The sequence below is a fragment of the Plecotus auritus genome (assembly GCF_963455305.1).
Source record: "Plecotus auritus genome assembly, chromosome: 8".
NCBI classification, from domain to species: Eukaryota; Metazoa; Chordata; class Mammalia; order Chiroptera; family Vespertilionidae; genus Plecotus; species Plecotus auritus.
The window spans coordinates 169,564,151-169,625,098 of record NC_137782.1 but is presented as its reverse complement, the minus strand read 5'-3'; the positions used below and the strand labels follow the sequence as shown (position 1 = coordinate 169,625,098).

At 46.1% G+C, this 60,948-nt stretch overlaps 1 protein-coding gene across 4 annotated transcripts; it reads left to right on the top strand.

The window, feature by feature from the left end:
* The first annotated feature begins 1,620 nt into the window (after positions 1-1,620).
* On the top strand, positions 1,621-37,933 carry KCNS3 (potassium voltage-gated channel modifier subfamily S member 3). 4 transcript variants are annotated; one of them, XM_080686783.1, is made up of 5 exons: positions 1,645-1,806; positions 15,164-15,294; positions 15,388-15,490; positions 24,258-24,444; positions 35,925-37,927. In XM_080686783.1, exon 5 carries the CDS (start codon positions 35,984-35,986, stop codon positions 37,457-37,459), a length of 1,476 nt encoding a protein of 491 aa, XP_080542909.1. In that variant the 5' UTR covers positions 1,645-1,806; positions 15,164-15,294; positions 15,388-15,490; positions 24,258-24,444; positions 35,925-35,983; the 3' UTR covers positions 37,460-37,927. The 4 variants fall into 4 exon arrangements, with proteins under 4 accessions (XP_080542911.1, XP_080542909.1, XP_080542908.1 ...); XM_080686784.1 differs by lacking the exon at positions 1,645-1,806 and adding an exon at positions 2,370-2,511 and having other exon boundaries at positions 35,925-37,933; XM_080686785.1 differs by lacking the exons at positions 15,164-15,294; positions 15,388-15,490 and having other exon boundaries at positions 1,621-1,806.
* Positions 37,934-60,948: the final 23,015 nt, after the last annotated feature.

The following is a 60,948-nucleotide window of genomic DNA, read 5'->3' as shown; positions in this document are numbered from 1 at the left end:
TCAGAGAGGAAGGGAGAGGGAGAGAGAGATAGAAACGTCAATGATGAGAGAGAATCATTGATCGGCTGCCTTCTGCACCCCCCCCCCCCAAAACACACACACACTGGGGATCAAGCCCAAAACCTAGGCATGTGCCCTGACCGGGAATCGAACTATGACCTGCTGGGCATGCGGGAGGAATGAGGGAGACAGATCGGAGCAGGCCCTGTGGCGATGGAGACTGAAGTCGGAGACACAGACGGTGAGAGCGTGAGGTGTGTGTGTAGGAATGCATTCAACTTCGGTAAGTTTTTAGGGGTGAACTTTTGGGGAACAGATAGGCATTTTAGGGCCCATAAAATGCTTTCCTGTTTGTCACTGCATTTGCTTTGCAGGACCATCCTGCGAGAGGGGGACTTTCCTTATAGAGGAAGAAACCAGGACAGAAAGGTGAAGGGATTTCACAGGGCTCCCTGCAGGGTCCAGCAGGACGAGAACCCCAGCCTGACTCTCAAATCTGTGCCCTTTCCACACGCACACCCCCACGCCCCCGCAGTGGAGACATGTCCTTTCTGTCCCCAGCTTTCATGGGTGCCACGTGAGGGCCCTGTGTGGCCCCCAGTGTGGGTGCCTGCCCTCCAGGTCCCGCCCAGACCCCAGAAGCAGGACAGCCTTGGGCGGCTCTGCTCTGCAGATACCTCTCTGCAGTGCTCAGTGACTCCGAACGTATTTCATTGCCACGTAAACAATGCTGGACCTCAGCGATTGTAAATGATTAAGTAGCTAACTTCTGGGAGAGATAAGAGAGCATTCGTCTCAGGTGCTGATAAAACATAAACATATTTTTAGAATAAGCTTGTGCTAAAAATGATGAATTGGGTATGAAAATTACCTTCTTCAGCTGCTTGCAAAACGGCAGGGTAGACAAATGCTTTGGATCCTCTTCCTCAAGAGAGAGGGTCCGGTTTGGGGGGGGGGGCACAGAACCCTGGGAGCAGGGACAGAGGCCCGCCCTCCCAGCACCTGCTCCTCAGCCACCTGCATGAGGGCCTTGCCTTCCATGAGGCCAATGACAACGCTGGAGTCTGAGGGACCGCATCTGGTGCTTTCGCTTCTCCTGGCCCATCCCTGCTTGCTACCCACCTCTCTCCTCCGGCCAAACCTCGGCGGAAGGAGCAGCCTTTACCTCCTATGAGAAACCTTCCAGATTCTGTAAACATCCCTCTGTTCTCTGACTCCCACTTTTGAACAAACAAAAACAAGGAGAAAACACAGACCCCACCGGGTACTTCCACGAAGTCAGAGAAAGTGACTTGCACCGTCTTCATACATCCTTTTGCCTCCCCACCCCCCCTCCGCCTCCCGCGAGCCTGGCTCGGGCCTGAACTGAACCAACTGCCTGTGGTCTTGCCAGCTGCTGGCCCGAGGCTAGCGGTCTGGGTGCTGGCTCGGGGCAGCTGGTCCATTTCGTGATGCGGGGCGGGAACCCAGGGGACGCTGGGCGCCTACAGCTCGGAGCAGCTGGCTGCGAGGAGTTATTGCAAGTCTGCACAACTTAAAAAATCCGCAGTTTGGCAGTTTGGGGGCGGGCGGGGGAGCGCGGGGGTGGGTCCCGAGCGTCCCATTTCTCCTCCTCGGGCGGGCGGTTCACGGAGCCTTGCTGCTCACTGCAGCGGGGCCAGCCATGCCTCTGGGCCACACGCCGCCCTGGCTGAGGTCCGGGTCAGTGCCTCCACCTCGGCCTCGGGCATCCATTGCCCTCTGACGGCCCCCTCTCCCGTTTGTGGGAAGCGGACCCAGCGCGATCCCCTTCCCCTCGGGGCGCAGGTAGGTCCAGCCCCTCCTCCGACCCGGTAAGTGGAGGAACGGAGCGTGGAGAACAGCCTGGATCTGCTCGGTGCTCGAGGCTGCAGGCAGCGGGCTGGGGGGAGACGGGCAGGACGTGGGGCCGAATCCTCCCTCGCACTTTGTTTTGAAACAAGTTGGGGCCTCGTGCCTTCCCCAGGAAACCCCGGCAAACCCGCAGTGCTGCCTGGGCCGGGACTTTGGGGCCACGGAGGTGGCTGCCGGTCTGCCTCCCGCGGGGTCGCGATGCTCCCCGACCCGGAGGGCGCGCAGGTGGGGGTGCGCGCGCTCCTGCTCCTTCCAGGACAGGCACGTCGCCCCAGGGGTGACTGTGCATTTGGGTCCAGGCGGGGACGCGCTCCGTCCACAGGGCCGCCTCTCTCAGTCCAGCCACCCCGTGGCACCGCCAGACCCCGCAGGCAGCCGGCAGCCGGGATCCCGGCCGCTGGCCCAGGCGAGGGGTGGGCGGGGCTGAGACCCACGGGGCCGTGGCCAGCCGGCCAGCCCCGCCCCGCCCCGCCCGTGGCTCCAGCGCCCGGTGCTGCGGGGCGGGAAGGACAGACGGACAGTGGCGGGCCACCGGCGCTCCTCGCTGCTGCCGCAGCGGCCGTGGGGCCGCGCGGCGAGGCCTGATCCCTGCAGCACGGGCGGGCGGCACTGCAGAGTCAGAGGCGCCGACTCCTGGAGGTACCTACGTGGGTCCCCCCTCCCCGTGCGCCCCGGAGACTTGTCTCGGCGACCCTGCAACTTTCCCCACCTTTGGCTGCCCCAGCACCCCCACCAGGTGGCCCAGGTCGCTCGTGCAGGGCCCGGGAGGTCTACGTCCTCTGGGGACTTTGCCTGCTGCTGGGCGCTCCCCATCTGTCCCCAGAGCCTGCCGTGCCGGAGCCCCGAGGATCCGCCTGTTGCGCGAGCTGCGGGCAGCCGAGGTGGTGCCTGGGTCCCTCCGAGAGCCGCGGGGAGGGTCTCTCGGAGCGGCGCTCGGGCGCGGGGTGGGGTGGCGGGGGGAGGAGGATGGGCGGGAGGCGGAGAGTCGCTGAGCCGGGAAGGCGGCACTCGCGGAGAGGCGGCCCGAAGGCGCTTCTGTAGCCTCTGCTCCGAGAGGAGGGGCTCTCCTGGCGCACGAAAGTGCTTCTCCGGCCGCCGCTCCGCCTTCTCCCCGTCTTTCCTCCCCTCCTCTTTGCCCCGCAGAGGTGCAGGGCGCCCCGCCACAGGCCACCGTTGGGGGCGGGGGGGGGGGGGGGGGGAGACCGTGTCTTGGTGCAGCGCTGCGCGCCCTGGGGCTGCCGGCGCGCTCGGGGTGGGAGCGGCTTGGGGCTCCCAGGACCCATGCAGAGTCGCCCACAGACTTGGCGTTTGGATGAGAGGCTGTGGCGGGAGTGGGCGCTCGGGGTGGGTCCTTTTCCCACGCCTCTCTGGGTGGCTGCCCCCCTCTTGAGGTGAATGGGCAGGCGAGTGAGCCAGACCTTCTGGTGAGCCGGGCTGGCGCCTTTCGCATTGCAGGGCTCCTCAGTGTACACTCCCCCCGCACCCCCCCGCACCCCCACATTGTCTTTCTGTCTCTGTTGGGAAAGGAGCACCTTTTGCACCCTTGGTTTCTCCCTCACCTTGGCTGGGAGATTGGGCCGGTATTCTAACTCAGGCAGTCTGTAGAGGGGCAGGGGTGGAGGATCTCAAGGACTCCCCCCCACCCCCCCACCCCCCACCCCCGCCAGGATGACTGGGGATGGGTGGAGCGGGTCTGGTTTGTTGCTGCTGAGGAGTGGACGCAGGGGGTGGGCGGTAGGAGGGGTGCAGAGCTTGTTCTCACAGACAGACTTGGGGCTCCCTGACTCTTAGTTTCTGCATTTCATCCTGCCTTCCAAGTGGGGGCACATGAGGAAAGCCTGAGCAAAAGCCTCCTCAGCCCCTTCCACACATTTGCTTAGGTGGTTTGCATAACCAATGGCTTAGAGCTGTATAAGCTACCCCTCGTGGCCCCCCTTTTCGTGCTACTTGCAAATACCTGCCCAGGTAAACAGGAAGCAAGCATTTCCCTAAGCACCTGCCCCCTTGCTAAAGGCAGATGCCCTGGTGCGTCTCCTCCCCCATTTCGTTCAGGCTGAAAGGGCGGCATTGATTCTGCGGTTGAACTTGGAGTATTGTGCCGGTCTCATTCCGTACCTGGGTTGCAAACTTCTGGAGGACGTGGGTTCATTCAGCCATTCAGCGGCGTTACCTGCAGCTCGCCCCGGGCCAGGCTCAGGGCTCTGCTCTGGGGATGCACCCTTGTCAGAGGACGTTGCTGCTCTCAGTCTAGTCCTGTTCGTTTGTTTCTTTGTTTGCTTATTTTTAATTCTCACCAGACTTCTTCCTTCTCCTGTCTAATATTAAATTTGTCTTTTTAGAACTAGAAATGGTCAATATTGGGGTAGGGGGTAGAGAGCAATAGCAAAGTGCTTAAGAACTCTGAATCCAAAGCATGCCTGGAATACTAAGGAGACTGTGGTAGGATCTGTCTTCATCCAGTCCTGTGTCTGAGCCATGATTTTCTGGAAAATTGGCCTGGATAAACCCATTGGTGAGTGCAGCAAAGCTAAACTTTTGCTAGTCAAGTGTATGAGAGCAAACTGGGAAGTTGGACGCAATCTTCGTTCTGTTCAGAAATACTAAAATATTCAAAGCCCAATGCTCTGAAGCTTGGGTGTGCCAGCAAAGCACCAGCTAAGTATTTCTCCTTCTCTTCCCCTTCTCCTCCCATCTCCTCCTCCTCCTCCTCCTCCTCCTCCTCTTCCTCCTCCTCCCCCATCATCATCATTATTAATATTACTATTTTAAGGAAGGAGGGGAAGAGTGGGGCCCCCAGACAACTCCCTGTCTCCAGGGATTTTCTCCCTCACTGCCATCCTCCTCAGACTCTGCTTCCCGCTGTGCACCGGGGCTGGCATTTAGGGTTGGACTATGTGTCGGCTTTGAGAGAGCAGGAACCACAGGGTCTTCCTCCTCCTTTCTTAAAGTGGGTAACATTTACTGACTGCATAATATATGGCAGCTACCCTGCTCAGCACTTCTTCAGGCGTTAGCTCATTTACTCCTCAGAACAACCCCATGGGGAAGGGTCTCATATTTATCGCTGCCCTGTTCTAGGCACTCTACTAAAAGCTCTCCGTGTATTAACTCATTTCATCAGGACGACAGCCTAGACAGCCATGGGCAAACTATGGCCCGCGGGCCGGATCCGGCCCATTCGGCTGTTCTATCCGGCCCACGGAGCCGAAAGAGCGGAGGGTTCTCTTGCTCTCCCCTGCGCTCCTTTACTTTGAATTTATATTAGCTCACACAAACACTCCATCCATGCTTTTGTTCCGGCCCTCCGGTCCAGTTTAAGAACCCATTGTGGCCCTCGAGTCAAAAAGTTTGCCCACCCCTGGCCTAGGAGGTGGGCTCTATTATGACCCCGTTTTAGACGAGCAAACAGAGACACACTGAGTAGCTTGTGCAAAGCCACACACCTAGGACAACGTGAAGCCAGGATTCTAACCCCTGGCCGCCTGGCTGCAGAATCAATGTGAGATTCCTTCTTCCTTGCATAATCCCTACAGCTTAACACTGTGCCCTGTGCTGAATAGGATGGGGATGGGTAGAGGTGGCGTATGGTTACCGATTGACCTTTTTTGGCCTCTGAATGTGCAATAAAATATAGAAGCTGATTTTTTTTTAAAAAAAAAAATGGAAGCTTCACGAATTTGTGTGTCATCCTTGTTCAGGGGCCATGCTAATCTTCTCTATATCGTTCCATTTTAGTATATGTGCTGCGGAAGTGAGCACTAGAGCTGATTTGGAAGAATTTTCATCCTTTATCCTTTCTCTAGGTCACCTTTTGCAACTTTGCAACACACCCACACCTACCCCTTCCTTATAAAAAGTAGCTCTTCTTGTTGAGCTATAGTTACTAGACTAGGTTGTAGTATTTTTCTTTGTGGGTAAGGGATCTCTCACTCCCTTTGGAATCCTGCAGAGCCTTGCACCATGGTTTGCTTGGAGTAGATACTATATAAAACTGTCTTTAATTGCACACATGTTGAGTGATAAAAGCCCAAGATCTGCTTTTAGCCAGTCATGTTACAGAGAAGCAGTTCATGTTGACAGCAGTGGCTTTAGTGTGCTAGCTGAAATCCCCAGTGAATGAAGCCTCCTGCAGCTCATCCTCAACTGAGCACCCAGCAAATACCAACTTTGACTTCATGATGGACTTGTGTAGCCATATACACTGAGTGGCCAGATTATGATGATCTCTGAATGCATAATAATCTGGCCACTCAGTGTGTGTGTGTGTGTATTATATGCCCAGTGCATGAATTCGTGCATGGGTGGGGTCCGGCCAGCCTGGCCAGGGGGAGGGGACATGGGCGGTTGGCCAGCCTGCCTGCTGGTCGAATTCCTGGTCGAGGGGACAATTTGCATATTAGCCTTTTATTATATAGGATATACACTGAGTGGCCAGATTATTATGCATTCAGAGTTCATAATAATCTGGCCACTCAGTGTATCTATACATATGCAATTATGTACACTCATTCATTCAACACGTATTTGAGTACTTATCCAGAGGTATGTATTATGCTAGGGGCTGGGTATGCAGTGTTAAAGGAAACAGACATGGGGGATGGTTGCGAGATGGGTAAGGAGTGAGACAGTAAACAAATCAGTGCAAACATCTTAGTCATGGCAAGGTTACTGAAGAACTTCCTGGGGGAGGATTACAAGGGTAGGAAGGGCTACTTTAGCTGGGAAGCTGGGAAGACCTCTCTGAGGAAGAGAATTCCAGGCTGAGCAAGAGCATGAGGATTCTAAGGCAAGGATGAGCACTAAGCATTGTTGGGGGAACTCCAAGAGAACCAGGCGGCAGGGTGGCTGGGAGGAGGTCAGAGAGGAGGATGGGCCAGATCCTCCTGGGCTCTTTAGGCCAAGTTCAGGATCTTACGAGTTTATTGTAAGGGCTCTGGGAGGGAATTAATGGAGGTTCAGGAGCCAATTTGTATTTTTAGATCGGCAGTGAAAGCTGTAAGGAATAGATTAGAGAGATTCAAGAGTGGCCGTTGGGTCTCTTATTAAGAGGTGTGATGGAGGGATGGGACCTAAAGCCAGGTGGGACTGAGAGAAAAAGAATGGGAGGTTGGTTATGAAAGGGAACAGAGAGACAGGGTTTGTGTATATGCCTGCGTCTATGTGGAAGGCGACCTTGGCTGAGGTTAGGGAGTTGAGTCCAGCTCCTTAATAAATCAACAGATACACATCTCTGTGTGGGAGTTAAATGGTGCTAGCACTACTAGAAGATTAGAAATTTGAATCCTAGCTCTGGCTTTGTCTCCAATTGCTGGGTAAATTTGAGCTTATCATTTGTCCTTCCCTGTTCCTCCTCCCCTCCACATTTTTATAAAAATAATTATATTTTTTCAAAGCAAAAGTAATGTAAGAGTGGCATTGTTTTACATTTTTATAAATGTATTTATTGTCTGTTTTAATATAAGACAGTGGGATTCTTAAGTTTGCTGCTCCATTTATAGTCTACATTTTCTCCCCCACCAACCATTCAGCCTGGTGATTTTATGATTAAAAAAAAAAATAGTTACCTTTCTACAAATATTTTTCTTCAATAGAGTCATTTATTTGTGGTAATTTGGATCCTTTTCATAAATTGAATTAGGAGAACTTTGAGTGGATGTGTGGGAACATTTGTGGTGAGATTCTAATCATTTGCTCTTTGATGATTACCAATAAGCTGCTTTCAAACTGACTTAAATAGAGAGACGCCAGTGAAAAGGCTGGTGGTGAGGAGATGCTCAGCCTTTCCAAGATATACGGGGTGAGGCCCGGTGGAGAGCCTTGGGCTCGGCTAGAAGCCAACTTCCGTGTCTCAGGGGAATACTTCCTTACCTGGTCTTCCTCATTACACGAGACACTTCCATTGTGCCCATGGATATCTTAAAAAAGATACCAAAGAAGTGCATTTGTTATGTCCCCTGGGAACTCATGTTTAGAAGAATTTGCTGGCCTGAAGATCAATAGTGAACATAACAGATAGTCTGATGGGGCTTTGAAGAAGCGATAGGGTACCCAACGATCAATTTATGCTTGTAGGGAATGAGAGTTTACACAGGACCACAGAATGGAAAGTTACTCTAAAGATCAGCTAAGACATTTGCTGCCTCTTGAAGACTTCTTGCAGGAATGCTGACTTGTATCCTGGCAAATAATTTGTGTGTTGAGGTAAAGGAATGCCAGAAGACTGAAATTTTGGACTTGAACATCCTTACATTTTTTACTCTCATTCTTCCACAGACTGGGTTGGCTTTCTTATGCCCTGATTGGCATGCATAGGTGAACCTGAAAGCATTTCCTATGATTTTCTTAAGGTAAAGAATTTAATTGATCAAAGAGTTGGGAGAACTCCGTGGTTAAAGACTGTGGTTTATAGGTATGGATTGAAAGGAGACACTGGGTTCTGGCAGAGTTATTTCAGCATTTTTGTCTTTGAGCTCAATAAATCATACCTTCTGGGTAGTATTTGTCTTGTGGTTTTTGTTTTCTTTTAAGTTTTAAATTTTTTTTTAAGATCCCAGCTTTCTAACTGTTGTACCCTCATGAAGCCACTGTCATAAGACTGCCACCTGCCTGCCTCCCCTTGGTGATAAGGCATTGCCTGGCCAAGATTTAGCCACAAGGTGTTTCATAGTTGAGCCTTCTTGGGGAAGCTTGCCTCCTCTCGGCTAAAAGTATAAATTAAAATGCCATTATGTGGCAGTGTCCTATCTGCATCCATCTATCTATCTATCTATCATCTATCTATCTATCTATCTATCTATCTATCTATCTATCTATCTATCTATCATCTATCTATCATCCATCGTGTATCTTAGCCAAAGTGAAAAAAGGTATCACTATCCCCATACCGTCTCATCATTTCCTTAAATCACAAATCCTATACTGTAGGCTCTTTGAATATGCGAAAAAAAAGATCTCATGAAAGTTTATAAGATGCTTGAAAACTTTACCTTTTAAGCAGTTTCCCCAAACTTCTTGATCTTGGGAGTAACTTTCCATTCTGTGGTCCTGTGTAATTAGAAATCGAATGTCAGCATGGTGCACCTCTCTGGTGATAAGGACTGAGCTTTTGCCTCTCAGCTGCTCCAGACTTAACACGTGGAAGCTGCACATCTACTCTCTTCTATAAGGGGCTTTGAAGGGGAGTACAGGGGCCACAGCTACGCAATGTGGCCCTAAACGCTAATGGGTTTGCTTTAAGTTTCTTTTTACCAGTCACTTCCATCACCCACATCAACAGTTAGGAGCACACTAGCAAGCCCTGTTTTACAACCCTTCGTTTATGAGTCTCAGCAACTTGGAAATAATCCCATTTAAGCGTGGTTAGGTATGGGGGTTCAGGTTCTGATTACCCCACAAATGCAGTTAAGTCCTAAGGAGTGGGAGGTGAGATGGTTTGGAATAAGTGGAGCTCCAGGATTGTGCAGGACATGGAGTTCTCTCTCCCAGCACCAGGGTCCCACACCACATGCCCATCTGCACAGATGCACACTCTGGAGCAGGCAGAGTGCTCATTAGTGTGGGCTGCTTAGCTGATTGGACAGAAGTAGACAAACCACACAGAAGTGCCATATTGAGTGTTGAGTTTCAGTTTTACAAAATGAAAAGCGTTCTGGAGATGGATGGCAGTGATGGTTGCACCGCATTATAAATGCATTTAATACCACTGACTGTACTCTAAAAAATTGTTAAGATGGCTCCGCCGATGTGGCTCAGTGGTTGAGCGTTGAATTAGGAGGTCCCTGTTCGATTACCAGTCAGGGCAAATGCCTGGGTTGCTAGCTCGATCTCCAGTGGGGGGCACGTAGGAGGCAGCTGATCAATGATCCTCTCTCATCATTGATGTTTCTCTCTCTTTCTTCCTCTCCCTTCCTCTCAGAAATCAATAAAAAATATTTAAAAAATGGTTAATATGGTCAATTTTATGTCATGTGTATTTCACCACAATTTAAAAAATTGAAAAAAAATTTTATATTCCAATGCTATGAAATAATATTCTCAAATGTTTTGGTCTCAGGACCTTTATATGCTTAAAAATTATTGAAAATGTCCTAAAAGCTTTTGTTAATGTGATTTCTATCTGTCAATATTTATCGTAGAAATTAAAATAAATACATTTTAAGAAGAGGTCAATTGGGAAAAAAAGAGGACATATGTAATACTTTCAACAATAAAGATTAAAAAAAAAGAAAATAGGTACATTTTAAAATAATTATTAATTCATTTAATACGTAATCTCATTAAATGTTAATATAACTAGCACATTTTTATAAAAATAATTATATTTTTTCAAAGCAAAAGTAATGTAAGAGTGGCATTGTTTTACATTTTTATAAATGTATTTATTGTCTGTTTTAATATAAGACAGTGGGCTTCTTAAGTTTGTTGCTCCATTTATAGTCTACATTCTCACACATCATATACCCTCTGGAAAACGCCTTTGGATATTGGTGAGAGAGTGAGAATGAAACAAGAAAATAAAATCTTAGTTTATTATAAAAAATTTGATCAAAATAGTCATGGGCCATTTAAAGAGTCTTGGGAACCCCAGGGGTCCCCTTGACCATATTTTGAGAACCACTGGTCTAGAATAAACCACGGTCAAGTTAACTTTTGGTTATGGTGTATGTTTTAGCCTCTGTTCAACTAATATCATCTGAGTTTGAACTTCAGCAATTCAATATATTACTTCTACGTTTTCACATAAAAGAACTAGATGACCCCTTCAGAAAAAAGTACCATATTTTTTCCTAAGTTTACATAACAGACAAACAACAGCCGTCTCCCCCATCGGTACCGTTCCATTGGGAACATCTTCAGAAGCTACCGAAATAGCTGGGTGTGGAACGATTTTGCATTTTCCTGCTCAACTCACTTGAGTGGGACACTCACAGACATGGAAACTTTGTGAAAAGCAGGGAAAGAAAACCATGTTTCCCTCCAGGCTATGCAAAGTTCACTCCCCTCCCCGCAGCATGCATTCCTATTTCCTGTGGAGTGAGGACTTCCAGTGTCTTGTGGTGGGGTGGAGGGAGGCTGACCTGTCCAGGGATGGTGACTAAAGCTGTCACCTGAGCTGTCAGCTGTCACTGCTGTGCTCGCTGGGGGATGTGACTGCTCTTCTGAAGGAAGGTCTTCTCACTTCCTTCCAGCTCTGCCCCACCTCCATCTTCCCTTGTATGGAGAACTTGGAGAGTTAGGGAAAGGTGAGTACACTTAGAAAATGGACTGGAGAAAGGAGAGGTGAGAGAATTAATTCTCATAAGTCAAAATGAAATCGTTTTCACTTGCATTGCCTGGGGATCTCATTATTTTATAATTTTTTCATGATGAAGTGTGGAATTAATCATAGTGGGTAGTTCTGGGTAGAGCATTAAAAAAAAAATCCTTCTAGCGTGACTTCCCCGAGCAGGATGGCATACTTGTGAAGCATAAAAACATTATTTTTCTCCTTTCCAAATAATGGATGAGATGCCATATAAACCATCATATTTATTTTATTATAGCTTTTTAAAAGTTATAGAACCCCTTTGTTCACCCCCAAGAAATAGTCACTGTGGCAGCTTACTAGAGCAAAGGCACTTGGCTCCTTGGGAGTTTTGTTGAAAATATGCTGAGGATTTATGATTTGCCCACAGCACCCTGTCTTCTAGCAACAAGAAACGCTTTTCTCCAATCCTTTGGAGGTGCATGACATGTCAGGTGCTCGGCCTGGGTGCAGAGACCAACAGTGTGGTCCGGCAATCGCACCCCAGTGTCCTGGAGCCCCCAGAAAGGCTGGATGACGAGAAGACACACCTAAGCAGCCTTCGCCACACTATTTTGAGCAGGAAAACCCTAGTCTTTCACACTTAGGAAGAATGTTCACTTAGTTCTATTTCTACCACACAGCTCCCTCCTGTCTGCTGTGGACCAGACACTGAGATCACTGTGGATCGGTGAGACGGCTGAGAATCCGGGTTCTGCAGCACACAGCAGAGGTTCCTGTTAGCATTGAATGTGTGTGCACGAGCATGGGGTACATCCAAGGACGAGGTGAACTGGAGCTGATTTGTTGGAGGACAAAACTGGAATTAGCCCTGGTTGGTTTGGCTCAGTGGATAGGGCGTCGGCCTGCGGACTGAAAGGTCCCAGGTTCGATTCTGGCTAAGGACATGTAGGTGTGCAGGAGGCAGCTGATCGATGTTTCTAACTCTCTATCCCTCTCCCTTCCTCTCTGTAAAAACAAAAAACCAAAAAAAACCCCACACAACTGGAATTAAATAGGAAGATAAAACAGCTCCAGCGAGGTTTGGAAATGAGAGGACACCCTAGGGGTGGGGGTGAGAAACAATTGGATGGGGCTGAGGCAGGGGGGTCTGAACTTGGCTGGTGGACACTGAGGCCCGAGAGGCAGGCAGGGAAGTTCTCGCTTGAAATCTGAGGGGTTCAGACACTAGGGAGCCACTGAAGGGTTATGCAGAGTATCGACACATTCTGACTTGTGTCAATACCTTCTGGCCACCCGTGGACAGGGAGGGGTGTTAGTGAAAAGTGGGGCAAAACGATGTCACTGGCTTGTCCACTAATGTGGGTTGGAGGTCCTGGAGAGGTAAATAATTACTCAGGTGGTTTTTTTGGTTTGTTCCTTGATTCCTGAAATTCCTTAATCTTCCACATTCTCTACATTATATTTTAAGAGAGAACGCTCCGGGAAAGTTGCATGGACTTGTGGGCCACACATCTGTTTGGCTGGGGAGAGCACACACATTCGCGGCCAGCAGATTGTATTCAGGCTGCAGATGGGTTTGATTCGGCTTACAGTATCAAACCATTAAAAGCAGTGGTTGACAACCTGTAAAAAAATAGGGGAAGTTCCCATAAAGCTAAGAAGTGTGACCATTTTTACAAACTGGGAGATCCGACCACAGGTAAGGGCCAGGGTCCCCTTTAGCCGGCTGGGCGCATTCCACTTGGCACAGCGGCCAGGTGTCCCCCTTTTTCATTGAGGGCCCCTGCCTGGCCCCGGCAGGTATTTTGTTTTATGGCCAGATTTGCGGTTTGGGAAGAGGAAGCCGACTTTCACAGGAAACCAAAGAATGGGTCATGAGACAAGAGACCTCAGTCCAGTGCAGGGGACAGGGGCGTCCCGTGCACATGAGGAGTGTCCTTCAGGTTGGGCCGCCTGGAGGTGCCCCTAGCTAAAACACTTAGTGGAGTATTAGGGCGAGAATTGTAGGAGAAGAAGGAAGAATGAGTGTAAAAAATGATGTCAAGAAACTGTGTTGCAAAGAGGAATTGGGGGATCGTTGATTTTATTTTTTAAATTTTCACTTGGTATTTTCCCCATTGATTTCTAGAGAGAATGGAAGGGAGGGCGAAAGGGGAGAGAGAGAGAGAGAGAGAGAGAGAGAGAGAGAGAGAGAGAGGAAATCATTGAAACATCCACGTGAGAGAGACACATTGATTGGTTGCCTCTTGCATTCTTGCATGCCCCCCTAACGGGGTTAGGGAAGCTGCAACCAAGGTACATGCCCTTGTCCTGGCATCAAACCTGTGACCCCCTTTGGTCCGTGGGCAGCCCTCTAACCACTGAGCAACCGGGCCAGGGCTGAGTTTGCTAATTTTTAATCTGTGATTGACTTGAGCATATCTATATAAGGATGCATGTGATAGAAGGTAGTACTTTCTTTTGTTGTCCTTGACTGACAGTTTATAGCTACAAGGAGTCCAGTCTCAGCCTTGGTCGTTCTTATTAAAACAGAGCACTCCCAGGGTATAGAACAGAGTGAGGGGCCTTCTGCGTCTGGGAAGACAGCCCTGCCAACTACAGATCTTATCTGTGCTCAGTGCATGTTAGTTATTTTAAAATGTAAGCAGCAGTGCCTTCGAGGGGATAATTCTACCTTTTTTACAGAAGCAGGGTAAGTTGAGCAGAGTCCGTGTGGGGATTTGTTATCCGCAGTTCCTCATGCGTTTGGGTACTGTTCACAGCCTTTGATCACTGGCCAGGTGGGGTCTGTGGGGTGAGCAGCGGCTCTATTGCAGTCTGGGTTAGTGCTTTTATTAGTTTTATGCCACATGGCAATTTTTCCATTTAGTTTTTTGTATTTGTTTTATGATGTAGCTTGATCCAATAACTTACTATGTGCGAATGTGCACGTGTGTGCGCGCGTGCGTGCGTGTGTGTGTGTGAGAACATATCTATCTTGTCTTTGGTGCAGACTGTTTTTAGGAAGGGAAATCTGTATCTCCCTTCTGCAGTGGCTGATAAAGAAGCTACTGTTCTTCTGTGGTGACTGCAATTTCACAAGCACATTTGCTATGATTTTTTTTTCTCCCAGTAAGACAGTGGACAGCAGAGGGAATAAAATTCAACATGAACTGGAAGCAGCCAGTAGCTGTCCCTAACCCCAATCCTAACTATTATCAACTAATCAATTCATTGATGAAGTCACCAAATAATTTTCAGAACATACTATGTGTCAGATAAGGTGCCAGGCACCGAGGATATGGCATTGCGTCAGATGTACAAACATCCCCACATGGAGCTCATAGCCGAGTGGGGAAACACGCTGTACCCAAGAGAGAGAACTTAAGTATATGTCTCTAAGTGTATTTTAGGAATTGATAAATGCGACGGGGAGAAAATAAAGCGAGGAAGGGGGATAGGAGTTTCAGCAGATTCACACGTACTCTGTTCTGTCCTTGGGACCTCTGTCACCTCGGTTATTGCTGGTTGACAAGGTGTGGATGGGACGGACAGAGTTCTTTTTTTTTTTTTAATATATTTTATTGATTTTTTTACAGAGAGGAAGAGAGAGGGATAGAGAGTTAGAAACATCGATGAGAGAGAGACATCGATCAGCTGCCTCCTGCACGCCCCCTACTGGGGATGTGCCCGCAACCCAGGTACATGCCCTTGACCAGAATCGAACCTGGGACCCTTCAGTCCGCAGGCCGACGCTCTATCCACTGAGCCAAACCGGTTAGGGCCGGACAGAGTTCTTGACATTCTAAGAAGAAATGATCTGTATAAATATCTCTAGGTCATAGGGCTCCACCCTGGCCATCCCCCAAGCTTTCTAGTCCCCAGGTCTCTGCACATGATCATTTAAAGAAGTCTTTATTGTTGAAAGTATGACAGGTGCCTCAGTTTGCTCCCCACCATGGGCCCTCCCACCCTTTATCTGCACATGATCCTTCCGCTCCTTGGAGAAGGGCCTCTGACTCTTACCTGTCTCCTTTACTTGTTCATATCTGACCGGACCCTCAGGGCTCAGCTCAAATGTCACCTGTTCATGTGGTGTCCCTATGTCCCTGTCCTGGAGGGACCCTTTGCCTGCTCTGGACTTCTGCAGCACCTCTGGGTACCTTTCTTCATGGCACCCGAGTATTCCGCTTGTGGTGAGTGCTATCATTTATTTACCAGCTTACCTGCCTGTGAGCTCTTCTAAGTTCCTGCAGACTCTTGCCCACATTGTCTCTTGTTCTCCGTAGTCTCAGATCAGTGCCTGCCATAAAGCAGGTGTGAATGAACAGCAACGCCTGTGATTCCTACACACGACACAGGAGCACATGGGCTGAAAAGTCACCCGCAGCTGTAAGTTCCCTCAATGTCTAGACCACGCCCCCTCCCCAAATCCCGACCAAGGCTGCTTAGCACCTTTTTTCTTCCCAAGTAGAAATAACTGTTTTCTTTCTTTTTATTTATTTATTTTTAAAAATATATTTTATTGATATTTTACAGAGAGGAAGGGAGAGGGACAGAGAGCTAGAAACATCGATGAGAGAGAAACATTGATCAGCTGCCTTCTGCACACCTCCCACTGGGGATGTGCCCGCAACCAAGGTACATGCCCTTGACCGGAATCGAACCCGGGACCCTACAGTCCGCAGGCCGACGCTCTATCCACTGAGCCAAACTGGTTTCGGCTTCTTTCTTTTTAAAAGAATATATTTTTATTGATTTTGGAGAGGAAGGGAGAGGGAAAGAGAGAGACATCAATGACGAGAGAGAATCATTGACCGGCTGCCTCCTGCATGCCCCCTACTGGGGATTAAGCCCACAACCCGGACATGTGCCCTGGCCAGGAATCTAAGGGTGACCTCCTGGTTCATTAGTCGATGCTCAACCACTGAGCCATGATGGCCGGACAATAACTGTTTTCTTAAGTGTTTTGCAATACCTGTAAAAATTTTCACATAATGCTGGGAGGTACAGAGAAAGCAACAGTCACCCCCAATTCCATCACCAGACAGAATGCCTTTACCATTTTGGTGTATATTCTCAGAGATTTTTTTTTCATTGTATAAAAATCAGTCATATTTTATAAGGATCACATCCTGCCATCCATTGTATTAATTCCTCTCTGTTTACTTAGAATGTCATGACTATCTTTTCATGCGCATGCAAGCAGGGAGCACAGTGGCTGAGAGAATGGCTTTAGAGCATTGTTCTTTGAATTCAAACCATGCAGCTGTCACTACCTGTTGACCCTGGAAAGATAGTTAACATCTCTATTTACCAGTCTCCCCATCTGTAAAAGGAATGCAATAAAACACTACTTATATGAGGATCGTGAGGATTAAGTGGCCTCAGACATGCAGGCACTTGGACAGGGCTGGCTCCATGGACAGGAGCTCCTGTATTATTATTTCAGCGTTTTCAAGGCCACAGCCTTCCATTGCGTGGCCACCTCCTAGTCCGTGTAATCATTCCCGTACCGATGGACATTTCGGCAGCCTTTGGCTCTTTGCTCTTATGAATAGTTAATGATGCAGTAAACATCCTTGTCACACATCCTTGCACACGGCCTGATTTATTTCCTCAGGATACAGTCCCAATGTGAACCGTGGGACTTTGTGGCACACACTGCTACACAGTGTTCTCTGGAAGGTTTTCCTTAACCCGTTTCCACCCCCATCATCCTTGCATGATATGCTTTCCCCTGCACCCTTGCAAGCGGCTTGCTTTCAGTTTCTCGTTTTATCACGGCTGTGCAGACGTTCGATGCATCAGCCACTGAAAACAGATGAGACTGAGCGCAGGGTCCGAAGCCCTCAGGGGGGCTGGTTTGCTGACAGTTTCCTGGCTGAGGCCAGAGCCCCTGCCTCTGGCCAGCCCTGCTCCTGGGGACTCCCCCGAAGTGGCATTCCTTCCTGGGGCCAGTGGAATAGCGGTGGTCACCGGGGTCACTAAGAGTGGCCCGGAGCCCTGTGGACACGTGGGGATGCCCATGCTGGGTCAGAGGCGGTGTGGTTTGCTTCCTCCTGGGAGGTGCATGCCCTTCCACAGGACTTTCCTTGTGTAACTTGTCTTTGGAGCTGATCAGTGACTCAGCAGCAGCCTGCTGGCTGGCTCCCTCTGCCCCGCCCCCCCCCCCCGCCCCCCCCCCCCCCCCCCCCCCGGTTGTCTAGGAACACAGACAGGAGGAGAGGAAAGGGCTGTGGCAATTGATGCCAGGCTCCAGCCTGAGGGAGTTCTGGAATTCACTCATTCCGGATGGCCGAGAGCAGTAGAATGTATATTAACCTTTTACATGTGACTTAGAGGCTTTGCTTTGGAAAATTCTCTGCGTTTTCTCTCGGAAGAGCTTTTAGAAATTCATTTTTAATCCTTGAATGTATTAGACCTAAGAAGTTTTTATTTTCTTCTTATGACAGATCAAAATTTTAAAAAATTATTATAAATTCAAGGATTTCTCATATTTTAATGTACTCCTTCAAATTGGATAATTTGGAAATAGTAAGCAGTGTGGGGATATTCTCAGTAATCTGTCTGAATCACCCTGAAGGTGGCGTATTATTCTGATTGCCTTGCATTATAGGATTTAAGTGTAAGTACAATTTGCCCTGGCTGGTGGCTCAGTGGTTAGAGGATCAGCTCTTGGACTGAAAGGTCTCGAGTTCAATTCCCTATCAAGGGCATGTACCTCAGTTGCGGGTTCACTCCCTGACTCCAGTCGGAGTATGTGTGGGAGGCAACCAGCCGATGTTTCTCTCTCTCTCTCTCTCTCTCTCTCTCTCTCTCTCTCTTTCTTTTTCTTCCCCTCCATCCCTTCCATGCTCTCTGAAAGCAATGGAAAAAATATCCTCAGGTAGGATTAACAAAATAAACAAATACATATAAATAGAGTTTTTCTGGCACACTAACTCCAATTATGGTGGTCTCACGTGATATTTTCCTTTTATTCAAGCAAAACCCTGGATCACAATTTCCACAATTCTCATTAGTTAAGCAAGATACAGGTAGGCTTGAATTTCCCCTTTCATTCTTATGGCTATTACTTCATTTCCAATTTATTGGGAATTGGTCTGTAATGGACGAATAATGGCAAGACTACAAAACAGACATGTGTTTGCATTTTTCCTGGGACTTCCGTGAGTGTCCCCAAGCTCAGAGCTTTGGGGAGCAGTGGGCTCAGCCAGAGCCGACCCTCAGCAGGCAGCCGGGGCAGGCCACGCCTTTGAAACTGTCTTAGTGCCAGTGTGTCTTCCTGGCAAAGACACTGTTAGCAAATACAGGACAGACTCAGAAAACCACTAACCTTTACTCTAGACTCAGATCGCATGGAGCATGCTCTGAGCTTCAACAAAAGGTTAACCTTGCTTTTATCTTTCTTCGTTTGCCAACTTTTGCTTGTCTGACACCAGACATGCCACATCTAAACTCTGAAAGGACAAGCATGTCGCGGGGGTGGGGTGGGGGGGGTGAGTGGGGGTGGGCTGTATCCCCAGCCCCTGTCAGCAGCCAAAGTATTAGGACAATCTATGGTTCAGAGCTTTCTGAACTTACAGCTTCCAAACACGTGTCTGCGGTCTTCTTACTCTAGAGCAGTGGTTTGAAATGGGGGATGATTTTGCCCTTCAGGGGACCTTGGACAATGTCACAACCCTTGGGGACAGGAGGAGATGTGGTACCCTGTGTAGAGGCGAGGGATGCTGCTAACCATCCTAGAGGGCATAGGGCAGCCCCTCCAAGAAAGGATCACCTGGCTTCAAAGTGCCCACAGTGCCGAGGTGGAGAAACCGCCCTGTGGACGTGTGCCAGACCAGGATGTCTCCGGGGAAGCCGGCTGGCTGCCAGGAGGCTCCAAGGTGCCATTTACTTGGAAACTTGGCACGGGTCAGGGGTGGGCACTCTCTCAGCCTTGCAACTCTGGACACTCACTCACCAGTGTCCCAGAGCCGATCCGACTCTCAGAAAGGGCCTTGCATAGCAACCCACAGGAAACAGCACCAAAACTTTCCCCACCTTATGAGGTCCCGCTAATCAACAGAGCTGGTGGACAGAGTGAGCACTTGTGTTGGCTGTGAGCTCATATACTCCCTGGAGGCAAGTGCCAGGGAACTGAAATTGCCAGGAGGTGTCTCCAGGCCCTGGAACCAGACGAGGGAGATTTGGGGGTAGGTGATTATACCCGAAACCCTGAGGTCTGGAAACTTAAAACTCAACTCAAGATGAACTCATCGCGATAGCACTCTTCTTTAGAAAGTGCCCGGATGGGTCTTGGCAATTAACTTTGATCTTTGGCACGTTCCTCCTTTTCTTCCATTCTGACCAGCTGCCTTTCATGACCCATATTGATTCTTTTTTTAAAAAATACATATTTTTATTGATTTCAGAGAGGAAGGGAGAGGGAGATAGAATCAGCAATGATGAGAGAATCATTGATCAACTGCCTCCTGCATGCTGCCTTCTGGGGAACGAGCCCGCAACCGGGGCATAGGCCCTTGACCGGAATCGAACCCAGAACCCTTCAGTCCGCAGGCCGACACTCTATCCACTGAGCCAAACCGGCCAGGGTCCATATTGATTCTTTAAATTAATCTACTCTAGTCTGGCCAGCTTGAGGGAGAGGAATCGGTTCAATAAAAACGTGTCAGGCACCACCGTGTACGAGGGATCATTCATATGAAGATCGATATTAGGACACGGTCCCTCACTGGAGGCTTTCTCAGCCTAGTGGGTGGCACCGAGGTGGCAACGTTTTAGAAGAATGTGAGCAGGGCAGTGACAGGGCCGCTCAGGATTCTGTGCAGGCACAGAGGCCACATGTAACGTCACTTGCAGTGTCTGCTTTCATCTCTCAGGCACTGATGTTAGTTGAAGCTTTGACGGGCAACCTTATTGCTGTGATTCTGAGACCTCTAGGGGGTCATTACCCTCCTATGTCCTGTCTGCTTGTCCGCTTGATATTCCTCTTTCTGTTGCAAGATCGGATGGCAGGTCTCTGGGTGATGAAAGAGTCCAGCATGCCGCTGGCTCTTCACCTTTCCCCTCTCAATCACAGAGGCGGTCGTTTGGTCCATTTTGAATGCTGTGGTCAGCCCGCCAGGAAATATAGCCGCGCTGGAGGGAGGTGCACAGCTGAGGCGGAGAGTTTCCCCTTACAGTGTGCAGAGGGGGGTTCTGGGGAGACTAGCAGCACTGCGTGAAGCTGATGGGTTTTGCCAGGATCCTGATGAATCGCTCAGCAAAGTCAACACCTGCTTGTGTGCTGGGTCACAAGCGATACTCGCTTCTTTTGATCAGCTGCACACGGAGAGGCATGCGGGGGGGACACAGGCAGGAACCCGTGGCGGGTTGTGAAGCAGGAAGGGGAGAAAGGCTTGGATGTGCACATATTTCTGCTCCACAGCCTGCTGTTTGGGGGCTTGTTCTGCCCACTCCTCTCCATCCTCCCTGAACCCGCCCCAGCAGCTCCGTGTGGGCCTTGCTTTGCTACACTGATTGAAGTCAGGCAGACCTGCCTGCCTGCATCCTGGCTCTGGCCCTCGTGAGGGGGGGCTCTGGGCAAACGGCTTCTCTGAGCCTTCATGTCCCACCTATAACATTGGGAAGGACAGTGCTTACCACTTACAGTGGTTGAGGACAGAGGCGACCTGTGGGAAACCCCTGGGAGGCGCCTGGCATGCTGTGGGGACTCAGGAAAGGCCGGGTATCATTTTCTGCGAGGAGGTTGCACGTAGAAGGTGAATGCCCTAAGAGGGTGTGAGTGACATACATTCACACCTGAAGGTATTGACTGGTAATGCACTTCCCCCCAACATCCAGTTTTGTTCTTTTCCGGGAATCATAGTGATGGAAAATGGGCAAGGCATACGAATTCTGCGTTCTGCCCTGGTTCTCAGGTTGGAGCATCTGCCCACGCACCGAAGAGTTGGGGGTTCCATTCCTGGTCAAGGGCAGTTGTCTCAGTGGTGGGTTCCCTCCCCGCACCAGGTTGGGCACGTGCAGTAGGCAACCAGTCGGTGTGTCTCTCTCACATTGATGTTTCTCTCTCCCTCTTTCTTTCTCTCCCTCTCTCTCTTCCTCCTTCCCGCCCTTCCACTCTCTCTCTGAAAAGCAATGGGAAAAATATCCTCAGGTTCTCCCTCTCTCTCTCTTCCTCCTTCCCGCCCTTCCACTCTCTCTCTGAAAAGCAATGGGAAAAATATCCTCAGGTTCTCCCTCTCTCTCTCTTCCTCCTTCCCTCCCTTCCACTCTCTCTCTGAAAAGCAATGGGAAAAATATCCTCAGGTTCTCCCTCTCTCTCTCTTCCTCCTTCCCGCCCTTCCACTCTCTCTCTGAAAAGCAATGGGAAAAATATCCTCAGGTTCTCCCTCTCTCTCTCTTCCTCCTTCCCTCCCTTCCACTCTCTCTCTGAAAAGCAATGGGAAAAATATCCTCAGGTTCTCCCTCTCTCTCTCTTCCTCCTTCCCTCCCTTCCACTCTCTCTCTGAAAAGCAATGGGAAAAATATCCTCAGGTTCTCCCTCTCTCTCTCTTCCTCCTTCCCTCCCTTCCACTCTCTCTCTGAAAAGCAATGGGAAAAATATCCTCAGGTGCGGATTAGCAGCAAGAAACGATTCTGAGTTTTGGGGGGACGGAGAGAGAAAGGGACGCCCGGGATGCCATGTAGTCACCAGGCATTGACAGAGGGCCCACCGGGTACCCATTTCTGTGAAAAAGGTAAACTTGGCCAACCTCACAGTCTGTCTGTCCCTGGCCTAGCCCTGTCCCTCTGTGAGCAGCTGGTGCCCAGGGGTGCTTGGGGTTTCTTAGAAGTGCTCAACAGCCTGAGTACTTTGTTAATTCTTGATTTCGGTTAATTTTACTTTCCCTTAACATGTGCGACATTTGGAGAGAAGCCTGATAGGGACAGGAGGACTATCTGTCTTAGAAGGCGCAGCAGCGTTTCTTCTTTTTATGTGAATGAAAGTATTTGAGGCTGACTCAATGACAAGTTGCTGGGGGGCTGTGGAAGAGGAGGGGGGGGAGGGGGAGGGGGAGGGGGAGGAGGAGGAGAGAGGAGGAGGAGGAGGAGGAGGAAGAGGAGGAGGAGGGGGAGGAGGAGGAGGAGGAAGAGGAGGAAGAGGAGGGGAAGGAGGAGGAGGAGGAGGGGGAGGAGGAGGAGGAGGAGGAGAAGGAGGAGGAGGGGAAAGAGGAAGAGAAGGAGGAGGAGGAGGAAGAGGAGGAGGAGGAAGAAGAGGAGGAGAAGGAGGAGGAGGAGGGGGAGGAGGAAGAAGAGGAGGAGAAGGAGGAGGAGGAGGAGGAGGAGGGGGAGGAGGAAGAGGAGGAGGAGGAAGAAGAGGAGGAGAAGGAGGAGGAGGGGGAAGAGGAGGAGGGGGAGGAGGAGGAGGGGGAGGAGGAGAAGGAGGAGGAGGAGGAGGAGGAAGAAGAGGAGGAGGAGGAGGGGAAGGAGGAGGAAGAGGAGGAGGGGAAGGAGGAGGAGAAGGAGGAGGAGGAGGAGGAGGAGGAGGAGGAGGAAGAGGAGGAGAAGAAGGAGGAGGAGGAGGAAGAGGAGGAGGAGGAGGGGAAGGAGGAGGAGGACGAGGGGGAGGAGGGGGAGGAGGAGGGGAAGGAGGAGGAGGATTATTTTAGCTCCTGGGCCCATTTTATTTATCCCCGCTGAGATCTCTCTGCCTCTCTGTCAGGAACCCTATCTCAGCAGTTCCGTTTGGGAGGAGCTGCATGTTTTCTGGGATCCTCTCCCTTAGCAGCTCTCCCAGAGGTGGGGCTCATTGAAGGATTGCCTGCCCGTTGTTTGTTGGGACCAACCTGGAAACTGTTCTGCTTTACTTCCTCTCCATTGCTCCGTGACGTTGTCAGGACACCTTTATTGTTTAATGCAGGCGTCCTCAAACTACGGCCCGCGGGCCACAGGCGGCCCGCCGAGGACAGTTATCCGGCCTGCTGGGTGCCGCTGCCTGTCCTGCTTAGCAGGGGACTCGTCCCCGGGCCCGCAGTGCGCATAGGAATTTGTTCATAGTTTTTTTTTTTTTAAACTATAGTCCGGCCCTCCAACGGTCTGAGGGACAGTGAACTGGCCCCCTGTTTAAAAAGTTTGAGGACCCCTGGTTTAATGGGTGGTTTTGGGCCTGTGGGCTCCTGGGGGCGGGGAGGGGGGGCTCTGAATCTTGTTTGCAATCCCAGTGCCTGGCTCGATGCCCTGCAAATCTTAAATGATAAGGAGTGCTTGCTCAATGATGGACATTGCCAGAGGCACTTTTCAGCCTCTTTCTGAAGCTCAGAATCAATCTTTCCTTCTTCCTCCCCAAACCCACACCTTTGGACCTGGCATTGATTGGGAAACATGAAAATCAATGGCTAGATGCTTAGATACTAATATAGAGCTATGGGAATGTGTCCACAGGAGGCAAGGCTTACCTTTGGGGGAACTGCAATTTTTTGGCTTGTTTTTTTTTTTTTTTTTCCAGAGAAAGAATGGAAATTTGTGCTTTTATTTGTTTTGGTACTTAATTCTCCTTCCATATACATCCCCCACATGCACAGACACGCACACAAGCAAGCAGACACGCATGCATACACCCATGCATTAACCAGAGGACTCTGACCCAGCACATATAGTCATTTCTATTCTGTGAAATATAACAGTGAAAAAATAAAGCAAAATCAAATTTGGCCAGCCTCTGAAACCTATTGATTTTAAATTAGAGCAGGAGTGTTAATTCTATTAGGGCAGTCACACTCAGAACTCGGTCTTGGAAATGAATTAAAATGTATTCATTAGAGATTTGCAAGTATATCCTTGATGAATCAGCTAGGAAAACAACACTCCTCGAAGAAACTGTGTGGGAGATGAGTGACTGCGGTCCTAATTCTAGTGCCTTATTTTGTTGGCCTTGGGGTCCCTGGAGATGCCCCGAGTGTCCACTATCGTCAGGATCTGAGAGTCCTTAAGCCTGAGAGTGAGTCCAGTGGGAATGATGGTTCCATGGAGGGAAAAGACTGCCCCTTCCCTGAGAGTTAAGTGGGGTCTGAGATATGGGCAACCACCCTTGTGCTGAGTGTGAGATAGAATGTCTTGTCTTGGGTGTGTTTCCGCCCTGGAGTTACAACTTGATTGATGGTTTCTTCTGCAGGTGAGAGTGACTTCCGGGAGGCTGCTTTGCACAACCGGAGAGCAGGATTCTTCTCTTCTTTGTGGACACTAAATGCCTCTGTGCACCACACAGTCCAGTGGGGGAAGAAGGGAGGAGCTTCTTGGATGACGATGGACATCCCACTGGCCAGGATGAGGGCAGAGTGTGTGACATCAACACCACAAGGGTAAGAGTTCCTCTCTCGTATGATATTTTCTCCGGCACCATTATTTGTCACAGGAAGGGGAGAACGAACCTTACAGTACATGACACAAACGCAGGTCGCACACCAGGCAGACCATTTAGATGGTGAAGTCACTGGGCAGTGGGGCAGGTGACTAAGGAGGAAGGGAGAGCATCAGCCAGGGAGGATCAACCCGGGAAGATTCCGTGTTCACATTGCCCCTCTCCCCCCACTTTTGACATTTGTAGTTCAGACTTAAGGGAGTAGTAACACGGCTGTTTTTGTGACAAGATTCCGTTTGTGTCCATTTGAGTCGGTCTAGCTTAAAATGGGTGCCGGGGAGCTGGGGTGGGTAAGAGTCTGGCTCAGGTCACAGGTTGGGGACCTATAGGAAGTACCTGGCCCAGGGACACATTTTCATTTGAGCGATTTAATGTTGCAAATGGATCAATTCTGATTAAACTTGAGCTATCCCACATGGAAAACAGCATTTCCAGGTTCTCCCGGAACACCAGAGATACACCTGCAGAGGACTCAGGCGCTGGGTGGCCTCTGCCTCTTCAAAGAGTGTGGACAGCTCACCACAGTCCCCAACCAACCCACTTCATTTGTTTAACTGACTTGTTTGGCCACCGGAGGCTTTTCAAATCACCATGCCTGGTTTGATCATTCTGTTAATTTGTTGACAAACGCATTTTAGCCTTTGTCAATTATTCCAGATAAAAGGAAATATCTTTCACACTAGACTATGGGCAACAATTAGCACTGGGGGCTGGGGCTGTGGCGATGACAATACATAATCCCTTCCATGGAAGAGCTTAGGGTCTAGTGACCGCAGTGAGCAGACTTGGGATATGTGTAAGGAGAATTGTAAAACACATTATAGTATCTTGTGTGTAGGGGGTGGTACTAAAATAAAAGTGCACCTGAGTGACTGTGGGGAGAAGTTGAGTAGAGTTGGGAAGTTGTGGGGGGTGGGGACTATTACTTTGGCCTAAGAGTATGCAGGTTCTCCAGAACTCCCTCACCTGGACACTAGTGTCACCTTTTATAGATCAAGAATCTACCCTCCCGCCCTAACCGTTTTGGCTCAGTGGATAGAGCGTCGGCCTGCAGACTCAAGGGTCCCAGGTTCGATTCCAGTCAAGGGCATGTACCTTGGTTGCAGGCACATCCCCAGTAGGGGGTGTGCAGGAGGCAGCTGATTGATGTTTCTCTCTCATCAATGTTTCTAACTCTCTCTCCCTCTCCCTTCCTCTCTGTAAATAATCAATAAAATATATTTAAAAAAAAAAAAAGAAAAAAAAAAGAATTTACCCTCCCAAGGTCATGTAGCCGGGAAATAGCAACTCAAATTCAGGTTTTCGGAGTTCTAGCCTTTTACTCTTTTCTTTAGTTCAGCATGGATTAGGGGACCCAGTGCATTCATTTCATTCAGTTCAACACATACAAGTTGGGTCTCAGTTATGAATATTCTGGAATAGGGTGACCTGGGGATCGGGTGAGTACTTTGACCTGTGCCAGTGGTGTCTTGCCAGCTATGCCCAAGACACGTCAGAGGTGGAACAGACCTACGAGGGCCCTCTCCTTGCTGTCTACTTGGCCAGTGGGACCCACATTCTCTCCAGGAGTGGGCTGAGCTACTTGGAAGGTTACTGGAGGGATGGCTCCATGTCAAAGTTTCAGGGTGTCCCGAGAACTCTGGTCCCTAGAAACAGAGACTCAAATCCAGAAGGCTCTTTGAAATTTCGCATGTTCTGTGCTCTGGCTCTGGGCATGGGTTTCTAGGTGTCTCATAAACAGCTATTTCTTTTTCTATTGCACCATGTTCGCTGTAGTAAAAACACTGCTTGATGAAGGCCTGAACCAAGGACCACTAGCATCTTCATTTCCAAGTTCACAGACAGGGTGGACTATGTAACCCCATTGACATTTTGTGTGTTCTTTGGCCCAAACATTGACTCCGGATGTTCTCTTCCATTTACATGTGACTCAAGCCTGTATATCATGGTCTCATTATAAGAGAAGGTCATTACTGGGGAAGGTGCCTGGTGTGATGGGGGTGCTCAATCCATGGGTGTAGATTGAGTTTAGATTTTCAATTCTCTTTACATTTTCTTGGTTTTATTTGGAATATTCTCACATAGCATGGACAGAAATAGAAGTTAATATGACCTACCCTTTTAAAAGCCATAAATGATTAGAAAAATTAATAGAATAAAATGCAGCTTGTTTAGAAGGATGTGCCAAAAAAAAGATGGCAGTATTAATGCAGAAAAATGCCCCCTTTTTTTTCTTTGATGGTTTTAGAAGAGTAGATTTTGGAAGAGTAGGAAGTAAAAGGAATCTAGGTTTCCATTTCCTTTTTTTTTTAAAAAATATATTTTATTGATTTTTTACAGAGAGGAAGGGAGTGAGATAGATAGTTAGAAACATCGATGAGAGAGAAACATCGATCAGCTGCCTCCTGCACACCCCCTACTGGGGATGTGCCCGCAACCAAGATACATGCCCTTGACTGGAATCGAACCTGGGATCTTTTAGTCCGCAGGCTGACGCTCTATCCACTGAGCCAAACCAGTTTCGGCCCATTTCCTTTTATGAAATTGACTTTAAAAAGTGGTTTTACCCAATTAAAAACTGGCTTGGATTTGTTATACTTGTGTTACTTTTCTGAGCAAAGCAAGTGCATGTCAAAGCCACTGATGCGCATGTGTGCATACATATGTGTCAGCCTTGAGTAGACACATTTTTGAGAGTACTCTTCAAGTGAGTCTGAGAGCAAGAAGCGGAGAAAGAGGAAAGAGGTTAATGGCTTTGAAAAGACGGTGCAGGTATCACCTGGAGAGAAGTGGACTGATGCAGTTCTTCTTTGAAGCTCCCAGTCAATATCTTGGACCTTTGACAACTTTGTCTTTCTTTTTCATCTTCCAAACACCAAGAGGCACAAGGTGGCCAAATACAGTGTATATCAGTGGTTCTCAACCTTCCTAATGCCGCGACCCTTTAATACAGTTCCTCCTGTTGTGGTGACCCCCAACCATAACCTGTGGGTCGTGACATTAGAAAGGTTGAGAACTGCTGCTGGAGAGCCTAAGACCATCGGAAAACACAGATACTTACATTACGATTCATAAGAGTAGCAAAATTACAGTTATGAAGTAGCAACGAAAATAATTTTATGGTTGGGGGTCACCACAACAGGAGGAACTGTATTAAAGGGTCGCGGCATCAGGAAGGTTGAGAACCACTGGTGTACAGTGTCCTTGGCACAGGTGATGTGGATTGACAGTAGCAGGGGCCTAACCTCCTCTGGAGGAAGAGAATCAAAGTAGTTGCTTCTTCTTTGTGTCCAAATGCCTTCTGCATCCACAGATGTGCCTGATTTGAGACCCTGTGTGCCCTTGGCATGCTAGTAACAAAATTCCCTTACCTTTAATAAGGGTGACCAATAAAATATGTACATTAACACCCAGTCCTTCCTTCCTCCCACTTCATGAAAAAGAAATTAAATACTAATATTTGAGGCATAGTGGAGAGTCTGCCCCATAAAAGCTGGATACTGTTGCCTAAACTCTGAGCCTCAGGTTTCCCTACTTGCAACATGGGGGATAAGATGTTAGGATTGTTGGAGAATTACAGGAAACGATTCTTTCATTCAGTGATACCTGCTAGTGTCCAGGTACTGCACAGATTGCTGGGAATTGAAGGGTGAAAAGTAGTGTATAAGCCTCTTGATACTTGGCCCGTGTCTTGATAGTATCCTTTGAAGCATAGTATTTTTAATTTTGATGAAGTCAGTTATCTATTTTTCTTACATTCGTTGTGATTTTGGTATCATATCTAAAGAGGTATTACCTTATCCAAGTTCAGAAAAATTTAAAAGTTTTCTTATGAAAATGTATGGTTTTGACACCTGCATTTGGGTCTTTGATCCATTTTAAGTTAAATTTTTTGTATATGGTGTGAGGTAGACATCCAGTTCATTCTTTTACACATGGCTATCCAATTGTCTCAAAACCATTTATTGAAAAGATTGGATGTCTTGACATCCTTATAGAAAATCAGTTGACCATAGATAATGGACTTATTTCTGGATTCTAATTCTGTTTCCTTGATCTACCTGACTGTCCTATGCCAGTACAACCCTTCTTGATTACTATAGTTTTGTAGCAAGTTTTGAAATAATAAATTATGTATCTTCTAAATTTGTTCCTCTTTTTCAAGATGATTTGGCTATTCTGGGTCCTTTGCATTTCCATATGAATTTTAGAATTAGCTTGTAAATTTCTAAAAAAAGGGATTGTGCTGAATCTATAGATTAATTTGGAGGAGTCTTAACCATTATAGCAATAGTAAATCTTCCAATCTATGAACATGGAATGTCTTTCCATTTATTTATGCCTTCTTTAATTTCTTTCAATAGTATTTTGTAGTTTTCATTTGTAAAAATTTGCAGCACTTAAAAAAAATTATTCTTGCCCTAACTGGTTTGGCTCAGTGGATAGAATGTTGGCCTGAAGGGTCCCAGGTTTAATTCTGGTCAAGGGCATGTACCCTGGTTTCAGGCTCAATCCCCAATAGGGGGTGTGCAGGAGGCAGCTGATCAATATTTCTCTCTCATCAATGTTTCTAACTATCCCTCTCCCTTCCTCTCTGTAAAAATCAATAAAATATACTTGAAAAAATAATTATTCCTAAGTATCAGTTTGTTGCTATTACCAATGGAATTGCTTTCTTAATTTCATATATGTGTTTACTCATTGCTATTGTATAGAAATACAATTGATTTTTGTAAATTTTGTATTCTGCAACATTGCTGAACTTATTTATTCTAATAATTTTCATGTGTAGATTCTATAGGATTTCCTGTATGCATGATCATATCATTTTCAGATAGAAATAGTATTTTGGGGCCCTATTGCTAGCTACATATATCTTTATAATTATTTGCCTTTTTGATGAATAGATTCTTCTGTTATTATAAAATTATCTTTATCTCTGGTAACAATTATTGTTTTAAATTTCATTTTATGTGATAGCAGTATAGTCACTCCTGTCCTCTTCTGGCTACTCATTTCATCCTTTTACTTTCAACCTGTCTGTGCTTTTCATTATAAATAAACATTTCCCAGTATACCATTTTAATTGTTTCTGTTGAGTTATGGGCATGCTTTTATAAAGAAATATTTTCTTCATTAACTACTACATGGTTCTCCTAAGGTATAATTCATGCAGAATGTTTGATTTTTTGCTATATTTCTCACATTCCAGAATAATGAGTTGGTATGTTAGTACCTTCCAAAGGTGACCAGTGTGTTTCTTTTTTTCTTTTAAAAAATACTATTATGAACTTAGGGTTTTTAACTGGATGTGTTTCAGTGCATTAAAGATGTTTTCTTTTTGATGTACAAATGTTCCGTCTTTGACCAGAGTCTCCTTAAGTTGGCCCTGATTCATTTTAATTCTTCCTCTGTCCTTGTTGTTAGTTTCCTTGCTTTCTGATAGAACAAGATGCTACAGGTTTACCTTATAAGTTTCTCGCCCCAGACTTGGGACCAACTATTTCTCCAAGGAGCCCTTATTCATTTTAGTAAGAAATTTGATTTTGATGCCTCAGCCTGCACAAACTCAGGTTGTTCATTATTCTCGGTTTGAAGGCTTTGGTTGGGAAATAGACTAAGACAGAGATTTATGTGTAGGTAGTTTGTTGGGAGGTACCCTGGGGATCAACCCCTGAGGGAAATGAAGGAAATGGCATTGGGCAAAGAGAAGAGCTGAACTGTGAGGAGGTTGTGATGGAATCCTCAGCTGATCCTATGGGGAGCTCTGGAGCTGGGTTGCCTACCTTGAAAAAAGGGTGCTGGGTCCTTTAGCCCCCTCGTAAGTGAGCCATTGGGTGTGAGCTGACCTGGGGAGGGAGTATGACCTTGGGTGAGGTAGTGCTCTTTGGCTGAGGGAGATTTCCAGAGAGGGCCTTCAAGGAGAGCAGGTGTGAGAATGAGTGTTTTAGTTCTGGAAGTGAACTTTATGATGTTCCTCAGCATTTACTATGTTGGCCATTTTGTTCTAGGCCTTTTTGGTGGAAATAAGAATTTCTTTTTGCAAAAAAGAAATCGTGAGTTGATACTGATAGTCCCAATTTAAATTTAGGATCATTAGGTTTTTACTTAAATTTCTTTGATTTTTATATTTGATTTCTTTTATTTTGCACCTTGAATCTTGGGGGTTCTTAATAAAATTGCCATAACCATTTACTTTGTGTTACCTAAATGTGTTAGTATAAAAGTTTCAGAATAATTATATCAATATAAATAACAAAAATGTTTCAAGGTTTCTGTAGTTTATTTGCCCTAGGGCAGTGGTTGGCAAACTGTGGCTCGCGAGCCACATGCGGCTCTTTGGCCCCTTGAGTGTGGCTCTTCCACAAAATACCACGGCCTGGGCGAGTCTATTTTGAAGAAGTGGCGTTAGAAGAAGTTTAAGTTAAAAAAATTTGGCTCTCAAAAGAAATTTCAATCGTTGTACTGTTGATATTTGGCTCTGTTGACTAGTGAGTTTGCCGACCACTGCTCTAGGGTATATACCACTAAAGATGTACAGTCAGATTATTACTTTAAAAAAAACACACACCTTGAAATGATTCATCTTCCTGAGGTTAATGACCAACTTAATACATAGTAAGATTAAGTGATTAAGGATTGTCTTTTTCATTTGTATTTAATTTCGTAATTATGTAAAACATGGGCATGGTTCCCAGGCTTTCCGGACTGTCCCCAGTGTCCTGCTCCCCTCTTCCCATGTAGGGAAGCATTTCATTCATTTTTGGTTTATCTTCTATTTCTTTTTCTTTCTATGAACATATGTGTGTGTATGTTTATATGTGTATATGTATATGCATGTGTATGTATATATCCACACACATCTTTCCCTGCCCCCCCCCTTTAACTAATATAGCCTAGGTATCACACCATTGCATATAGAGAGAGATAGGCCATTGTTGATTCAGCCAACGCACTGTTGATGGATATTTGGGTTGCATCTAGTTATGCAAGTGTTTTCAATGTTTGCCTGTCTCTCTTTGGGAGACACTTCTAGAAGAGGGACTGACGGGTTGAGGGGGAAGCCTAATGTAGATCTTACCAAATTCCCTCCATACGAATCCCTTTCATCTTGCATTCCCACCTGCAAGCCGCGGGAGTGCCTGCCTCCCCACAGACACGTCACTAGGCTATGTAGTCCAAGTTTTGGATTTTTTCAACTATATTAAATATTATACTTTAGCATCGTTTCAATGTGCATTTAACTTATAATGTGCAGAGTAGAACGTATTTTTTCCTGTTTTAAGGCTCATTTGCACTTTTTCTGTAAACTTCCTGTTCATATCTCTTGTCCATTTTTCTCTATTGTTGTTGCTTTTTTCTTCTCTAATGGTCATTATGTTTTTTTATAAAGATATGCTGACCTCTTGTCTGTGCTGTGACAAATGTTTTCCCTCCATATTATCTTTTTAATGTTGCTTATGGCAACATTTGTATGTTTTTTCCATACAATTTTTTACTATTATGTAATAAATTTTATTTATTTTGTTATTTTTTTCTATATTTTGAGTCAGAATTAGAACAGTTTTACACACAGAGAATTGACTTACTTTTATTTAGTATGTGTATAGTTTACTGTATACACACGTGTATATATTTATGTATATACCTTCCTATATAAATCTATATTTACTATTTGTACACATATAAATAATAATATATAAGTAATATGTATAAAGGAATAAAATACATAAATAATACATAAACAGCTATAGATTTCCTTTGAGCTAGAAAATGTTTTCTGAATAGAAGTAAATGATTGGCTATTAAATGCTGGCCGGAATATAGGAATCTTGGAAGTAATGATGTTTAGAATCTACTATTCTTTTTTTTTTTTAAATATATTTTATTGATTTTTTACAGAGAGGAAGGGAGAGGGATAGAGAGCTAGAAACATCGATGAGAGAGAAACATCGATCAGCTGCCTCTTGCACACCCCCCCACTGGGGATGTGCCCGCAACCAAGGTACATGCCCTTGACCGGAATCGAACCTGGGACCCTTCAGTTCGCAGGCCGACGCTCCATCCACTGAGCCAAACCAGCCAGGGCAGAATCTGCTATTCTTGATGACACTTTGAACATGTGAGCCAGTGTGCTGTCGAGAGCATGAGGGTGGGCATAAGCGCCTCTGGCTTGAAGCTTCTGCTCTAACCCCTAGTAGCTGCACGATGCCCATTCAACTCTTTAAAATTCTACAAAATCCCACGGTAGTTGTGAGGAGCAAATGCTGACAGGGACGTCTGCCTTTGCGAGGGGCTGTGGGCGTGTAAGGGAACCTTCCTACAGTGTGGAAAGGCAGGAACGCCTTCTTCCCTGCCCCGTCACCTGCTGTGGGTGCCGTGGGACACACGGCCAAGGAAACCAACACTGCACTCCGGCCGCTGTGACTTGGAGGGGCTCAGCTTGCCCTCTGAGCTGAAGCGTTTGATCTGGTCCAGAGCGGTGTTCCTTTTCCTGTCTTTGGAAAGCCCCACAGAAAGAAGCCTTCGCTTTTAGGAGGTGTGCGGCTCTTATGATTAGAGTTTGTGGAATGAAGGGACCTCGTAATGAGCTTTTACACTGGCCTGGAGTGAATAAAAAGCAAGGAGGACAGGCAAGAAGAGATTTTATGGCTAACAGTGTTCTTTAGCGAAGTGACTGCAGGATGATTGGGAAATGGGTTGCACACCCAAGGATTATGAGACCGACTTATGCAGATAGTATCATGAAGGCAGACTCTGGCTTTCTAGCGCTGGGGCTTTTCAGGAGAGCCAAGGAGATGAAAAGCAATCCGCCAGAAGATAACATCCATTAAAGTCTTAGTGCCGGCTTAGCTAACGCTAGCTCCTTGGAGCGTGTCACTCCTATACTCGCCATGAGCTTAAGCCTGCTTTCAGAGAGATGAAGTTCCACATATATTTGGACCAAGCCATTAGCTCTGATTTGGGTTCTTCAAAGAAGATATCTAACTAAAAATAGAAAGCAGAGGTGGGGAAAATATCATGTCTTTTGAAGAGGTCAGCAAATCTATTCGATGGTGTGCCAGGCCATGCTGTGGTGTCTGGTGTCATGGGGGCACATAGATGGTGTCCCGGGAGAAAATGCCCGTGTCTTCCTGATGACCGTAGGCTTCCTGCGGGGGTGGATGACAGAAGGCCATGTCCTCTGGTGTGTGCTTTTCTGAGGGGAAGGCACTTGTCTTCCCAACAGCCTTGGCTTTCTGTAAACATAGGGCAGGGGTGGGCAAACTTTTTGACTCGAGGGCCACAATGGGTTCTTAAACTGGACCGGAGGGCCAGAACCAAAGCATGGATGGAGTGTTTGTGTGAACTAATATAAATTCAAAGTAAAGGAGCGGAGGGGAGAGCAAGAGAACCGGATAGAACAGCCGGATCCGGCCCGCGGGCTGTAGTTTGCCCACGGCTGAGGGGTAAAAAAATTCTCTTCTGGGTTGGCTATCATTGCTCAGTGGTTGAGCATCGACCTATGGACCAGGAGGTCACGGTTTGATTCCCAGTCAGGCCATATGCCCAGGTTGTGGGCTCAGTCCCCAGTGTGGGGCGTACAGAAGGCAGCCGATCAATGGTTCTCTCTCATCGTTGATGTTTCTCTCTCTCCCTCACCCTTCCTCACTGCAATCAATAAAAAAAATTATTAAAAAAAAAAAAGAAATTCCTTTCGAACAGTTTCCTCTGATGGCGTCACGATCCACTCACTTATGCAGAGTAGAAAGCACACCCTCCTTTAGCCTTTCAGCTTCCTTGTCCCTTCTTTCCAGTCAATCACCAAGAACTGTCAGTCCTACAAACGTTATAAACTTGGCTTTAATTTGTCACTTCCTCTTTTACACACCACTGCTGTCTGAGTTTGGGTCCTCTCACCTTGTTCCTGTTCTCTCTCTTTTTTTAAAAATATATTTTATTGATATTTCACAGAGAGGAAGGGAGAGGGATAGAGAGCTAGAAACATCGATGAGAGAGAAACATCGATCAGCTGCCTCCTTGCACACCTCCCACTGGGGATGTGCCCGCAACCAAGGTACATGCCCTTGACCGGAATCGAACCCGGGACCTTTCAGTGCGCAGGCCGACGCTCTATCCACTGAGCCAAACCGGTTTCGGCTTGTACCTGTTCTCTTGCAGTCCTGTCTCCTTGGCCCCAGCCTGTCTCCCCGCAATCTTCCACCCTGAGACAGTGGGGTCTTTCTAAGTCACAGTCACGAATACAACCACGTCCACTCACTGATTAAGATTGTTTGGTGGTCTTGTCAGATCTTTAGATGGTTGTACAGCATCATTTCGTTCAATGTCATTTTGTTACTGCTTTGATCAGATGCCATGGGAACTTAACTCTTGCTTCTGTCAATTTAGCCTCTGGTAAAATTGGTTTTGTTATATGTTGTTTCACTTAATGTTGCAGAACCTGTCAACAACATTAAGTGAGGACCTACCTATGCACACAGTGGCTTTTGCATACACTTTGGTGCCTGGTGTCAAGAATTCCCTTTTCCCCTGTTGCTCAGCTCATATGACAGTCTCCTGTGTCTGTTGTATCTGCATCATCTGTTCTGAGGAAACATCATTGTATTGGATGATGCTCAAAATCTATTATTTTCTCTCTCAGAAATGGGTCTGGTCCATCCTGGTTAGTGTCAGGACTTAAAACAGGCTCTATGTACTGGGCCATAGACTTGGAATGTGTGGGAGATGGTCTGTGAGGGGCTGGAGAATGTAGGAGAGTGTTTGTGTCAGGAAACTGATAGTGCAATTAACTTAAAAAGGTTTCTTCCCCTGTGGGTACACCTGAAACACCATCGCATGAAGTGTAACGATACCTTTAAGATACAGGGTACTTAAGGACAGGGAGATAATTATATCCTCTTGATTGTCCACTCCAAGCATAGGGAACAGGGCTTTCTCTTAAGGGAGTGAGTCATTGGAACAGAAGGGGAAGCCTACCTCTTTGGTGAGAGCTGAGCTGAGCCCCTAGTGATGTGTGGGTTGGGGGCAAGGTGCAGAGCAGAGGAGGGGGAGCTGTTTCTGAGGGTGCATGACAGAGCCCCAGGGACCAGGAGCGATGAGCTACAAGCTGAATGGCACTAGCCTATCCCATCGGCACTGAGCATTCCCAAACGCGGCGCCTCCTGGTTGAGACTGGAGATGCTTGTATCGTGTAAGTGATCCAAAATGCATTGCTTTTTTGGGGGGAGGGTGGAAGGTACATTTTTAAAATAGAGAAATAAGCAATAAAAATGATATGGCCATCTTTTCTTTTTCCTAAAATACGGGTTTATGAACCCCAGTCTTTGGGCCTTTAACATGGCCCATCCTGGAAAGGGCAGATCACCAAAAAGCTTGGCCAGGCTTGAGGAGCGCGCTAATGCCGTCTTGTGCTCCTTCCAGGTGCAGCGTGACCTGCCTCGTCTCCCTGCCCAGCCAGCTCTCTGCCTCCTGCATCCACCATGGTTTTTGGTGAGTTCTTCCATCGCCCTGGACCAGACGAGGAACTTGTCAACTTGAACGTGGGGGGCTTTAAGCAGACCGTGGACCAGAGCACCCTCCTGCGCTTTCCACACACCAGACTTGGAAAGCTGCTCACCTGCCACTCGGAAGAGGCCATTCTGGAGCTGTGTGATGACTACAGCGTGGCCGACAAAGAGTACTATTTCGATCGGAACCCCTCCTTGTTCCAATACGTGTTGAATTTTTATTACACGGGGAAGCTGCACGTCATGGAGGAGCTGTGCGTGTTCTCCTTCTGCCAGGAGATCGAGTACTGGGGCATCAATGAACTCTTCATCGACTCCTGCTGCAGCAATCGCTACCAGGAGCGCAAGGAGGAGACCCACGAGAAGGACTGGGACCAGAGAAGCAACGATGTGAGTACCGACTCCTCCTTTGAAGAGTCGTCTCTGTTCGAGAAGGAGCTGGAGAAGTTTGACAAGCTGCGATTTGGCCAGCTCCGGAAGAAGATCTGGATTCGCATGGAAAACCCAGCCTCCTGCCTGTCTGCCAAGCTCATCGCCATCTCTTCCCTGAGCGTGGTGCTGGCCTCCATTGTGGCCATGTGTATCCACAGCATGTCCGAGTTCCAGAACGAGGATGGGGAGGTGGATGACCCTGTGCTGGAAGGGGTGGAGATCGCGTGCATCGCTTGGTTCACCAGCGAGCTTGCCATCCGGCTGATGGCTGCTCCCTGTCAAAAGAAATTCTGGAAACACCCTCTGAACATAATCGACTTTGTGTCCATTATTCCCTTCTATGCCACGTTGGCTGTCGACACCAAGGAGGAAGAGAGCGAGGACATCGAGAACATGGGCAAGGTGGTCCAGATCCTCAGGCTGATGAGAATCTTCCGAATTCTCAAGCTTGCCAGGCACTCAGTCGGACTTCGGTCTCTAGGTGCCACGCTGAGGCACAGCTACCATGAAGTTGGGCTGCTGCTGCTCTTCCTCTCAGTGGGCATTTCCATCTTTTCTGTGCTCATCTACTCTGTGGAGAAAGACGACTACACGTCCAGCCTCACCAGCATCCCCATCTGCTGGTGGTGGGCCACCATCAGCATGACGACTGTGGGCTACGGAGACACCCACCCAGTCACCGTGCCCGGGAAGCTTATCGCCAGCACGTGCATCATCTGTGGCATCTTGGTGGTGGCGCTGCCCATCACCATTATCTTCAACAAATTCTCCAAGTACTACCAGAAGCAAAAGGACATTGACGTGGACCCGTGCAGTGAGGACCCGCCGGAGAAGGGTCACGAGCTCCCTTACTTTAACATTAGGGACATTTATGCGCAGCGGATGCACGCCTTCATCAGCAGTCTCTCTCCTGTGGGAATTGTGGTGGGTGATCCTGACTCCACGGACGCCTCGAGCATTGAAGATGAGGAGGATGTTTATAACACGGTGTCCTTGGAGAACTGCACAGCCAAATGAGCAGGGGCGTTTGTGCCCGTCTCTTGGGTCCCTTCGCGACGATAGGTTAACACAGCTTTATCAACCTCAATGGGTTCGTTAAAATCATTTACTTCTCAGGGCGTACCTTTCAGCCATAGTTGGACATTCGTTGCTCTGAAAATGATAGAATCGTCTTTATTTTTCTCAGTGAAGTGAATTAAATGCCTTGTTCTGAAATTTATTTTTACAAGAGGGAGTTGTGATATGCTTTTGGAAAAAAAAGAAAAGATAAGTGGGATTGGGTGGGATTTGTTGCTACGGCTTATGTATCATGCTGTGTTTGTCATTTACTCACATTGAGCTATCAATTACTGACAAGTAGAATCAAAGGCCCAGCTGACTGAAGGCGACATGCATGTAAGATCCACAACATGAGACAATGCATGTAAATCCATGTTCACATTCTAGACATGGAAATTAGGAGCCTAATAAACTGCCTAATTCAGTACGGAGAATGTCTTGGTTGTATGTGTATATGTCAAATGAGTACATTTCAATATGCTCAAAAGTGGCTAGCGAGGGAATGCTCTCTCTGGAGCCCCGAGAGTCCTTTCTATTTGTTTTTGAGTTTTGGATATACATCAACAATGGGCCAGTTTTTTTAAAAAAATGTATTTTTATTGATTTCAGAGAGAGAGGGAGAGGGAGAGAGAGAGAGAGAGAGAGAAACATCAATGATGAGAGAGATTCATGGATCGGCTGCCTCCTGTATACCCCACACCGGGGATGGAGCCCACAACCCGGGCATGTGCCCTGATGGGGAATCCAACCTTGACCTCCTGGTTCACAGGTCGACCCTCCACCACTGAGTCACGCCTGGTTACGCGGGCTAGTAATTTTTTGGTTCAGGAGACTCTGCTTGGTGGTGGTCGGCAGGCAGAAGACAGTGTCTGATAAAAACACACTGTCCAGTGTAAACTGACTAAACATGACCATGTTTAGGACGTAGTCAAATGAGCATCTATGAATGAAACATGGGCCCCCTACAGATATGTTTCCAGTATATTCTACTGCTAAGATAAAATCTTATCACCTGAAAATTATGCAGAGCAGAGTAAACCTCCATACTCACAGGCAGAGATGCATTCAGTTACTGGAAGAAAGAAATGTACAAACACACACATGTGATTCACTACGCCCAGAGGAGTGAAACTTAAATCACTGGAAAAAGCTATGTCAGTACCTGCAGAATGAGCCAATGTTTAAAAATAGCTTTAGAGACAGTAATGTCTGCATCTTATGTAAAACCTCTTCATAACAAAAGAAGACATACAGACTCATTTCCAGGGCAGTGACAGCAATTCCATCCATGCGGAGAGCATGCAGCTGAAGCCTCAATTTCGGAGCTGTACGGTGACCCTAACTCATGCCATCAGGCTGGGTTCTTTGCTTGAGATCTTTAGAACGGAAGAGTCACATGGATTTCTTATCCACCTTTTTATGTTTGCAGATGCGTTTCATTCAAAGGACATTGTCTGTAGGTTATCTGATGAAGGTATCAGACTCATCACTCCTCTTAATGTTTCTGCGACTTCTGAGGTGAATATAACTGAACAGGGTTTATTGCCACTTTTGAATCTGGAGTCTTAGTGCATGAGTGTCGTCCTTTTGCCCATTAAAAGAAACATTTCTTTCCCCACGAATGCCTTCGATGTTGGCAGAAATATAGTTTTGAAGCATAGCAATAGAATTGGGATCTGTTTTTATTGAAGACTTCAGTTAGTAGTGAAGTAACTAAGACTGCTTATGTAGTCATAATAACAGTAATGGTGATATTAAATAATAAAGTAGTGCCCTAGCTGGTTTGGCTCAGTGGATAGAACATCGGCCTGCGACTGAAGGGTTCCCGGTTCGATTCTGGTCAAGGGCACATGCCTAGGATGTGGGCTTGATCCCCAGTAGGGGATGTGCAGGAGGCAGCGAATCAATGATTGTTTCTCATCATTGATGTTTCTATCTCTGCCTCTCCCATCTTCTCTGAAATCAATAAAAAATATAAAAAATAATAAAGTAATAATAACAGCAACAGCAATAATAGTGAGATACTATGTAAGCGCTTTACCTATCTCAAATATTCCTTAGACTATTCCCAGGACCAAGGGGTTATTACTGTCTCCATTTTAAGATCAGGAAACCGAGGTTCACAGGGAGAGGGGCTTGCTTATGGTCACACAGTGATGGATGGAATTGGGCTGAGACCTGGAGTGATTCCAGAGCCCAGGCCTTGACCACAGCATGATGCTACCTCGGGCTCTGCTGTGCTCAAAGTGGGTTTAAGGGCATTTCAGGACAGAGATCATCTGAAGACAAAGTGCAACAAACTGTCAGACTTTGACTTTTCCAGTACGCAAGTCAAAAGGGGAAAATGCGGGCTTAGGTACCATTGCTCTCCTGACCCACAGCACAGACTGGTTTGTTTAAGCAGGGTTTTCTAGGATGTTCTTGACAACTGGAGCAGGCTCTGGCCCTTCCTTGGCCCAGCGGCAGACTCAGTGGGAGAGCTAGAGCTGTTGTTCTATAAGAATCTAGGAATCTGGTGGGTTCTGAAGGTGAGCTTCTAAACCTAGACCCTTCTACTGTGGGCGGTTGTGGTTGGAGCATATAGTTGGGTTATCAAGTGTTGATTCCTGGAGGTGGCTTGCCAGAGCACTCAGCAGTGTGTGGAGTAGTTTCTTCCTTCTGGCTTTGGCCACCTGGAAATCCCTCCCTAGAACTTTCTCACCTCAGTTCCCACCGTGATCTCCTGTGTGAGTCTCAGCAGTGTCATCAGGGCTCTAGGGACAAAAAACTGCCGTGTCTTCTGTGTTGTGCCTCTCTTACTTTCCTGCAATCCATGCAGCTCGCCTATTTTCTTTCTTTTTAAAAAATATTTATTGTTAAGATTATTATAGATGTCCCTCTTTTTCCCCCTGCCATTGCCCCTCTCCACCTAATTCCCGCCCTGCCCCAGGCCTTCGCCACCCTATTGTCTGTGTCCATAGGTAATGCATATATGCATGTAAGATCTTTGGTTAATCTCTTCCTGCCCCCCCACCGCCCTCCCTCTGAGAATCCTCAATCTGTTCCATTTCTATGCCTCTGATTCTATTTTATTCACCAGTTTATTCTGTTCATTATATTTCTTATTCATTTATTTTTAGATTCGATTGTTGATAGGTATGTATTTGTTGCCATTTTGTTGTTCATATTTTTTATCTTTTTTCTTTTTCTTCTTCTTCCTCTTGTTAAATAATACCCTTCAACATTTCATATAATACTGGTTTGGTGGTGATGAACTCCTTTAGCTTTTTCTTGTCTGTGAAACTCTTTATCTGACCTCAATTCTAAATGATAGCTTTGCTGGGTAGAATAATCTTGGTTATAGGTCCTTGCTATTCATTACTTTGAATATTTCTTGCCACTTCCTTCTGGCCTGCATAGTTTCTGTTGAGAAATCAGCTGACAATCGTATGGGCATGCCCTTGTAGATAACTAACTGCTTTTCTTTTGCTGCTTTTAAGATTCTCTCTTTATCTTTAGCCCAAGTCTGCAGCAGGCAAACTGGATTTATTCCACTGGAGGAGGGAGCACGTGCTGTGGCATTTTAATGATGATGTGTCTTGGTGTGGTCCTCTTTGGGTTCCTTTTGCTTGGGACTCTCTGTGCTTCTTGGACTTGTAAGTCTATTTCTTTCAACAGGTAGGGGAAGTTTCCTGTCATTATTTCTTCAAATAGATTTTCAATATCTTGCTCTCTCTCTTCTTCTGGCACTCCCATAATGCAAATGTTGGTATGCTTGAAGTTGTCCCAGAGGTTCCTTACACTATCTTCATATTTTTGGATTCTTTTTTCTTTTTCCTCTTCTGGTTGGGTGTTTTTTGCTTCCTCATATTTCAAATCATTGATTTGATTCTCAGAATCCTCTACTGTTGAATCCTTGTATATTATTCTTTATTTCAGTCAGTGTATGCTTAATTTCTGACTGGTCCTTTTCCATTTTTTTTTTTTTTTGGAGGTTTCTAAGAAGATTCTTGAGTAACCTTATAACCGTGGTTTTGAACTCTATATCCAGTAGTTTGTTTTCTTCTATTTCTTTCATTTGTGACATGTTTCTTTGTCTCTGCATTTTGGCTGAGTTTGTTTCTATGTATTGGGTAGAGCTGCTATGTCTCCTTGAGTTGGTAGAGTGGCCTTGTGTAGTTGGTGTTCTATATGGCTCAGTGGCTCAGCCTCCCCAGTCACCTGAGCTGGGCACTCTAGGTGCACCCCTTTGTGGGCTGTGAGCACAGTCCTGTTGTAGTTGAGACTTGATTGCTGTTGGCATCACTGGGAGGAATTGACCTCCAGGCCAATTGGCTGTGAGGATGAGCTGTGACTACAGTGGGAGAACTGCTGTGCAGGAGACACCTCTATGGAGCAGGACTTGTTTCAGTGGGGCTTTAGTGCTCACTGAGTCTGCCCCTTGAGTGTGTCACTTAAGGATGTGTAGAGTTGTAATCTGGTATGGTGTGACATTGATCACTGGGTATACTGGCTCTTGGGTCTCCAGGGAGGTGCAAAGTCAGCCACTGCCTGGGGCTACCCAGCAGGAACTACAGAGAGATCTGCAAATTCCTCCTCTTTGTATCAGGTTTGGAAGTGCCCAAATGAGGCCCAGCTGTGAAGCAAGGCAGGCTGGTGCTGGTGCCAGGTCTTGAGCCTTTTATGGATAGGTTTGGGGCTCCCTGACCCAGCTGCAGCCTGAGCAAGGATAGGACATTCATATACAAAAGTTGCTGCACACAGCTTGAGTGGGGTTGTAAATTGGATGGGGTGGGGTCTTAGGGAATCAATGGGACAGAGAAAACAGAAATGATTGCCAGTCAGCCCTGTGACTGACCGACCAGGGAGATCCCAGCATAGGAACAATGATCCCTGTAAGCACTTCCATCTGGGAGAACGCCACCCCTGAGTTCATGCCCTGCTGCCAGATAATCCAGTTCCTCCTTGTATGTGTCTCTGTTCCCCAGAGCCTCACCCTGGTGCTGGTGCTCAGAGGAAGCAGGACCTTGTAAGCCCTTTAAGAGGAACAGCTGGGTCTCCAGTAGCCTCCATGTCCCTCAGCCCCAATTCACACTGTTTTTTACAGCCTGTAGTTCTTACTGCCCATAGGGACTTCTTTTCCTAGCTCTGGGACCCTGGGCTGGGGGGTCTGGTGTGAGGCTGGGACTCCTTGCTCCTCCAGCGGTCTTTGCGGAGATGATCTCCCTCTCAATTAAAAAAGTGGCACACGTGGGTGCCAGCCCAGCCCACACTGCTGCACCTCTGCCCTTTTACCAGTCTCTGTGCTTTCTTCTTTACTTCTCTAGTGGTAGGACTTCCATTCAGCCAGCTTTCCAGCGGTTCTGGATGATGGTTATTCTGTATTTTAGTTGTAATTTTGATGTGGTTGTGGGAGGCGGTGAGTACAGGCATTTACCTACGCCACCATCTCAGGATCCTCTGGTCAAATTTCATTCTCACTAGATGAAATGGTGGGTTCCTTCCTATAAGTATTAGTTTCCTAGGGCTGCTGTGACAAGTTATCGGAAACATGATGGCTTAAAATAACAGAAATTTATCCCCTCACAGTTCCGGAGGACAGAAGTTTGAACGGAGTCTCAGGGGCTAAAAATAAGATGTTGCAGGGCTAGTTCCTTTAAGAGGCTAGTGCGGTCGGAGAGGGGAAAATCCATTGGGTGCCTCTTCCAGCTCTGATGGCTGTCTGCATTCCTTAGCTTGTGGATGCATCATTCCAATGTGCCTTCTCCTCTTCTGTGTCACACTTCTCTCTTCCTCACTCTTATAAGGACACTTGTGATTACATTTAGGAGCCACTTGGATAACCCAGGGTGATCTCCCCATATCAAGATCCCCAATTTAATTACGTCTGCAAAGTCCCTTTTGTCATAGAAGGTAACACTCACAGGTTCTAGAAATTGGGGCTTGATATTCAGCCTACTACACCAAATTTACACAGCTACTAAGGAATCTTCATTTTAACGGTGTATTACTATAAATGCATCTTATTGGTTGGGATAAAGTCTGCATTTAAACTTTCTAAGCCTCAGTCTTCTTATCTGTATATGGGTTGATATTGACCTTCATATAGGGATAGTGTAAGGATTACATTGGTTAATCTATATTACATATCTGGTGCAGAGCCTGGAATATAGCGTGCACTCCACGGATGGTCTTCCATGTGTTATAATGCAAGACTTCCTTTTGGCTTATCTCAGTGGTTACCATGCAGGACCAGGTATTTTTCTGTCTGATTGTCCCACATGCATAAAATCAAACACAATTTGGCTGCCAAGACATTTACAGGTGTCAGCAGAAAGGTAATTGATGAAATCTCATGTGACAAGGTATCCAAATCCAGAATAGAAGAATCACATTTAATGTTGGAACAACTTTTAAGTGTTTTATAGATGTTTTGTGAAAACAGAAAACGTCACTGAGATGCAATGGATTTGAAGATGGGAACAAGTAGTGGACCTAGGGTCAGAATACCTTTTGTTTGCATTCCAGACCTATGGTTTCTCTCTGAATGCACTTGGGGAAGCCACTTCCCCTCTCTCAGCCTAAGTGTCTTGAGGTTGAAAAGGAAGGAAACAATAAGGTCATGGTTGTGAGGATGTAAAAATGCTTCAAGTATATTGTACAAACACTTCATGAGTTCTTCCTTTCTTGATAAAGAAGACAAAGAGAAGCAGTAATTGCATGTGTGTGTGTACAGATGGACTTTATTGCATTAAAAAAAAATCAATGAACAGAAACTTTGGTCCCTGCAGCATTGTGTAGCTTTATTTGAACTCAGCTTTCTGGCCAAGTGAATCCTGCCAGCCTCCGGCGTGAGTATACATTTTATGGAAAAGTTCCACGATGGTGAAGGCCAGATGTATGAGTACATACAGAGCTCTTTTTTCCAGTAGCAATTATCTGATGAAATTGCGCCGTGTCTGCAGCAGGCAAACCGGATTTATTCCACTGGAGGAGGGAGCACGTGCTGTGGTATTTATAAACTGTAAAGGATGTTTGTCAGCATGCACAGCACATGCATCCATCCCCGCGTGCCAGCAAGAATAGCCTCATTGTTTCTGCAGAGCTAATGATGGGTCCATAAATTCTGTCAGCAAATCTGTGTCTGCAAGGGATTCTCTCCCTGGATGATGATGACTCTAGTCTGAGCAGTTCTAATCATGGACTGAATAGAGGACTGTAAGGCCTGGGATCAGACACTGGGCCTTTCCTTCCCTGGGCCAACTCCAACAGATTCCAGAAGCAAGGGAAGAGTCCTGGTGTACAGTGCATGGTGTCCTCGGGAAGATGACTCATGGAAGGTCACATACTCCCAGTTCTCATCTTCATCTCTCCCACTGCCTAGCAAGAGAGCCACTGAGAGACATCTCACCCCATCTGCGGAGGGTTCTGCATAGACCTTCCCTGGCTCTCAGGGGAGTTGATTGGCTTTGTTGGGCATGGAGGTGGGGGTGGGTCATGTTTGCTATGACCTTTGCCTCTGGCAGAGTCTGACTGCCCATCCAACCCATGGAAGTGAGCTGGAAGCTTGCAGCAATAGACCCCCTTCATTGGTCCCTTCCAGCTTCCAATAGATCTGGGTATGATCTGGCTCCTGAGCCTCAGCTTTGACTTTTGTTCACCATCTGCCCTGGGGTCTTGGCAAATGATTTCTCTGTTCCTCACTACAGTGTGCCCTCATACCTTTAGTCAGTGTGTCTTCTCATTTCAGACCATTTTCAACGTGAGCCATCCCCCCAGCCTCTTAGGAAAGCACTAATCACCTGGGGTTCAGCCCCACCTGCTGTCAGCCCTGCGGGGAGGACCTGGACATGTCAGGCTGTTGGAGTCCATGGCCTCAGCTGGCTGATGTAGGCCTGATCAGACATCACTCCTCCAGATTTCATAGCAAAAGTTATCAAGTACCACTGGGAGCCTGGAGTCAAACCACAGATATGGCATGATTCATAGTCAGATTTTAGATGACCACCTTCTTGTGTGTATTTCTGACATCTATTTAGTGAATTTGTATGTGTGGACAGTAAAGATGATTCAAACTTATAATCTTCTTGCTGTCCACGTCATCCTTTGCCTGATAAACTCATCTTGGTTCATCTGCATGCTATTAAATGCCAGTGTTGCTCTGAGGTCAAGAGCAGCCTCCTTTACCCTTGACTGATTGCAACACAGACTTCGCCTCTTCCCCTCATGACCATATGCATCGTGAGGCAGGAGACCCCTGTCTGTACCTCGGGAGCTTTCTTGAGTAGCTACAGACGTGCTGATATTTATGAATCCAATATTGCCTCATCAAACAATGAAGAATTCTCAAAACAACGTGGGCCCAAAATAACTGCCTCACATACATGGTACCTGGGTACTGACAATCATCAGCATGGTCCATAAAAATTTTGGCAAGGGTTTCTATCCCTCCCTGAGCACCAGACATCTACAATGGGGCTGTGTGGGTTCACCTGGGACAAGAATCCTTCATTCCTGATGGTTAAATATTTCAGTTCATCTCAGGAAATAGTCTACAATTAGCACATCTAGTAAATGTGGATTTTTAAAAAAAATTTAATAAATCTTTATTGTTCAGATTATTACAATTGTTCCTCTTTTTTCACCCATAGCTCCCCTCCACCCCACCCTCTGCCCGTACTCCCCTCCCCCACTGTCCTCATCCATAGGTGTACGATATTTGTCCAGTCTCTTCCCGCACCCCCCACACCCCTTTCCCCCTGAGAATTGTCAGTCCACTCCCTTTCTATGCCCCTGATTCTATTATATTCACCAGTTTATTTTGTTCATCAGATTTTTTTATTCATTTGATTTTTAGATTCACTTGTTGATATGTATTTGTTGTTCATAATTTTTATCTTTACCTTTTTCTTCTTCCTCCTCTTCTTAAAGAATACCTTTCAGCATTTCATATAATACTGGTTTGGTGGTGATGAACTGCTTTAGCTTTTTCTTATCTGTGAAGCTCTTTATCTGCCCTTCAATTCTGAATGATAGCTTTGCTGGGTAGAGTCATCTTGGTTATAGGTTCTTGCTATTCATCACTTTGAATATTTCTTGCCACTCCTGTCTGGCCCACATAGTTTCTGTTGGGAAATCCTCTGACAGTCCTATGGGTGCTCCCTTATCGGTAACTAACTGTTTTTCTCTTGCTGCTTTTAATATTCTCTCTTTGTCTTCTGCTCTTGGCATTTTAATTATGATGTGTCTTGGTGTGGTCCTCTTTGGATTCCTTTTGTTAGGGGTTCTCTGCGCTTCTTGGACTTGTAAGTCTATTTCTTTCACCAGGTGGGGGAAGTTTTCGGTAATCATTTCTTCAAATAGGTTTTCAGTATCTTGCTCTCTCTCTTCTTCTGGCACCCCCATAATTCTGATGTTGGTATGCTTGAAGTTGTCCCAGAGGCTCCTTACACTATCTATCTTCATATTTTTGGATTCTTTTTTCTTTTCTGCTTGGGTGTTTTTTGCTTCTTTGTATTTCAAATCTTTGACTTGATTCTTGCGATCCTCTAGTCTGCTGTTAGATCTCTGTATAATATTTTTTATCTCAGTCAGTGTATGCTTAATTTCTAGTTGGTCCTTTTTCATATCCTTGAGTGTCTCACTAAATTTATCAGCCTTTTCTAGAAAATTCTTGAAAAACCTTATAACCGTGGTTTTGAACTCTATATCCAGTCGTTTGCTTTCCTCCATTTCTTTCATTTGTGATCTGTTTCTTTGTCTCCACATTTTGGCTGCTTCCCTGTGTTGATAGAGTGGCTTTCTGTGCTAGGTGTCCTATAGGGCCCAGTGGCTCAGCCTCCCCAGTTACCTGAGGTGGACACTCTTGGTGCACCCCTTTGTGGGCTGTATGCACAATCTTGTTGTAGTTAAGCCTTGGTTGTTGTTGGTATCACTGGGAGGAATTGACCTCCAGGCCAGTTGGCTGTGAGGATCAGCTGTGTCTACGCTGGGAGAACTTCTATGCTGGAGACACCCTTATGGGAGAAGACTTGCAAAAGCCTCTGTGCTCAGCTTGGATGGGGCGGAGTCTCAGGGCGGAGCAGACAGCATTGGTTTCCTGTCAGCCCTGCCCTAATAGGCCCCTGTGTCTCAGTGTCCCGTGGTAATTGCTGCAAGCACCTCTGAGAGAAAGCTGCCCTCGAGTTCCGCCCGCTGCCAGACAGTCCAGTTTCTCCCCGAATGAGTCTGGGTTCCCAGAGTCTCGCCCGCGGAACTGGAGTTCAGTGCATTTGGGAGCTTTTGTCTCCCTCCTGCTTGAGAAAGACAGCCGTGCACTCAGTTGCCAGTCCTCTCTGTGTGCGCATCTCAGTACCTCTGCCTCCTGCAGCTCCTCTGAGTCTGAGTGTGCTTTTCTCTTTCCTTCTAGTTGTAGAATTTCCACTCAGCCAGCCTTCTTGTGGTTCTGGATGATGTCGGTTTTGTCTTTTAGTTGTAGTTTTGAAATTGTTGTGCGAGGCCGCAGTTTAGGTGTTTACCTATGCCGCCATCTTGGTTTCTCCCCTAAATGTGTATTTTTAAAAGTAGTTTTGATGCCTTTGAAATGTGCTGCTGTATTTGGAGTGGCAGCTATACAATAATAATATTACACAAGTGCTTGGCATTGGTTTTAGTGCTTTATGTAAATCCACTCAATCCTTAGAACGGCCCCATGAAGTGGAGTACTGCTATCATTCTCATTTTATCATTGACAAAACTAAAGAACAGAGGGGTTGTAAAACTTTCCCAAAGTCACACAGCAGTAATTAGCAAGCTAAGATTTAAACCCAGGTACCTGGTTTGACTTCAGAATTCATGCTCTTGCCTATTATAAATATACTGCTTTAATACTAATTTAAGTCATATGACTAGTGGTTATTTAGAAATGTAATTGAAAATATTTTGACTGTTTTAAGAGCTTGAGTTTTTAGCATTTACCAATAGCAGGGCTTCCAAATTTGAACTCTGAGAATTGGTTGCTCTTTATTTCTTGACCCTGCTGTTATTGTTGAGACAGGGAATTTCTTGGGTAGAGAAGACTGGAGGATTGATAGATATGATCCCATTGAGAACTGAGAAGCATCTGAAATTTTACTCTACTTGCATTCTAACAAGTTAGTTTGCCATAGATTCATGGATGCTGGCAGGGGACACACGATTGCTGGGTCAGAGGCAAAGGAAAGTTCATTAATCATAGCAATGGCAGTAACTAGAATATCAGCATTTACACTTGTTTCATGAGCTCATTTCCAGAGGGTGGTGCAAGGTGCACTTGAAGAGCACATCTGAGCTGAGGGAACCCAAGTCTTTCATAATGGGAGGTAGTCTGTCTGTCCTTTTACCTAGAGGAGGACATTACTATACTGGACTGTAAGAAAAGCTGCTCTTTGTTCTGGAAGACACTATCTGGAGACACTCGATCTTCTGAAGCTGTTTATTCCATAAATATCCTTGAAAAAGTAGATCAGAAGGAAGGCAATTTAAGGGCCTCTTATATTTCTTCTCATCTTGTGAGCATGAATTGTCTCCCATGAGGTCCCTGTACTCCCAAGAATGTAGAGATTGAGTGTGTGGATAGGAAGAACAGATATGAGACAATATCATACTAATTTATGGGGATTGCATAATTTAGACGGAAATATAAAGGATCTCTTGAGGGATGCATCATTGCGAGCTAGGGTGGGTATAGACATTTTCTTGAATGAGGAGAGAATTTACTAAGTTAGAAGACATTGGAGAGTGAATAAAAAGAGAACATGTTATGTTGTGTTACAGCTGAGGCCAGGTACTTAATCATATAAAACAATGGACTTGGGGTCAGACCTGGGTTTCAGTTGTGATTCCGTTATTTATTACTTATATGCCCTAGGCAACCTCTTTGAAACTTCTGGTTGTTTATTAAATGGTTTATTTCCTTTTTCTACAGGGTATGAATACTTATTAGCTGTAGATTTACTAGTAGAGATCAGAATTTGGTCAATATCATAGAAGAATGGCAACACCTTTGCTTGTCTACATCATTGATGGAGAGTTGAAAAAATGAGTTGGATTTTCTTTGTATTGAGAAACATTGGTGATATGGTCACAACTTACCCAGATTCTTTGAATAATTTTTGATTCCTTCTATCTTTACCATCAAACACAGGTGCAAAATATCCCTTCTTCTGGAAGTTTTCTTTGCTTACCCTAGCCCACACTGACTTTTCTCTCTCTAATCATATCACCATTGCTCTCAACCCATCAATTGTACCTATTGTCCAAGGGTGCAGTTCTGACTCTATAACACTGTTCACATAGCCTCTCTGACCTGGCCAAGATCTGCCCCTTAAACCCTACTAATCAGCCATACCAAAAGTGCTATTGTTTGCACACTGCTCCCCTCTCTTCCTCCCTGCCCCCCGATTTTTCATGTCTTTGCTCAGACTGCTCCCTCTCTCTGGAAAGCTATCTTACCTACTTCTCATTAGTTCATTCCTATTCAATATTTATGAATCAGCTCAAGAATTATCTCCTCCTCCCTTAAAAATAAAAAACTAAACGTAATTATCCTATATTAATTTCTTTCTCTCCCTCTCTTTTTATTTCTCTCCTTCCCATCCATCCATCCATCCATCCATCCATCCATCCATCCATCCATGTATAATCTGGTACTTTTCTATATTTTGCTGTATTTACTCCCACTGTAACAGTGTGTATATGTGTCTCTTTCTCTATTAGACTGTGGGATTTTAAAGAGTGACTAATAGGTCCTCAATGGATATTTTTTCAACAAGTAAATGAAAACAATTGAATGATTTTGTGAACAAATGAATAAATGCGTTGAAACCAACAAACACACCTCTAAGTCCACACCTTCATGGTGAGTGCAGTTAATCATGACCTTATAGCTTTTATAGTAAGTGGGCTTGAATAGGAAGGTGAAAGGCAGGTCGGGTTCCAGGCACAACCTGTTTTCTCCAGCTCTTCCTTATCTTCTCATCCCTTACTCCTCCCATCCTGATCATGTATCTCTTTCTCATAGGGGCTTAGTCAAAGCTAAAAACCAGGATTAGTAGTTTGGGGGAACTAATTTTCATTGAGTCTAACCTTCCCTTTATCCAAGGGCATTCCCTCCCCGCCCCCCACTTCCCCCCCCCGTCCCCCCCCCCCCCGCTCCCCCACAGAGAGGCCTCATAAAGAACCAAGAGCCTTTAGACTTCCTTCCCTGAAAGAATCCTGAAGGCTGAATTCCAGGCAGTGGGCCAGGGAAAAACATAGTGTCTTCACATTGTAGCTCCACCTGCCTTCTGGTCTGGTCACAGGAATGAAAGTGGCACTCTGCTGTCTCTCTTTTTTCTTTTTTTATTGTTTAAAGTATTACAAATAGTAGTACATATTTTTTTTTCCCAATTGACCTTCCCCCAGTCTCCCCTACCCCCGGCAGCTTTTTAGGGCCCCAGTGAAGGAAAAGAATCCATACATGTAAGCCTAGCACCAATTTTGAGGAGACAAGTCTCATCAGGGAAGGCTATTGACAAGTTCATTTTCCCACAGCTTCTTAGTTGCACTCTGGGGCCCAGTTTTGACAAATCTGAAGACAGGGAGAATGTGAGGTATGACCACCACCCCTTTCTCAGGTATGCAGTGCACATGAAGGCCCTATGGGCATTTCTTACTTGTGTCTGTGAATTCTCAAGAGACATAAAATTCAGTGAATTGGTGGGTCTGAGTTGGGAATGACCTTGAGATAGATGACAGAGGAGCAGAAAGCCATTTCCCTAGGAGAGAGACTCTGACCTTGGGGACTTCCCTGAAGAAGTCAGGATAACTTGTTGCATATTCCAGCCCTTTGCACGATTTCTATTCTTGGGGAGGTGTCTGTGTGTGCCCATGTGCACATTTGTGTGTATGTGTGCGTATGTTACAGAAAAGACCAGAATTGGGGGGTTTGGTTATCTCGGATTCAGATATTGTACTAGCTGAGTGACCTGTGCAACTACTTCCATCTTCGGTTTCCCCATCAGTAAAGTGGGGATGACAAAAGCCACCCATTTTAGTTATTATGAGAGTTACATTAAACAAATATGAAGACCATTTGACACAGAACTTAGCAAATAGCAGGTACTCAGTAAATAGTACACTATTGTTACTATAGAAACAGGCTGCATTTATTTAATGGTTTATTTACTTACATGCCACCTCATCCACACCCCAAAATTGGGGTAGCTTACAGACAGTTCAAAGGGATTATTTCACCAACAGGTTCCAAGCCCAGCTAACAACTTTGATCAGGACTCTGTGAATGAGAGATAAGAGAAACAGGAAGATAAGAATAATTAGGTGAGAAAAAGGTGGCAATTGGAAAATATGCATAGCTATACATTTAAAAATATGTATTTTTAGTATAGCTTGGAGCAGTGTTATAAAGTAGTTTACAAAGATAAATCTACCCAACATGACAAAATGAATGGTGATATATGTATTCATGCTCTAACTGCATCCCCAAAGGACTTTAACTGATAAAGTTAAAACAAATGCCATAAAGTTAATAATAATAATAAAGAACAAAAAATGAGTTAGCAGAAGGGAAATTGAATAGCGTTGAGATGCGAAGTGTGTGGTTCTGTGCCCAGTGAGTAGCCCTGGAATTTGTCAGGACTCTATCTCACATGCATGAATGCCAGCAAGAGCAAACTTGAGACCTTGAGCATGGCTTTCGGGAATCTTCTGTCTTCCCCTGCTTTGCTTCTACTCAGCTCCTCTTCTGCGTCTGCCCTGACCCTGCACAGTGATTTCCCTTTGCAGCTCTGCTTCTGCCCTAGGCATATGAACCAAACCCTGTCCTTCCAGCTTGACCTCAGCAAAGCATCTCACAGGACTTTGGCTCAGGACCCCTCGAGTACTTTGTTCCTGGCTGCCCCATCTTGGGTTTGTGGGAATCCAAATCCCCATACGAACAGGTGCTGTCTGGGAGAAATGGTCATACTACACTCACTGTGGGGCCCCCATCCACATTGATTGACTACCTTGTTTGGTTGTTTCATTTGCTTAAGTCTGTTTTACCCACTTGGCTGCCTTCGGGGTGGAGCCTGACCTTGGGGCCTCTGCTTCTCCTGACTGTGTTTCAGGCCTTGGATTTCTTTAAGCACAGTTGGCGGTTTCCGTAAGTCACTGGCTGACTTGTCAATTTGCTAATAGGATGCTGTGCAAACATACCCAGAGAAAGCATTCTCAGATTTCTGCTAAATAAAATATTTAGACACAAGAGGCCGTGCTTCTTGGCTGCAAAACAACAGTAACATCAATAGCACAAGCAACAATAACAATAATATCATGTTCAATTTTTGAACACTTCTATGCCAGGCGTTGTGCTAGACATGTTACACGAAATCTCACAGAATCCCTTTAGTTAAGGGTAATTTTTATCTCTAGAGAGAACAAACTCAGGTACAGGGAGATTAGAGGAATTTTCTCCAAATAAGTATTCAGTTTTAAACAGTATTCAAAACTGTCTTCCCGACCCCACACCATTGTACCTTCTGGTTCACTCGGCAGCTTCCATGGCAGGCAAAGGACAGCTGCTTGGAAAAATTGGGTGCTCTCATTTTGGGGGTCTCTGTGGCAGATGCTTCAGCTTCTCAACACTCTACCTTCAGATAGCTACTGAGGTAAGTGCTCATTCAAAATGAAAGCTTTTGCTGCACTACTAGTCATAATTCAGAGCAATTTATTTATATCTGCACCTGTTCCACCTTCTTTCCAGTTTTCTCAAAGCCAGACTCTCCACCTCTGTCACCATTTATTTGTTCACCATTCATTCATTCATTCATTCACTCACTCACTATTTATTGATCGCCCACTGTACCAGACACTGTGCCAGGCATTGAGAATAACAATCCCTATTTCCTTTGATGTGGAAACTGCTGGTTGCCATCATTGCCACCACGTGGGGACAGCTTGCCTGAGAATGAAGCCAAAACAGAGAGAAGCAGAGCTGAGAGATGGAGAAAAAGAGATGTTCGGAACATCATCAGAACCATTCCTCTTGACACACCGAAGTCAGCTGTGTCCCTTACACTTTCAGCTCCCCGGGAAAGAAGAGTCTGCCTTTTGCACGTGCTTGAATTGGGTTTCTGTCATTTGCAACAGAAAGGCATTTCAACTGCCAGGCATTTCATCCAGAGAAATTTCTGTCTGTTTGGTTCCCTCATCGACTTCATTTACTTCTCGGCGGAGTGGACAATGGAGGGACATCCTTCTTTTATGTAGGATAGCAGGCAGGTCATTTTCAGAGCGGCGAGCAGATCTCCTGCTGGAGTTGCCAGATAAAACACAGGATGTCCAGTTATACTTAGATTTTAGAGAACTAATAAATTTTAGGTATATGTAGGCCCCATGCAATATTTGAATTTCAGACCAAAACGAAGTAATGTTTAGTGTAAATAGGTTCCATGCAATATGTGGGTCATAGTTTATACCAAAAACATTTTTGTTGTCTATCTGAAATTCAAATCCGAGTGTCCTGTATTTTACCTGGCAACGGTAGTCTTACCATATAATCGTAACCAATGGATAAAAGACACTGGGCGGGGGGCGGGAGCAGGTAAAGGCATGTACTGGGGGGAAGGGGAGGGTGGGGGAGGTCAATGGGGGAAAAAAAGAGACATATGTACTACTATTTTTAATACTTCAAACAATTAAAAAAATGTAAAAAAAAAAAAAAAGAATGTGTTTAGAATAATATTATGAGGTTTCTAATTTAGGAGAGCATCATCCTACCTGAGAATGCTTCATACCTAGGATGTGAACTTTAAATTTAACTGAGCATCCTGTATTGTTATTTGCTGAATCTGGCAACCCTATTGCCTACCCATCTCAATCATCCTTCAGATGTAATGATACAATGCCTGAACTGTAGTGTCTAAGAGCTATCTTGCTTTCCTTCTCCGCAGCCAAAGAAGTGATGTCTGGCTTTAAACCTCTTCAATGGGAACCCATCTCTCTCAGGTGTTGGAAGGCAAGTGGGCAGTACCACTGATAAAAGGCTATCTATGGCCTGCGTGGGATGGGAAGGGAACTCAGGACAACTGGCATTTACCAAAGGTCCCTCACTTGTTGGCCATTGGGGACAAGCCTTGTAGTCTTTGACTCGTTTAATATTTGCGACATCCATGTGAAATAGATAGATTTCATCTATTCCCATATTAAAAATGAGAAAACTGAGACTCAGACAGATGAAATAATTTTCCCAAAACATATAGCTTAGAAGTAGTACCAGACTCAACTGACCCCAAGCCAGGCTCTTCCCATAGGTTCGGTTTCTTGGAGAGAGGACAGCTCCTGGTATCTGTTAGCTGAGCAGGACATTCCCAGGGTATTGAGACAAAGAGCCCGCAGAGGGACAGTGACTGCCAATGTTCACAGCCTTTGGACCAGAGAATCTGAGACCTCTACTCTCTGCCCTCACCTGCCTGGGGTGGGTGGATATTTTGACCACGTGTGTCTTCCATGCTTTTTTTTGGGGGGGGGTATAGTAATGGAAGCAAAGCAGATTCAGACATGCATGACACTCAAACTTACTCATAATGAGAGAGATCAAAATTAAACATCACAAGGTACCCCATCTCTCCATCAGATTTGCAAAGATGAAAAAGTTTAACACATCGTGTTGACAAATCTGTGGGGAAAGAGGTACTATTATCATTTCTGGTGGGACTGCAAATAGGTACAACCCACCTGGAGAGGAATCTGGTGAAACCATATGTGCATGAATGTTTTGATCCAGCAATCTCTTCCAGGAATCTACCCTGAAGGCATATCTCAACCATATGAAAACACAAACACACACGCACCATTCTATGCACAGCAGCATCGTTTGCAATAGCAAAATATAGGTCTGTGGTTTAGTTAATAGTATTGCACCAATATTAATTTCCTGGGTTGATCATTTTATAGTTTTACTCTGGTTATACAAGAGGTGAACATCACGGCAAGCTGGGTGAAGTCTAAAATTGCACCAAAATAAAAAGTTAAAACAACAACAAGGAAACAGATTTCTCAGCACCTTCTGTGGGGCATGAGGTTGGGGCTGGACCAGCAGTGAGGGGCTGGAGCTGTCTACGTGCTCCCTGCGCAGGTCCTGGAAAAGGGGCTGGAGATGATCTTACAGGTGGATGGTCAGGGCTCACATGCATGAGAAAAGAGAGTGGAGGGATGCAGACTGTCATCAGCCACATCCTTGCTGACTGTGAGGAGAATTACAGTCCCGAGGAAGGAAAACTGAGGACAGAACCCCTGCCCAGACCGCTGCTGTCTACTATTCAAATTAAGTGAGTGGAGCTTGTTCTTGGAAACAGTTCTGTTGTTTTAAAGCCTCCTCTCATATGCGCGAGAGATTTACGGTCCTTTCCCAGGATCTGGTTATTTGTATTGTATATTCAAATACCTGGAACTATTAAGACCAGATGCAATCTTCTCCCTATGAGGCATTTTCAGTCCTACAAATAAAAAAGCTATGAAATGCTTAAGATGGGCACTCAGTTCTCTCTCCCGAAGGACTTAAAATCGCAGCGCTTTTACTTTTAAAACATTGGAAAGGTGACAAATGAATCAGCATCCCTAAGATGACTTGGGTGTCTCCTAATCTTCTTTTAATCGTTTCTAATTTATGTTTTATAGTGAAATCGAGATTAGCTGCTTTTTATTTGCTGCTTTGAATTATTTTGCCAGAGCTTGGCTTAGGGCTTCAGTGATACCTCATCAAAATATTAAAGCCTTTCTCCTGTGGAGATGGAGTGAATTGACGGGTGTCTGGGGAATGTTGCCTAATTTGTGTTCAGGATGCTGCCACAGGCAGGGAGCACCCAGCCCCAGCTCATCAGGGTGACCCTCCTTTCTGTGCCGGGTGCACCTCCACAGGGCTTCCTACCTTGAGCACCTGTATGTGCCTCATACCATGTGGAAGCTAAAATGTCATTTACTCACCCCAGTAACCCTGCTAAGGCTCAGAGAGGTTAAATACTTTCCTGAAGGTCACAACACTAGTAAATAGTGGAGCTGGGGTTTCAGTCTGTCTGACCCCAAGTCTAGACCTTTTTTCACTCAACGTACTATCCAGCCGAGGGGACAAGTTGGCCAACTCTGCCACCCAGCCGAGCCTTGGCTGTGCCCAAGCATCTGCGTAAAAATAATGGGGTGCCTTTGTGTCAGTGTGGGCCCTTCATCTCTGTTCTAAAATTCAGTGTCTCTGTTGTTCTCACTCAAGCTCCGTAATGTTTTCCTGTGCACAGAAGTCATGTGGAAAGAGCCCTGGTTTGCCAGTTCTGCCATGATTGGTCTAGGCCAGTGGTCGGCAAACCGTGGCTCGTGAGCCACATGCGGCTCTTTGGCCCCTTGAGTGTGGCTCTTCCACAAAATACCACGGCCTGGGCGAGTCTATTTTGAAGAAGTGGCATTAGAAGAAGTTTAAGTTTAAAAAATTTGGCTCTCAAAAGAAATTTCAATCGTTGTACTGTTGGTATTTGGCTCTGTTGACCAATGAGTTTGCAGACCACTGGTCTAGGCAGGAGGTCTCAGGGCAAACCTGGCCTCACCCCCTCTGACCTTTAGGACTCATGCCCCTGACACATCTGGTGCGAAATGTGGAGGACTTCCTCCCCTTTTTTTTTTCCCGGAGGGAAAGTTCCATTTGCGTTTTGAAAAGAGCGCAGGCTCAGTCACACAGCATGCCACTTCTGTCCCAGCACTGTGTTTCCCTGGGTAAATGAACTCACCTCTCCATCCCTCAGTCTTCTTTTCTGTGAAGTGGGGATGCCATCACTTTCTACAGAATTATTGTCCACATTTAATGACATAACAGAAAAAGCGCTTGTACGTAGCAGGCATTGAATAAATGTTATTATTTTGACAAGCCCTACTAATTCTCAGTATAGCATTTCCCTCATTAATTCCCTTCACTGCGCTCAGGCTATTATCAACAAAGAAGAATGAAGTTGCAAAGCAGCCTGCCTCTCAGAATTACTTGTATTTCTAGAGGACACAAAACGGGCCAAGGAGGAAATGGAAAGGATCCCAGGCTTTTGTGTGGGTTTTATTTGTATGCAAAAGCAAGCAAGTCTCCTTTGTTCTGAAGATGAATTTCATTCTAATGGTGCCAGTGAATCTTTTAAAATTTCGTAATTGCCATTCCTAGCATGCTCCAAATGGAAGATAACAAGAATTAGGTGGCCAGTTCAGATTGGATCTGGAGCTGGATGTGCATTTGAATATGCTTCAGCTGCTCCCGGAGTTATCCCGGCCCACTGGGACCTGCAGCTGAGCTAGATCCTGGAGTGGGCCACACCAGCCCCACCCGACAGCCAGTGGTACTGGGGAGGGTGGGATGGAGCATGTCAGGGTCAAGGGGGGCTGAACTGAGTGCCCTGCCCAATCCCTAGCTCTGCCTTTTGTTACAACTACATGCAAATGTGTGGAGCGCTTTACAACGTGCAAAGCATTTTTTATATTTGTCAACTCCTATAATTCTCTAAAAAATCCTCAAGAATAGATATGGCCAAGATTATTATCCCATTTTATAGATGAGAAAACTGAGGATCAGAGAGATGGTGGCTGGTAAATGACAGAGCCTGGATTGGAATTCACAAAGTCTTAGTAGGTAGGCTCCAATAGTATCAGTTATTTTCAAGTGCCAGGCCTGATTCTGGAGGGAGAAATCAGAAATGAGATTTGAAACTAAGAAGATGAAAGTAATCACAGATTAGTTCTGTCCATAAACCAGTGTTTGGTTCAACATGACACACCGTGGGAAACTGGCAGTGGTGTGATGGGCTATACCCATGGGGGAGTTGTTTATTTGGCATGACCACCCTACAAGGAGTTTGCATCTATATATATAAAAGCCTAAGTGACTGTTACGACCAGACGACTGGACGACCGACCGGTAGCTATGATGCGTATTGAACACCAGGGGGCAGATGCTCAATGCAGGAGCTGCCCCCTGGTGGTCAGTGTGCTCCCACAGCCAACCTCCCTCAGTCCCTCCCCCTGGCTGGCCAGCCCTGATCGGCCCCTGCCCCCAGCCAGTAGGCCCTGATTGGCCCCGTTTGCCGGCCAGGCCAAGGGACCACACCTGTGCATGAATTCGTGCACTGGGCCTCTAGTATACCTATGTATATTTCTTTTAAAAGATGATCCTGGTTTGATATACTTTATGAAACAGTGATAACGGTGGACAATGGTTTGGAAGATTTTATTTTGCTCGTGGAATTGAGACAGAGGAGGAGCTCAGAGGGAACACAGTGTTGACAATTGGCTATACTTGTGGCTGACTTTCTTCTTTTTTTTTAACAATTGATTTTTGAGAGAGAGGGAGAGAGAGAGAGAGAGAGAGAGAGAGAGAGAGAGAGAGAGAGAGAGAGAAACATCATTGTGAGAGAGAAAATTGATTAGTTGCCTCTGGGGATCGACCTGCAACCTAGGTATGTGCCCTAGGTATGGCTCTGACTTTCTAACTTGGTGTCATCTCTTTGCCTCTGTTAATCCATTGCTGACTGATGCTTGGGGAATGAGGCTTCCTTAGAATCAAAGTATGTACCCTCTTTCCCCAACTCCCCCTTCCCCTTATGTTGTCTTTTCTCTGCCCCAGCATCTCTTTCTGTGAGTGAGCTACCCAACAACTTGCTCTTCCAAGCCAGGATGTCATAGGTCCCAGATATCAGCAGATATCAGCAGCTGAGTGTCCAGGTGCCCAAGGCCGTTGGCAGCAAGGACACTTTCACCAATGGGGATGTAATTGCATGAATATACACTAACTTTAGTTCCAAATAGGCTCCAAAGACATCTGGCTCATTAAGGAAAAGAGTATTTATGTTTGAGTGATTATTGCTAAAAAGGCGCAGGCATGTTGTGTGATCAGTTAATTGAAAATTACTTCCTGTTCTCAGTTGGCTGCTGCTCATCACAGGCGAATGACGATGCATTTGACAACTGTCTCATGAATATTGGGTCCCAGCTCAGCTCTAAATACTTAAAGCAGCCTGGCTGGTGTGGCTCAGTGGTTGAGCATCGACCTATGAACCAGGAGGTTATGGTTCAATTCCCAGTCATGGCACATGCCTGGGTTGTGAGCTTGATACCCAGTGTGTGTGTGTGTTGGGGGGTGGGGGATGGGTGCAGGAGGCACCCAATCAGTGATTCTCTTCACTGATGTTTCTCTCTCCCTCTCCCTCGCCCTTCCTCTCTGAAATCAATAAAAATATATTAAAAATAAATAAATATTTAAAGCAGCCTGTTCTCTATTTGACACTCCCCAAAATGAGTTTTTGAATGTAGTATGTTTTGTTCCCTATTAAAACAACCCCAGCTCTTCTAAGTGTTGAGTAAAAGGATACAGTAGTAGGTCTGGGCTGCATCTGGCCATTGGAGCCACTAGGGTTATTTATCTGTAAATCCGCTGAGGAGTATCCAGTAAGGGCATTGCTCACTCTTCTGTTTCTCCTGGGAATTCTCTCTTGTAAAGACTGAGCAGGGCTGCAGAGTCTCCTCTTCCTTTTCTCCATAGGAAAACTTACTATATGTTTGCAAAGGTCCTTGGTGCCATTGAGACAGAGGACAAAAGGACTCTTGAGAGAATCACAGAGGAGAAAAGGCCTAAGCCCAGTTTCCTGGTCAGGTGTCCTCTTCCCTTTATGGAAAGAGAATCCACTGAAAACCCTCTGCTGTTGCTGATGCCATGTGGGTGGTCCTCAGTGGGTGTTTTTCTAGTGTGTGAATCAGGTTGGGTGAATGGCCTTATATGCCACACTGGGACCTGGACTTTTTGAGAGCAGTACTATTCAAAATTCTGTGATGATGTAAGAAGCTTGTGGCAGAATATAAATCATACTGCTTCTTTCATGGAGAATGTCTTGCTATTAAAAAATGTCAGCTGAACTAAATAGCAAGCGAATGAGGTAGTTGATTCACATTCTGGCATGAGTTTCTTATTTTATCATGTCCAGAAACCTGATCACTCATCTGAAATCCACACTTTAAGTGGTTCTGCTTTAGACAAATTATTCTGCTTGCTGTGGACCATGGGTTTGAATGGTGTATATTCAGGACAGGGAGACCAGGTGGGGAAATGGGGAAATAATTCCAGAGAAAGATGGTGAAGGCCTAAACAAGAGCAGTGGTGGCACTGATGTACAAGACAGAATAGATTTCAGAAATATTCAGTATATAGGAACAGGGTGTGGTGTAGACAGTGAGAAAGAGAAAGATTTTTTTTTTTTTTAAAAAGAGTCCTAAGCATCTAGATCAAGTGTCTGGGTAGATGGTGGTTCCATCAACTGAAGAAGAGTCCGTACATGAACTTAGGGGAGAGTTTAAAGAATCAACTTTCAGTGCTTTTGAATGTGAAGTGGCCACGAGACACTCAAGCAGCTATGTTGAGCAGCCAGTGGAAGCTAATTGCCTAGATCTTGGAGAAAGAG

What these genes read in the sequence shown, in the direction of transcription:
- KCNS3 (XM_080686784.1), top strand. Translation starts at nt 35,984, where the DNA reads ATGGTTTTTGGTGAGTTCTTCCATCGCCCTGGACCAGACGAGGAACTT.